The 72,089-nt window shown below is 33.9% G+C and overlaps 1 long non-coding RNA gene across 1 annotated transcript; it reads left to right on the forward strand.

Moving 5' to 3' along the window:
• The first annotated feature begins 9,073 nt into the window (after positions 1-9,073).
• LOC133338178 (uncharacterized) lies at positions 9,074-57,602 on the forward strand. Its single transcript, XR_009754624.1, has 3 exons — positions 9,074-9,145; positions 21,213-21,417; positions 57,429-57,602. It is a non-coding gene; the product is annotated as an uncharacterized LOC133338178 (long non-coding RNA).
• The last annotated feature ends 14,487 nt before the right edge of the window (positions 57,603-72,089 follow it).

Genomic DNA, 72,089 nt, shown 5'->3' on the forward strand with positions numbered 1-72,089 from the left:
TTAATATTTGCCTTGCGTGGCCTAAATTGGAACCCATCGGAATTACTCCCACCTTATAAAAGTCGATTATTGTTAATTAATCTTCCAACACTAGAAAAAAGACGTTTCATGTTAAGAGCATTATTTATTATTAAATTAACCCGTGGTCTGATTGATTCACCTTTTCTTACGGAGAAATAATTTTTAATGTTCCCTCTCGAAGAACACGTAATTTTGAACCGTTGAAATTGTCCATCGCGAGAACTAATTATGAACTAAACAACCCAATGAGGTCCTTATGTGTAATATATAATAGCATAAGTAATGTTATATGCCTAAGTAGTCCATTGCATGCTATCAAGAATTCTATACTGTGCTTGGAAACAGTAGACCCTAAAATTTGAGCAGCAGTTGCCAATTTTTATATTGTAGCTTTTGTTTACTGTTGTCTGTTTAATGTATGTTAATGTCCTTAGTCCCTGCGTATAGGGAGGTAGCCCCCTCGGTCGGCAGGGGCGGGTGTGAGAGGCGTGGGAACGAACGTAAAAAAAACAACAAAAAAATATATATATGACTGAGGATCCGATTGAAGAACGTCGAGTTGTAGCGCCATGGAATTCGAAATTATTGTTGACTAGCAATAATTTCGAATTCCATGGCGCATTAGAACAAAAAATGATTTATATAAAAATCTGAAAACAAAAGTGTTCCAAAAAAAATTAAATGCAGAATTAAAACATGCTAAGCTAGGAAATGTGGATTTTTTTGGCAAGAAAAGTATTTTGACCATAATCATCCGAATGAAGAACAATTCTATGGAATTGAAATCTTTAAATCAGAGGATAGCCACAACTATTTTTTGTATATATTCAAAGAAAATTTCAAGTATTTTGTTTTTTCCGACAGAAATACAACCTAAACAATAACAACATGTCTAAACAAAAATAATTTAGTAGAAGAAATGCGAAATAAGTTATTTTTGAAGTCTTTCTTGCTTTCAAGTCTGGGGTATTTCGCACGGCTTTCTGATGTAACTGCCATAAAACTGTGTAGACTTTTTTTCTAAAACACGTTTAGAAACGCTAGCCTGCAATTGAATATGTCTTTCCGTTGCTTGTATGTATACCGGAATTCTTGGATCAGGCAATAGTGGATCATCGTATTCTAAATATTGTTCCAAATGATCATACGGAGTGCTATGCGTAAACAGTGGTTCGAATGAGACTTCATTTTTATTTAACACATACAAGCAACGGAAAGATATATTCAATTGCTGGCTAACGTTTCTAAACGTGTTTTAGAAAAAAGTCGACACAGTGTTTTGGCAGTTACATCAGAAACCGTGCAAAATATCCCAGACTTAAATGCAAGAAAAACTTTCAAAAATAACTTATTCGCCTTTCTTCTACTACATTATATTAATGTTATTTTTAGTAGGTTATTTTTTAGTTTGAATTTCAGTTAGAAAAAATAAAATAGATATCAAGTTTATCGAAAAATTTGTAGTTTTTCTCAGAAAATAGAAAGAAAGTAGGTAAAATATGTACTAAACGCCCTCTGGCGGTGGTCATTAGTAAAAATAAAGATCAGATATGAATTTCTCGACCCCCCAAAAAAGATATAACGATGAAAAAAAATCGAATTTTGAATGAAAATTATCTTATAGGGATAAAATAATTTTTTAAAAAGTGGGAGACCCGAAAATTGAGATAGACCTATGGTTCCTTGACCAAAGTTGCGTAGAATTGTCCATGGAACATAATTTGTTGTTCGTTTTTAACAATTGAATGAAAATACAAAAGTGAATTTCTAAATGTTTTCACAAAATAACAACCAAAAATAATAAATTTTAAACAATGTTTGCATATTTTTGATTAATGCTACAAAATCTAGAAAAAACATTTTTTCCCAACATCCATCAGAATTGTAATGAGTTAGTTTAAAGGAAAAAGCTAGTTTGAGAGCGTTCATGGCACCTACTTTTTCGAGGATTGATTTTCCTTGCGGATTTTTTGTTCATGATGATTTGAAAACGGTTGAATGCCTAAAATGAACAACCTATATTTTTTTGCTCCGCTAAGAAAAAGAAATAATCTTAAAATTAGTATTAAATTGAAGTGATCTGCTGCTCATTTTGTGCTCCTTGTTTTTGTAGTTATTTTTTCTACAATCTGCAATACGTGCTTTGAAATGCCGCCACTTTGCTATGTTTGCAACGAGCATATTGCTATATCAAAATACAAAATAGGTTGCACAGGTCGTGTAAATTTTTTTCATTTGGATTGTGTTGGAATTTCGAAGAGTGAATGTAAAACAAATAAGTTCCTCAGATATACATGTGCGAGATGTGTCAAAGATGCTGGCGGCAGTGGTGATGTTGTTTCTGCTGTTGATATGCTGCCTGTGACTTCTGTTACAGTTGGTAGTGGCTTTGCCGATGGTGACAATTTAGATTTGTTGCGTCAACTGTAGAATGGTTTGATGTCGTCCATGAAGGATGATGTTTTTGAACTTAGAAAACTATTGTTGAGTTGAAGTGTGCTGTCTCGTATTTTCCTAATATAGCTTTGACTGTTGAAAAAAGGTTGTCTGAGAGAATTCAAGCTTTAGAGTCTCAAAATTATATTCTTTAGCGTAGACTCAATAGAGCGAATATTGACATTAGATGTCTACCAAGCAACATTACTGATCTTGGGAGGCAAGTTATAGCACTAGCTAAATTATGTGATGTGCAGTTGACTCCTTTAGAGTTGCATCATTGCTGTTATATCTCAGATCGTAAAGCAGTTATTGTGGAGTTCAATTCGATTCAGAAGAGAGATGAAGTTGTGCGAAATTTTTTTTAACAAATATCGCATTTTTCTGCAAGGTATTATGGTCTATGCTTGCTGAAGATGGCTCAAAAATAAACAAATGAAGAAGTTTAGACTAATAAATGAGGATGATCCTCAGATTGAAGTTGTGCTATCTGACGGTACTAAAACTACTTTTGAGCTACATGAGCTGATTTCATTTGCTGAGAGATCGCAATGTTGTTCTGTGCTATCGAATGTATCTCCATTGGATCGTGATGGAGGTGTAGTTTTTGCTGCTTCTGCTGATGCCTAGCTTACGTAATACATACTTTTATTTTATTTGATCTCAATTTCAATTTACGTTTTCTTTGCACAAATTTAAGTTTCTTGTTACAATTTTCTTTTCTCTATTGCATTATTTTTTTTTCTCAATAATATTTATATTTTCTTATTTTATTCTTCTTCGTTTGGTGCTTAGTCTAGATAATATAGTTTGGTCCGCAGTCTATCCAATGAATTTGATGTCACTTAATGATAATCTAGGACCAATAATTGTTCGGCTTTCGTATGGTTACTTAAATTGTAAGAGTATACGTCTATCAATGTACAATAGCAAGATTGATGAGTCAAATTGTATGCTTGTGGGGAGTGGTATTAATGTGTTTGCTATTTCTGAATCTTGGCTTAATTCCGGGATTTTCCTTTTTGCGCAGCGACCGTGTTGGTCGCCTTGGTGGTGGAGTTTCATTGTATATTTGTGACAAGTTGGCATATAAAATAATTTCTCGATCAGATAAATATGGTGTTGGTAAATCGCTGTGTGTTGAGCTGAGTCTATCGTCTGTGATGCTTGTAGTTGTAGTTTACCTTCCCCGTGGCGAATAATTACCTTTCGTAATATACATGAGAGCATTTTTGATATGTATGCCAATGTGCTTGGGGATTTCAATTGAAATTTATTTTCCTTTTCTAATTTTTGACAAAAGAGGGATATTTGTGAATCATTAGGTTTGACCATTGTCCATAATTCGCAGCCTGACTTGGCTCATGAATCTACGTCTTTGATTGGTTTTTATCTGGTAAATGATCCTTTGATTTTGAAGCTTACATTACATTTATTGATCTTACGGTTGTTATAGAAGAGTCTTTTGTAGAGTTTCGGGATTATCGTAAAATAGATTGGCCTGGAATTTCTATTGTTTTAAACAACATTGATTTCAGTCCAATTTTTCGTACGTGTGATGTTGACTGCCAGCTTGGTTATTCGATTCACTTTTCAATGACTTATATACATATATTCCTTTGGTTACCCGTCGGTTTAGGCACAGATATGGATAAAATCTGATGAGGTGAACTCTGCTCGGACTTTGAGAGACCATGCATATGTAGAGTGGCGTCGACGACTATCTGATAATAGCAGACGAATTTACCATTTTTATAGGAACCGATGCAATGGTGTTATGCGCAATGAAAGAAGGAAGTTTTACAATAAGTTTTTCGGTCATATGGATAATTGCCAGTTGTGGAAATCATTTCGGTCATTTGGATGTATGGATGATGGTATGAGCTTCCTTCTTTTTAATTCATCGGGTGGCATTCAGCATTTGCATAACAATGATCGTAGTACTGTTTTCCGGTTCTATTTCATTTTTTTTTATTTTTTGAAAGATGTTGTGAATGCATTGAGTAAGGTCAAGTCGGGTGCAGTTGGCGTTGATTGGTTGCCTATTACAGTTTTCAAGCAGATTTCCCCCTATATCTCATTTTAATTTTTGCATTTTGTAAACACTGTTTTCATGACTTCTAAATCCCCGCAGACATGGAAGGTTGCTCGTGTTTTGTCGGTTCCTAAAAAAAGGGGAAAGGTAAGATAATTCGAACTTGCGTCCTTTAAATATTTTACCTGTTATATCCATAGTTGTGGAGCATATTATTAAGGAGACTATTGTTGGGCTCTTGGATGACCGTAAACTTTAAGTAGCTTGCAGTTTGGGTTTAGACGTGGATATAGCACTACAACACATTTGTTGTGTCTCACTGACCGCATTAGAGATGTGTTTAACACTTCTGATGTTGGTGTGCTTGTTGATATTGATTTATCAAAGGCTTTTGATTCGATAGATCATGCTATGTTGCTTTAGAAGTTGGAGTTCAAGTTTGGGTTGTCTCCGACGGCATGCAAGTTGTTGTCATCATATTTGATGGGGAGATATCAATTTGTTGGACATAAGGGAGATAGACCTGATTTTTGTAGTATTCATTGTGGAGTTCCACAAGTACAAGAGTCTGTACTTGGACCACTATTGTTTATTATGTTTGTTAATGATATTTTTGATTCAATATTTGATAGCTGATTCTTGTATGCTGATGGTGTCCATCTTTTTGTAAGGAGTGCATGTGTTCTTGAATTAGAGGCTTAAGTTAATTCTTGTTTGGCGTCCCTGTCAGAGAGGATAACTTCTAATGGTCTCACTATTAATTCGAGTAAAACCATTGTTCGTTTTGGGTATTGCTTACGTCAAAGAGTACATGTTTGTCTTTTGATAAATATGTTGACTGTCGTGTGCTTCAGTGTCTTTATGGGTTTATGAAGAATTTTAGCTCTCCACTTCGTTCTAAATTTGTGTTTTGTAGATCATCTCGGAATCCTCAGCTACATTTTCCAAGTTTTCGTCGAGAAGTCTTTTGTTGTGAGAGCTTCAAGGTTATGGCCTATGGGCCTGCGTAAATTTAATACCTCTGTATATATACCAAAACTAATTTTTGCTAGTAATCGCCACCATAACTAGAGATGGACAGTCGGTAAATACCCAAAAGGTAAATTGGGTAAATACCCATTTGTGGGTCCTTATTTGGGTATTTACTATATTGACTCGGGTATTTACCCAAATATTTACCCACGTCTTTAAAGTATTGTAAAACTATCCATTTCAAATCGATTTGATAGGAGAAACCCGACAGTGTATATATGAGAAAAAAACGACTGGTAAGTTTGGATGAAATCGGTTAAAACTTATATATATCTTCGTCCGATTTATGCAATTGAACATCAAGTTTGTTTCTCCAATGTTTCTCCGATTGGGTCAGTACAGTACTAATTTGTGTATACAGTCAAAATTATTTAAATCGCTTCGTATTCGAAATGTACGAATAAACAGAGTATAGAGAAGAATTAAAAATAATTTTTTTTGTCGATTTTGCTTTTGGTTTTCTTGATATTGGGCTTTTATTTTTTTTAAGAATGTGCTGTATCTCCCGAATGCATGGATATAACGATATCAAATTTTGTCCATATCCTATCTAGGATAGTTACAAAGAATTAAAAATTCGGGGCTCAAAGAGTTAATTATATATTTGCATACAGTAACTCAAAACAAAATTTCAAAAATTCTCATAAATAAAAAATATTCAAATGATTTTTTTTCTTATGAAAAAACTCATCTTAATGTGACATAGGGATTTGAGGTTGTAAAAACCCATAACCCTGATGTACACACGATCTGGTCATAATTTCCAAGGCATGATTACTTTTGATGTTATAACTCAGGGATTTGAGGTCGTAAAAACCCATAACCCTAATGCACACATGGTTAGGTTAGATTTGGGGATGTGCAGTCACTTATGTGGCTGCAGCACTCTGAGACCGGTTAGGTCCGTTGTGATCATCCACAAGAAGAGATATAGTTAAGAGAAGAGACAAAGACAGATCTGTAGGGGAGAGAAGATTAGGGAATTAAAGGAGAATTCAGAATCTTACATACTTAAATGAAGGAGGAATGAATGTCGATGGCTCTAGGAGTCAGACAGAAGATATGTTACATGTCAAGGTTGTATGTTCCTAACTACTTTATGTTTCTAAACATGCTGTTTAGCTCAGAGGGGCTCCGCCAATGGGAGTTAGTACGCCGAATGCGTAGAGCAGTGGACCATAGGGTAGGGTGTGTACGTAAAGCCGTGTGCCGTGAAAGTAAAGAAGAAAATAAAACACAATAGTTTTCTTAGTAATAATATTCAATAGTTTATTGTTGGTTGAATAGATGGTAAACAATTTTACCTTTGGCAACGATATGCCTGTGCGCAAACGATATTGCAGTGTTGTCTGTCCGACTGACAGTATGGTACTCCTCGATGTTTAAAAGAGGCGGCAAAACAAGTGACAATTGATTATTCGTTAAAACGTCAAAAGCGCTAACATAACATTTTAACGAATAATTGAAGACCACAAAAGGGGTGAATAAAAAGTATTATTTTTATACAGATCTAAATTAAACACATGCTGTAGATTAGAGCAGGTTAGGTTGTTGAGAAGAAGCTGAGACTCGGCACTAGTCTGTGCCGCCTGTTATCTAGGGCTGGGCAATGACACAGGAGATGCTCAATTGTCTCCGTTTCCTCAGGTTCAACAGTGAGTGCGTTCTTTTGGTAGACAGAGTCGGCCAAATGGATATTGACTCGTTGCACCTAGCTTCTTTGTGCAAAAGTTCACAGGCTCATTCGACAAGGAACGCCTCAAAGTTCTGATAAAAAAGACATATGGGTGGTTTGATTGAGTCATCAGTTTCTAGATCGGTGGATTGAGATCCTCGTCTAGCCAGTTCGTCCGCTATTTCATTACCCAAGATGTCACAATGTCCTGGTACCCAACACAACCGATAGCTATAGGTAAGTTCTTCCAGAGCTGCTCTACACTTGAGGACGGCTTCGGATTTGATGTAACAAGATTTGATGGTTTTAAGAGACGCTTGACTATCCACAAAGATAGTCACCGGTTCAACGACCTCTGCATCCAGACTATTTATCAATTCCGCTGCCTTCCAGATCGCGAAGATTTCAGCATGGAAAACACTACAGTTGCAATCCAGCTCGTAGGTTAACTCAAGACCTAACCTTTCACAGTAGACGCCTGCCCAATACCTTTTTCCATCTTGGATCCGTCTGTATAGAAGGCCAGATCGTCCAGAAGAGGGTTACTTCGTTTCCAATCGTCTCTACTAGGAATAACGACATTTACATCGTCAAATCTCGGGATTGGTGATATATAGTCGCTTAGTTTAGCGGGTTGGTCCAATGCCATACCTGGTTCATTCAGAATACTACCATGCCCAAAGGTACAGTTCCGCCAGAGTTTTTGTTCATGCAGCCTTAGGGCGCTACGCGCGGCGTGACACTTAATGCTGAGGCCCAGACGCTTGAAGTGCAGCACTGCGTTCAGAGCTGCTTGTGGCGTACTCCTTCTGGCTCCTGTAACTAAAATCGCGGCGGCTCTTTGTACCTTGTCTAATTTACTAGATGTCGACTAGAGGCTCAGACAGTTCCACCAAGATGGGCCTCACCACAGTATTATTCATCCAGTGTATAGTCGATGGTTTTAGCCCACATGATCTGGTTATAATTTCCGAGTCATTATTACTTTTGGTGCGATTTTTTTATTGTTTATCTAGCCTATTTTTGAATTGATATTTTGGATTCAAATGAAATTTAAATTGGTGTTTTTTATAAGAGAGGTTCTTATATGAAAGCAATTTACTGTAGATTGCATGTAAAACGACTTCATGTTTGGGAAAAATTTTCCGGATTTTATTTATATAAAATGTTTTTATATCCGTGGTCCACAGTAGTACTGTATTGGCAACGATATGCCTGTGCGCAAACGATATTGCGTGGTTGTCTGTCCGAATGACAGTTTGATACTCCTTGATGCTTAAAGTAGGCGCAAAACAAGTGACAATTACTTATTCATAAAACGCCAAAAGCGCTAGCACAAGGTTACATAACCCGTAGCGCATATATTTTAATGAATTATTAAGAAACAACATAGGGATTAATAAAAAGTATAATTTCGACTTTGATTTTTTGCTCTATTATATGTATGTACAAAGAATAAGTAGTTGTGTCTGTTTACTTTTACAGTAACATTTACTAAGTAAGTTATATTTTAGAGAGTAAGCAGTTTTATTATCATTTGCAGTAATACTGAGAAAAGTAAACAGACAACGTCCAATAAGGTTTTGCAATATATTGCGTAGTTGCACTTAAAATGCTTTAAATTTGTATTTTAAAGAATAAAATTGTTACTCTGTTCAAAACTTAGAATTGACGGCTGATTGAAATACATCGAACTGTGGTGGATAAATCTTTGAGTTTTTCTGTTTTTGCTAACAAATAAAATTTACAAGTAAAATTAAAACAATGTTTTTATATTTGCAGATATTCTACTCAATTTTCGTACAACATACGTCTCTAGCAAAGGAGAAGTTGTTTTGGACTCTAAATTAATTGCGATAAATTATCTAAAAGGTTGGTTCGTTGTTGATGTACTGGCAGCTTTACCATTCGACCATTTATATGCATCAGACTTGTATAACGGAGAAGTAAGTACTTTAACTAAATATATCGCACATTTGCTCCAAGGGCGAAATAAATCAAAAATCAAGATTTTTAAGTTAATTATGTGGAATCCTTCGCTATATAAATCTTCATGAGGTCTACAAATTTATTATGAATACCTCTTATACACGCTGATGATGTAGATGATTATATTATAAAAGAATATTTTATTTTAAAATAGGTCATTTGAAAACATGTTAAATTCGTGTATGTTTATTAAAAACTACAAAATATATTTTTGTAGAAAGGCAATACTAATCGTGAAAATGTATTTAAACTAAAGACATCATTTAATCTTCGTCGAGATCACAGAAATATATAAGATTATTACTTTCAACATATTGCGAATATATTAGGTTGGGGGAAAAGAAATCCATTATTTTTTTGACAGATGGCTGTACTGAAAGATTTCTCGTACAGTAAGTATCGATCAAACAATTTCAGATTCAAGCTCGTTAGAAGGGTGACATTTCGTCTTGAAACAGTTTTCATTCTCGATATAAAGTCCTGAGTCGTCATCATCGCGTGCTTGTGGTATTCCGTTTTTTGTGGCCGGCAAAACATTTAATAGCATATTTCCTATTTTTAAAAGGGTTCGACACCTGCGTCTGTAAGGTAGTTGCAGCTAAGTCATTTAACTGTTCAACAATCTGTAAGCAACATATCATAAAATTAATTTTAAACACTTACCATAAATTTAAATTTCTTGAAAAAAGATGTACGTCATATAGTTCACAGCAACTAGTTTTTGGTAGTCATGGTGCCGCCGCACAGTGTGAAAAAATGCAGATCTAACGCGCAGAAAATAAAAGTAGATGTTTTACTGTATGTTTATGTGTATGGATAAGAATAGATTTAGATGAACAATTTTAATTATTTTATGAAAAAATTTGGCAAGTTTTTTTAACCCACTAAGCGCCGATTTTTTTTTTTTTTTTGGTCCAAATTTCTATTTCTTTAGGTCAAAATTACTATTTTGAAGCTTATTAAACATTTTTTAATAATCAACATTTTTCGTTATAACTAAAAGTACTCCTAAAATGGGAGCTTCTTTTTAAAATTCTGAAACATTTGGAGGGTAAAAAGTGGGTTAAGGGCAAACACTATTGTTATTATATGTATCTTTATTATTGTTAATATTATATATCTAAAACATTAAACTATTTATAAAATATAGGCATTACTTATTAAATACTAATCACATTCAGAATCCGAGTTTTGATATGAATTATTTGGTAGCATTGGATCATCCAGTAGTTTAAGGACTTCTTCAGATAGTGGCAAGTACTATGAGACAAACTTGATATTTTTGGATCAGAAGAAAATAGCAAACTATTGAAAAGATCCCTCATTGTTTCCTCACGACTAATTTTTCTGGTGTACAGTTCCCTGCATCAGCTCCATGCAATTATATGTTATGTATGCTTGAAGGCATATAGAATCAAGGATATAATATAATGTTTCCTCCGTAAGTTTTTTAAATGACTCTGCGTTAATAGCATATCCACAGGCCATGGTTGAAAGGCTGATACTAAAATTTTTAATAAATTTTTCATCAACACCAGTTATTGACGATACCAAGACAGGTTGGCTAAAAAAACGCCTAGCAGTATTGCCATCGTTTGTTGTTCCGATCGGAGCTATTAATTTTCCACATTTTCAAAACCAGTCGGTATGAAATGTGCAATATACATTCTAAACATCGGATCCTTGCATGTAAGGTAGACAGGCCCAATTCGTATTAGTTGATGTTTGGTGTTAATGACGAAATTTTGTTGTAATTTGCTTATAGCGAAAACCATACATGTTACATTAATGATATATTTTCAGGGTTAATAAAGTAGACCCTTTACCTGCGGTATTTGAGAAGACTCTTACAACCGATTTTGTTGTAATTTCAATTTTTATTTAGAAAGACATTTGGACTAAATGTATATTCAGTGCATGAGTTTAAAATCAATGTTTGGAGCAGCTTACTTACATACCCTCATTTTCATACTCACACCCATTACTCTGGAACCTTAGGACAGACATTTTGAACTTGTTTTTTTCTAATCTGCTATGCTGTGATCTATTCCAAGTCATATTTGATCAATTATATCAACAAAATTCACAAATTTTTAATTTTATTTGAACAAAACCTTAAAAAAGCTTCCATTTAATAATACTAATACTATATATCTAAAATGGACAAAAGTCTATAATAATATATTCACAGAATGCACACGCAATTTTATAGCTAAAAAATACCATTTTTAACATTGGAAAAAATATCTATATTAAATGTACCGTTATTCCGTTATAACTTATTAATTCGGATTATTTTATACGGACTTAAGTACACTCAACACTCTACTTTAAAACTGCATTACTTTTTTTAAAGTTTCCTTCAAGTTCATTTTCTGCGCTCTAGATCGGTATTTTTTCCCACTGTGCGCCGGTCATGGTGATGGTGTGGACCGCCATAACAGCCGATGGTCGCTCTCCGCTCGTATTAATCGACCGTGGCATCAGAATAAATGCCGATTATTATTGCGAAAATATTCTGGAGGGTGTATTAAAGCCTTGGGCACGCAAAACATTTGGCCGCAGATTTTGGAAATTCCAACAGGATTCAGCACCATCGCACTCAGCACGCGCCATCCAAGTATGGTTTAAAAATTAGGTTCTTCGCTTCATTTCCAGCGCACATTGGCCACCAAAATCTCCGGATACCAATCCGTTGACTATTGTGTCTGGAGTATTTTGAAAGCAATGTTGGCACTAAAAATACTAAAGTGTCGATCACTTTAAGCTAGCGCTTATACGGGAATGGGACAAAATACCGCATGGCAACATTCGGGCAATGTGTGGCGGTTTCATTGGCCCTTTGAAGGTCATAATTCGTGCCAAAGGTGACCAATTCGAAAAAATCTAAACTTTTCTCGCCCTGTATAGCGAATTTATCTTAATGTATAAAAGGGCTTGGCGATAAGTGAGTGTGGATTGTGAGATAAAGCTGGGGTTTTCGTATAGAGGTGAAATTAGGATTTAGGATTACTACTGGAGTACAGAATTGAGTTAGTTAAAGAAATTCGTACTTATGGGTACGAAAAGTACTAAATTTAGTATAATTTGGATTTTGGGTGAACGGATATAGCGGAAAACATGAAATTTGGAATTAAAATTACTGCTGATGATTGAGCTATAGAGACAGTTTTGGAAATTAGTATTAATGTGTACGAAAAGTATTAAACGGCAATAGATTTGGCAAAATTTGGATTTAGGTGAACGGAAACAGTCAGATACCTAAAATTTGGAATAATGGTTGCTGTTGGAGTGTACAATTGAGATATGGAATAAGTATGTTTTGTTATATATACTGATTGAGCTGGACTTCAGAATTTTAGAATTAAAATTACTGCTGGAGTGTAGGATTTAGCAAATTTAGGAAATTCGTAATTATGGGAACAAAAAGTACTCAATGGTAACAAATATTTTACAATTTGTTTTTGTGTGAACGAATAGGGCTGGAATCCTGAAATTTTGGATTAAAATTAATTTATATGTACCAAATGGTACTACACTTGGTACAATTTTGATTTGGTTAGTCGGATAGAAATGGAAACCTCAAATTTGAATTAAGAATTACTGCTAGAGAACATGAACGGATATATCTGGAAAACTGACATTTGGAATTTAGATTAAGGGAACCCAAAAGTCGTTAAGGGATCAAAGAAAAGTCCTTATTTTTAATGGCGGGCATAATAACTCCTCACTGGAACATCGGAATCCGAAAATTCTAACGGTGTTAGAAAGGGTACATGTCTGACTCTCGTATGAACTAGGATTATTGACTTCGCACAATTATCGATTGGGTTATTAGTTTTTGAGTTATCGCGCCCGCCATTCGTAAACACGCTGTTTGGAGAAAAACGCGTTTAAAGTTTGAGAAGCCCTCTTGCTGTCACTTGATGCTAACACAATAAATCGGCTATATCTTCAAAAAATTTTGAGATTTTCACTTAAAAATTTATAGGGACATTCTTGAATTTGTGCAGGTTCGAATTAAATCAAAAACCGAAACCGAGAATGGGAGGGGTCCCCTTAATGTTGAAGTGTAGGATTGAGCTATCAAGACTGCTATGGAAATTCGAACGAGTGAGTGAACGAATAGTGCTAGAATCTTGAATTTTGGAAATAAAACTACTGTCGAAGTGTATTGTAAAATTTCATTGGATTCGAATTCTTAAATTTGGGATTAAAATTACTGTTTGAATGTAGGATTGGAGGTAGTTTTGACAATTTGTAATAATGTGTACTAATAATACTAAATTGGTTAAAATTAGAGGTACGATTAATATATGTAGGTAGTCTTGAAAATCTGTAATTTGTATTCGAATAGTGCTGAATGGAGCTAAATGTAGAACATGTAGGTATTTGGAAAACTATATATTTTATATATTTCATGATTTTTAGAAATTATAATTATATGAGAGACAAAAAAATCGCGATTGTGATAATTTATTATTTTTTGGGTAAAGACAATGAGCATAATAATAATTAGCATAATAAAGGTTTATATTTAATATATAATTTAGTTACAGTTTTAGTTTTAAAGTGCTCTTTTCCTTATAAATTTCCCTTTTATCTAATTTGCGTTGGCATCACGCAAACATTTAAAAACAACCCTCTGCTGATTATTCGTCGACAACGAAATATGAATATGTTGTTGTACTTCCGATTAGTCATAACAAAAAAGCTCGCATGTGCAATACGTGTTTGGGACAAAAGTTACGAACAAAAAAAAAAAAAAAAAAAAAAAAATAGCCGTTTACTAATTTAGTCATAATGTCAATATTTTTTAGCATTCTAATATTTTTTATGCTGGGTTTTAAACCCTGTTCCGAAGTTTTGCAAAGGGAATGACAAATTTAATATACACTTCACCTTGTGGTGGAGGGTATAAATGTCATTCTATAGCATTTTTTAGTATTTCTATTATTTCTATTTCTTTATCCAAGAGAAGTAGTTGATCTTTGTATACACAAATACTTTTGATTTACATACAGATAAGGGAGTTATATTAAAACGTTTACAGGGTTTACATATTCTGATCTTGCTGAGTATTTTATAGCAGCACTTATTGAATTCACAAAATTTATTCATAAACTAGCGGGCCCGGTAAACGTTGTCTTGCCCAGCAATATTGTTGATTTATAATTCTCGGAATTTTAGATGTGTTTTTAAACCCTCCACTATAAGGTAAAGTGTGCAGATCTTTGTAATATTTTTTTCTATTCGTGGAAAAAAATTAATTTTAATAAATTTAAATGCGCATATAAGTTTGACTTTCGGATTTTATTACATTTTCCCAATATATTTAAAAGACTTCCTCATTACGGTAGCCCAATATTAAGTTAGCTTTTTATACCCTCCACTATGAGAGAGCTTTGAAATTTGCACATACATTACTACTCCTAGGATATTTGGTATTGAAATGTTCCATATTGGTTCTTTTTTAAAGGTAGCCCCCATAAAACGGTATTTTGTAATATGAGGAATTTTCACGGTATTTTCCGTACCAAAAATTATTAATGTTTCGGGCTACCGCCAATATAATGGTAGCTCTCAATATCTTGGGCACGGCCTTGAACAGAATTGCTTCTAATTTAATAGGGATACTTACTGAGCAGAAAATATCTCTACTTAAAACTATCAATATATAATATTCGAAATTTGGCTTAATTTTATATTTTGGATCATCATTGAGTACAAAACCCTCCACATTATTCGATCCTTTGGGGATTTGGGCATGTTTGGACATATAATATTCGGTATTTTGAGGAGTTTGGTTACGCTCCCAAGCAAATTGGCTGTAATTGTTTTAGATCATCATTGAGTACAAAATATCATTACAAAAAATTATCAATATTGGCTCAAGTTTCCGGGTAGCACCCATATAATGGTGTGCCCCATACCATTACTCAAGTGGTGTCAAATCTTCCTAGAAAAACCTAATATATCACCATTCCCATTGTAATAGCTGTAATATGTCATTCCGGTATATTGGGGGGTAACACACATTTTTGCAAAAAATCTCAATTTAGGTCCAAGTTTCGATATAGCTCCTACATACTGGTCCCGCCCCATTTTCGGTATTTTAAATAAAGACAGAATTTTCTCAAAGAGTTGGCTATAATTAGACATAATGGATTCCAGTGAATAAATAATATCATCCCAGAAATTATGCACTATTGCTTAACATTTTAAAAATACACCATAAATATTTCCCGTTTAATTTTTCGATATGTTTAAGTTCTTACCCCCGTTTTTGCAATTTGCAATTTTATAGTCACATGTCCAACCTGAATAGGTAACATCATGAGACTCTTTGTTATAATAAATATTTTCGATGTAAATTTTGGTATAACATTCACATTAGGTATTTTGCTTTGGCTGGTTTACTGGTTTTTCGTTAAGGGGACCCCCCCCCCATTCTCGGGGTCAAAAAATTTTTTGATTTAATTCGAATCTACACTAATTCAATAATGTCCCTACAAAATTTCAAGTGAAAATCTCAAGAACTCTTGAAGATATAGCCGATTTATTGTGTCAGCATCAAGTGGCGGCTAAAGGGCTTCTCAAAGTTTAAACGCGTTTTTCTCTTTTGCGAATGGTGGGCACGATAACTCAAAAACTAATAACCCAATCGATTCCAAATTTTTACACGTTTCTCTGTGAGCGTATAGCTATCGTATGAACCAGGATAAAGCCAATCGGTGAAGATCTTCCTTATTATACCCTTCACCACACTGTGGTACAGGGTATTATGTCTTTGTGCATATGTTTGTAACAGGCAAAAGGAAACGAGATAGACACATGGTTCCTTTTGAGAATATGCATAGAATCACTTTCTAAGTCGATTTATGCATGTCCGTCCGTCTGTCTGTCTGTGCATGTTAAATTGTAAACAAAGTACAGGTCGCATTTATGATCCGAATTGGATGAAATTTGGCATAGGTCACTTATTCGGCCCAAGGACGAACCCTATTGAAATTGGGAAAAATCGGTTCAGATTTAGATATAGCTCCCATATATATATTTTACCGATTTAATGTAAACGGTCCCTATATATCTTTCGATTTGCACGAAATTTGGTACAGCCTAATCATTTAGGTCTATAATGATGTATGCCAAGTTTCGAGAAAATCGGTCCAGATTTAGATATAGCTCCCATATATAGTTTCGTCCGATTTCATGTAAATGGTGCCCCAAAGTCCCTATATATCTTTCGATTTGTACGAAATTTGGCATAACGTACTGAATTGAGCCTAGAGTGATGTCTGCCAAGTTTCGAGAAAATCGGTCCAGATTTAGATATAGCTCCCATATATAGTTTCGTCCGATTTCATGTAAATGGTGCCCCAAAGTCCCTATATATCTTTCGATTTGCACGAAATTTGGCATAACGTACTGTATTGAGCCTAGAATGATGTCTGCCAAGTTTCGTGAAAATCGGTCCTGATTTAGATATAGTTCCCATATATAGTTTCGCCCGATTTCATATAAATGGTGCACCAAAGTCCCTATATATCCTTCGATTTGGACGAAATTTGGCATAACGTACTGAATTGAGCCTAGAGTGATGTCTGCCAAGTTTCGAGAAAATCGGTCCAGATTTCTATATAGCTCCCATATATAGTTTCGTCCGATTTCATGTAAATGGTACACAAAAGTCGCTATATATCTTTCGATTTGCACGAAATTTGGCATAACGTACTGAATTGAGCCTAGAGTTATGTCTGCTTTGTTTCATGAAAATCGGTCCAGATTTAGATATAGCTCCCTTTTAATATAGATTTACTTTAAGTAATTGACGCACCAAGGAACCAATAGGCTGATAGGAACAAAACGTTCTGAAATTAGTATAACCTAACCTGTGACAAGTTTTTTTTTGAAATCGCTTAATATTTGGATAGAGCTTCCATATATATTTTCGCCCGATTTCAAGTAAATTGTTAGTCAGTTTGACATCAATTTTTGCACAACTTACAAAATTGAGCATAGAATTACGCAGTTGCGTTTTCTAGAATTACAGACATAGCCCAACGGATGACCTATTTATATTTGTTTGAACTCGATTTACATACTTTATGGATAGATCTAGGTAGATGCACATTTACATAAATATCACATATTTTATTTCATTCAATTTCATGTTAATAATCCTGTTTAATATACCCATAGTGGTGAAGGGTATCATATAGTCCTTACTGGTTTTTTAATTTGGTTTTTGGTCAAAAATCGGCGATTTTTCAAAAATATTTTTTCAAAGATCCGCAATTTTGTTAATTTTAGAGCGAAGTCAATAATCCTAGTTCATACGAGAGCCAGACATGTACTCTTTCTAACACCGTTGAAATTTTTAGATTCCGATGTTCCAGTGAGGAGTTATCATGCCCGCCATCAAAAATAAGGACTTTTCTTTAATCACAAAAAACAACAACCAGACAACAACAAAAATTTTTTGTAAATTATTTTTCTTCCTTTTTAAATCTTCAAATATATATGTGCAAAGTTACAAACCTTAACAAGCATTGGTATTCATTTACCAGCCCATTTAAAATCTTAAAAATAAAAAATCGTGAATGGGGGGGGGTGTTCCCTTAATTGTTCTCTTTCCAGTTGAGCTTGATGATAGATTTTGCAGAGAAAATATCTTGTATATTAGTTTTGTCTGTGATACACATTTTTTGTGTCGGTTATATGCGAGGTGTTCTGTATATAAGTTCAAAGATATTGATAAATGATTAGGCATAGAAACACCATAAAATGGTACCATCTGATTTGGTACTTTAAGGAACAACATGTTCCTATGGAACTATTACTGTTATTATTTTCAAGCAAATTTCCTGAATGGACACGAACTTCATTCAGAATGTCTTCTGATTTTCCATCCTAGCATTTGCCGCATTATTTACGTGCATTCTATGAAAAATGTGTACATACAATGATCGCGTGTAAATACAATGATATACTTTTAAATTTTTAGGTATACTCATATAAAATAGTTTCAATACAATGTCAATCCCATTGAAAAAATAATAATAATAAAATATTTGGAAAATTTTTCAATAATTGACAAATGTAGACTTAAAGGAATGATACGCGGCCAAATTTCACCCAAAATATCTCAAAATAACATCCATGACGTGGTGCAACCAAAATAGCTCGAGGTCAAATTCGTGGAAAGGCAAATATGCTTCATAAATTTTTTTGCAAATTTTTCGCGATTTTGTAATTTTTTGAACCTTTTAAACCTTCCCTGAAGCTCCACGAACATTTCAAGACTAAGATAAAAAAAATCCGTTCAGCCGTTTTAGAGTTTTAGCGAGACTAACGAACAGCAATTCATTTTTATATATATATATATAGATAGATAGATAATAATGTGTTTATCCATCGTAAAATGTGAATTAATATTGAAATATGTTGATAGACAGATATGATACCCAATTTGAATTCAAAATACTAAATTACAGTCAATTCGGTAGAAAGACGTGCTCGAACTTCCCAAAATAGTGGAACAATATCGAAAACTTTTTGTAGAATATGTGTTACCCAAATAGAACCCAAAATATCAAATAAAATCCAATTCGGTGAAGAAACATGTCAAAAATCTCCAAAATTTCGAATATTTGGATTCTTACAGTACGTTCACATTTAACCGTATTTCGTTAAACCAGTGGGTTTCAATTGTCAATTCCTTTGCATATATATCAAATAAATCCTCATAAAGTAGGTTAACCCGGTAAAAAGCTGTAATGTATATGCCGTTTTATATCCCATTTTCAATACGAAGCATACCAGTACTAGTAACATAAGTATATATTCCTGCATAAAATTTTATGTTGATTTAGCAATGTTCTTCTGTTGAAATCATGACAGAGATTGCAATAATTAAGGTAGATAAATTTTTTTTTTCTTTTCGATCGTTCCCACGCCACTCTTACCCGCCCCTGCCGACCGAGGGGTCCTCCTCCCCATAACGCAGGGAGAACGTACACCCCATAATCCGGATTATGGAGGGTTAGTAATGTTGGGAAACCCCGGCTACATTAAACATCAGCCGGTTATACAATTTAAAGTTAATTCAACAAAACAATAAGGACAAACACAAACATAAACATCTGGCAACTGCTTGCACTCTACAGTTCTAAACGTAGAATAGAATTTTTTATTACATGTATTGGATCAGATAAAGAGATGCGATTATACAGGTTGTTATATATTTCACATAGTGATCTAAAGGGATTACATAACTCATAATTAGATCTCACTAAAGGAAGATAAAGCGGTATATAATTACGAGTAAGACGTGCAGGTACGTTAAACTTGATTTCACCGATTAAAAATTTCGAGTCAATTTGACCGCGTAAAAGTTTTATTAAAAATATAGATCTTAGCATTAAACGTCTTCGTTCTAGTGTTGGAAGATTAATAAGTTTTAAACGATTTTCATAAGGGGGGAGTGCTTCAACTGTACTCCAAGGCAAACCTCTAAGAGCAAATAACAGGAATTGTGTTTGGACAGATTCGATTTTTTTAGAATAACAACTGTAAAACGGACTCCACAATACACATCCATATTCTAATGTAGGCCGAACTAGACTAACAAATAAACGTTTTGTCACATAAGGGTCGTCAAACTCTTTAGACCATCGTTTTATGAATCCTAGTAAAGATTTGGCTTTATTTACGCATGACTCAATATGCAAATTAAATCGCAATTTATCATCTAAGATAACGCCAAGATCAACAAAGGAGTCAACATTGTCTAATTTGTAAGATCCTATAAAATAATCAGTAGGAATTGAACGACATTTAGATAGGCATAATTTTTTACATTTTTTAATATTTAGTGACATGCCGTTAATACTACACCAGTATTCAAGAGAGTTCAAATCATTTTGTAGAGTAAGGGCTTGATTTTGTGAGTCTAAATTTCTGAAAAGTTTTACATCATCAGCAAACATCAACACTTTAGAAAATTGAATCACTGATGGAAGATCATTAAGGTATAACACGAATAATAATGGACCTAAATGGCTACCTTGAGGGACTCCAGAATGAACATCAATATTTTTAGAGAAAATATCATTATAAGACACGCTTTGAGTACGGTTTTGCAAGTAGGATGAAATCCAGGACAAAATTTTGAATGGAAAACCCATGGCGTCCAATTTAAATAATAAAAGTTTATGTAACACCGTATCAAACGCTTTACTAAAATCAGTGTAAATTACATCTGTTTGTTGCTTTGTAGAAAATCCATGGTGTGCATGGTATGTTAATTCCATCAGATTCCATTATTTTGCACACACATTGCTAGCACTTCTGAGATGTTTGCTATTGCAAACGGAATATAGCGTATCACCAATTTTCGTCATTTTGGGGATGTTGGGAACGTTTTTAACGGAAATTTTTGAAACGCCATACTAGAAATGATTAATTTTAATAGTACGTTTACATTGCACCGGATTTCGTTAACCCAGTAGGTTTCAATTGTCAATTCCATTGTATACATGCCAAATAAATCCTCATAGAGTAGGTTAACCCGGAAAAAGTTCCAATGTAAATGCCGTTTAACTCATAGATGATTGCTGACAACCTTCAATTATGGAGGATTGCAGAGATCTTTTTTAAACGTACGCGTCATTTTTGGGATGTTCAAGATACTATCCCGATTGGTTTTAGTTATTTTGAGTATCAACCCCATGGTGAAGGGTATATAAAGTTCGACCCGGCCAAGATAAAAACTATTGCTGCAACTCTCAGTTGGTACTTAAATTTTCTATTGGTCTAACTAATTTTTTATAGATGTTTCAATTAAAAAATAAATACCTTTAACAATTTTCTTATAAGTATCTCTATATTTTTTAATATGTGTAAAAATATTGTATTTTTTTAACATTTAGAGAACATTCTTGATTAATTTTTAAATGATACTTTTTGTGCATTTAGTTAGGTTTGTTTTAAGTGTACTTTATTATTATTCTGTACTTTCAGGAGTCTCATATTCATTTGGTGAAACTTACTCGCCTATTACGTTTAGCACGGTTACTACAGAAAATGGACAGATATTCCCAATATACCGCAATGATTCTAACGTTGTTAATGCTGTTGTTCTCACTTGTAGCTCACTGGTTAGCCTGCATCTGGTATGTCATCGCCGAAAAGGAAAATATGTTTAATGAACCTGGATGGGATATAGGTATGTATCTAAACTATGATATGCCAGATAATGATAAATGTATATCATTATCTGGCATATCATACTGAGTACTTCGAGTTTCCGTTGAGAATGACTAAATAAATTATTATTAAGAAGAATTTACAACAAATGAGAATATTATTCACAATTTCAAAATATCAAAAATGCTCTACACATTCATAGTTGAAATATCACATGAATTTATTCTTTATCCAAAATGCAGGACACATTTGTTGTAGAAATGTTACATTAAGTTATTCTTTATCTAACAGGTTATCGAATAAATTGATCGCATACCAAATAACATGATAGTAAGACTTGAGTATTTAAAATAAATTACTTTCTTGTGATAATATTTTGGACACAAACGTAAAATCCGCACGAAACTCTAAAAAGTAGACCGACATTGATAGTTTCTGGTAGGCAGATTTGCTACCTAGTCAGAAACCAATTCAATTGAAAATGTGCCCAAAAGTACTGAACAATGGAAGGTATCGTTATATGAGGCTACCCCGAAACTTGGCCCAATGATGATTATTTTTGGTATAGAGGTGTGCTATATAATGAGAATCCAAATACCGAACAACAGTCAATTTGAAAACAGTTGAAATACGTGCCCAAAATCCGAATATTAGGGGTACCGTTATATGGAGGCTATACCAAAGTGTGGACTTATTTACCCCATTTGAAATACCGAACATCCTAAAAGAAACAATGTTTGTGTATACAAACAGTTAATGAGAACCATGAGTCAATAAATCAACAAACACCAAGTAAATCTTTGTGGAGAATTTGATGAACATGATCAATCAAAAATAGTAAAAGTAAGATAAGAGAAACAAGCGGCTGGAGGGATGACATGAAGTTCCTCTTCCACCTCACTCGTGTCTTCCTCCATTTCATTGATAGGAGTGAGATCCCTTTGGTAAACTTCAAGCACATCCTAAACGTTTACAATTACCGCTGTTGCTCTGCCTCATTTGTTTCGCGCTGAAGATTTCGTATAATTATATGTGGCTGTGAATTACTACCAAGTGGTGAGGGGGACATATTCAGGATTTGCATTGACTTATCATTTGGGATCTTGAATAAATTACAAATTTGTCAAACACAAAAATAATTGTAATTGCTTACATGGTAAATCAGCGCTATTCCAAACATAGTCGAAAATCACTTCAAATAAAGGCCCATATCCTTACTTTCTAATTTGGGAAAACTCTCTTACTCTCTCTAAATTTAATTTTTTATTTCTTACCATTCTCTGTGGTACAATATTTAGGACAGTTCTCCAAAAATATTTACGTATATCGCTCTATTATCAATAGTTAAGCTAACTACTAAATTTCAGATTTCAATCCATAAATTTTCCATTATAATTTCAATTAAATTGTAAACTATACTACTCCATTTAACAAGATTTCTTAATGATATCTTAGAAGATATTATTCTAAATATAATAATATATTTGAATGTTTGGCAAGTGGCTAACTACTCAAGTAAGTGTATTAATATGACATATTCAATATTTAGTAATAAACAACATTGTATAAAATATAAGAATTTAAATTTGTATATTAAAAAAAGATGATATACTTTAATTTAGGTAGAAAAATTGAGAACTACTCAAAAAACATTAATAAATAATATTAGAATTTGTTTAAATATTTTAGACATAAAATCAATTTAAGCATACCCGATTTTCCGCTTCGAAGGTATTGCCGAAAGGGTTCATTATAAATCATATTTATAAAGTACAGATAATTAAGTAGAACCGTAGTGGTCTATTATTTTTAATTTATATGTGCCGCTTGATAATGAAAATTGCTTTAGGGAATGCGGGAGCTTATTGAAAGTTCTGGCAATTCGCACCTGAAATGATTTATTCATCTGACCGATAGTTCTTTGAACCTTTAATTGGTTTGTTCGGCTTGACTGACAAAATGGAAACATTTGTAGTAGAAAATCAGGAGTTTACTTCTTAGTAGCATTATAAAACAGCATTAATGTTCTACAGTCTATAAATGTCCAAAAACTACAACCAAGAAATTGTTTAACTTTAGTGCTAACATGGTCAAACTTTTTAAGCGAAAAAATATAACGAACAACTCTGTGAATCGATAGCTTAATCCTTTTCATATTTGTTTTGGTTGTACCAGAGAATATTTCAATGCAGTACAGTATATGAGACATTATTAGTGAATGCACCAGTTGTATCTTTATATTGCGGGGTAGAATTAAATCTGTGTTATAAAGTTGGCGTAATGTTAAATGTGTGTGGGTGACTACATTATCAATATGACTATCAAATGTTAGCTTATCGTCAATAATGATACCAAGGCATCTTATGCTACTGACGATGTTAATCAGATTTGTTTACTCCTGGATTTAGAACATTTTAGTACGAATTTAAAAAAATATGCATAACTTTATATTTTCAATAGAGTAAGCTACATATTAAGTTTCCGTTCTCTTTTTCTACCAGTTCCATTGTTTTTTATTATTTAGTACTTTTTATCACAACTTTAGTACTAATTTCCAAAAAAAAAATATGCATAATATTCTATTTGTAATACTTAAAGCTATATTCGATGTTTCACATTTATATCCCTATCGGTTATATTGTAATATAATATTTAGTACATTTTACATTTTAGTACTAATTTCCAAAAAATATTTTCGAACAACATTCTATTTGCCATATCTTAAGCTAAATACCGAGTTTCAGATATGTATCTCTACCGGTTCCATTCAAATATAATAATTAGTACTTCTTAGTACCTTTTAGTACTAATTTCCAAAATTTGTTTACACATACTATTGACAGAGCTGCATACCAAATTTCGGAGCTCTACTTCCAACCGTTCCAACGAAATACAGGTTTAGTACTTTTTAGTACCATTTCAGTACTAATTCAAAAAAAATATATATTGCCAATTTTTTAACATGACTGAAGCGGAGGTTCACCCCTATATAACTCGGGAATTGCTTATGTATATGAAAAAAGTGAATAGTTTTGGGTTAATTGATCTGTCGTTGCAAACTGTTCATGATATTGAACTCCAAACTTTATTTTGGTGGAAGCTGTGTCTACTTTAATGTAAAATAATGTGTAAAAACAGGTTGAGGCGTACCAGTTTTTTATGTTCTGTATCGATTTGTGATTAAGTCACTCATTCCACTGTCTTCGTGTCAAAGTAAAACTATAGACCAACAAAATGGGGACTACGCCCCTTATGTATCATTTTTCAAAATTTTAACTGTATCTACCTTTAAATGATGCTGACATTTTGAAGCTCGACTTTGAGTGTTTTTTGAATTTTAATACGCATACAGGAATTTCTAAAAATCGATTATAAGATTATTGTAGTCGCGATTCTTAGTAATTTGGTATATATTTTGTGTATGTAGTATGCACAGCTTCAGGGTAATACTCATCCGAAGGTGAAAATTTTGTGCGACCAAAATTCTAAAAAACCTATTTTTCGGGTCAAATTTGTAGATCTGTCAACTGAATGATAAGGTTTTTTACGTTTCGGATGATATAAAATCTTCTTCGTGAAAATCCATCAATTAGAACGGCGGGAACTGGCCTTCCAAAAACACGAAATTTGGAAAAAATGTTTTTGAAAATATCGCGGCTTTTATTGTATTTTCTGTGGATCATTTCGGTTTCAATAAATGACCTCATACGGATTTTGATCTTTTTCGAAAAGAGAACTTTAAAAATTTCAGCCGAAAGAGAGATGTACCCAATTTATCTCAAAAATAGTGTGAGCTGGCACATCCATGGTTCTTAATGGACCACATTGAAATCGGTATAGATCGACGTATTTTTTTAGGGTGCACACCGAAATCGGATGCGCGTTAATGGCAAATGGAGTTTTCGGAAAGTATTCGCGTTTTATGAGTTTTTGGGTACTTCAATGCAACATGTGGCACATCTTAGGCGTCAAATGAAATTTCGCAAAATATACATGGATTGGAAGATAAACTTCAGTACTTCCTTGAAACCGCATGCACATCAAATGATTTTGAGAATTACACGATTTAGACGCAATTTAAAATGAATATTTCATAATAATATTATTATTATTGTTACGTTCTTGGACTTCACTTATTCCCGTGTAGACGTTGTTTTATTTCCCGATACAGTTCGTACCAAATAAAACGCGGGTTCGTTCTGATTACGATTATTACAATGATTTTATTCACACAATTTTACTTTGCACTTTACTTTACACGACGGTTTCAATTCGCGCTCTGATTCACAACTGACTCACTGCCTTTCCATTCCCTCTATTTATATGAGCCCGGCCTGTCGCTACAGAAGTTTCTAGACGATCTGGTAACACCTAGATCACGAACAATCTACCAATGCAACAAACACATTGAGTAACAATAACAACAACAAACTTGAGTAAACAAACTTACAATAACAACAACACATATACAGGCGAGGGAATAACAAAGAAAGAGGAATAACAACAACACATATACAGGCGAGGGAATAACAAAGAAAGAGGAATAACAACAACACATATACAGGCGAGGGAATAACAAAGAAAGAGGAATGACGTTTAACAAGAATTGTACGACAATAACAAAATAGAAAATGAAAGAGGAAATGGAAGGATGTAGAAAAATCTATACAGTGGTTGTTGTTGTGAAGTTATTCAAATAAACTGCGTAGTAGAAATTTACGTTACAATTCAAATTCTTAAATTAACGGAATTCATCTAAATTAACTTAAATCTAAAGTTATATTCGTAACATTGCCCCCCGCTTAAGCCTGTTCGTCCCGAATAGGCACAGTTCCCGTTCCGTAGGGGGTCAGCCGCTCCAAATGTACAACTTTCATCTTCGACCTGGGACTGTCGCTCCTCTGGATGCGATAAACGACGTCATTTATTTTCGTGACAATCTTGTAGGGTCCTTCCCAGTGCGTTTGCAATTTGGGGCATAGTCCTTTCTTTCGTTGTGGGTTGAACAATAGTACCAGTTGCCCTTCTTGAAACCCATCGGTATTTGCCGCTCGATCGTACCTTGCCTTCATGCGGTTGCTAACCATTTTTATTCGATGTCGGACTGCATCGTGGACTTTACTAAAAGAGTTTTGGCTGTCTTCATCTTGGTTCACATCGTCGTTTGGGGTAGCACCGAATATCAAATCGCCAGGTAGCTTTAATTCATTTCCGAACAGAACTTTGGCTGGGGTCCGGGATGTGGAATCATGAATGGCCGATCTATAAGCCAATAAAAACTTTGGAATATGCTCATCCCAGTCTCGTTGGCCACTGTCCACCACTTTCCGTAGATGTTCTTCAAGGGTGCGATTGAATCTTTCCACCATGCCATCTGATTGTGGATGTAGGGGCGTCGTTCTGGTTTTCTTAATTCCGTAGGAGTCACACATTTCCTTGAAGATCGCTGATTCAAAATTCCTACCTTGATCGGAATGAACCTCAGATGGAACACCATAGCGACAAATCCAATTTTTGCTGAACACATCCACAATTGTCCTGGCTTCTTGATTTGGGATAGCATAAACCTCCGGCCATTTACTGAAGTAATCCATGACCACTAAGACATACCGGTTCCCAGAGTCGCTCGTGGGGAACGGTCCAGCTACATCCATTGCGATTCTTTCAAAAGGGGCTCCTGAATTATACTGTTGCATGTAGCCTCGACTCTTCCGTGTTGGACCTTTAGCTTTTATGCACCTTTCACAATTGGCGATCCAGTCGGCAATGGATTTTTGACAGCCGACCCAGTAGAATCTCTGCTTTACCTTTTCAGCGGTCTTTGCTATGCCAAGATGTCCTCCACTCGGCCCATCGTGAAACTCCGACAAGACATCTCTTATTTTGGAGTCTGGGACGACGATCAAGTTCCGGTGAGATTTACCGTCCTCACTTTCCCATTTGCGATATAGGCAGCCATCTTTTATAAGTAGACTGTCCCACTGGGCCCAATAGGATTTTAAAAGAGGGCTTTCGGAGGTAATTTCTTTACGACTAGGTCGCTTGCCCGTTTCAATGGCCGAAATTACTTTGCCCAGAATGGGATCTCTTCGTTGTTCCGTCGACCAATCTTCACCCGACTCAAACTGCAATAGTCGGACATCAACGATATTCTCCTTATTCTCAGCCTTTGAGCAATGCCTGCATTCTACCTTGCATGGCCGACGAGACAGGGCATCAGCATTACCGTGTTTTCCGCCTTTTCTGTGCTCGATTCTGAAATCATAACTCTGGAGCCTCTCGATCCAACGGGCTAGTTGACCTTCCGGATTCTTAAACCGCAGCAACCATTGGAGAGCAGCGTGGTCGGTCCTCAGCAGGAAATGCTGACCATATAGGTATTTGTGGAAGTGTTTAACGCTCTCAAGGGCAGCAAGCAGCTCTCTCCTCGTCACACAGTAATTCCTCTCAGGCTTCGACAATGTCCGGCTGTAGTACCCGATGACTTTTTCCTGTCCGTCGATTTCCTGGGAAAGGACGCCACCGATGCCGCACGCACTTGCGTCTGTGTCCAGAGCAAACTTTCCGCCAGGTATAGGGTATGCCAAAATGGGGGCTCTACATAGCATGTCTTTGAGTTTACTGAACGCCTCTTCTTGGTCGTTGCCCCACTGGAACCTCTGGCCTTTTTGCGTTAAGCGGTGTAGACAGGCGGCGATGTTGGCGAAATTTGGGACAAATCGACGGTAGTAGGTGCAGAGACCCAGAAAGCTTCGCAGCTCATGGAGATTTCGGGGCTGCGGCCAATCTCTGACGGCTTGAATTTTCTCCTTATCCGTCGATATGCCCTCCGGCGTCACGTGATGCCCCAGGAACTTCACCTCTCGTTGGAAGAGACTGCACTTCTTTGGGTTCAGCTTGAGGCCTGAAGACGAAAGCTGCTGAAGAACATCCTTTAAATTCTTGATGTGTTCGTCGAAGTTGCGTCCCATGACTATGATGTCATCCAGGTATATGAGGCATGACTTCCACTGCAGCCCTTTTAACACACGCTCCATCAGCCTTTCAAATGTAGCCGGGGCGTTGCAGAGTCCGAATGGCATGACATTGAACTGCCAGAGACCCCCATTAACGCCAAACGCTGTTTTCTCCTTATCTTTCTCGGCGATCTCTACTTGCCAGTACCCACTCTGCAGGTCGAGGGTGGAGAACCATGACGTCCCGGCTAATGTGTCCAATGTGTCGTCGATTCTTGGGAGCGGATAGCTGTCTTTCTTGGTGACATCATTCAACTTTCGGTAGTCCACACAAAACCGGGTGCTTCCGTCTTTCTTCTTGACCAAGACCACTGGGGAGCACCATGGACTTGACGATGGTTCTATTACACCACTCTTTTCCATTTCACTTATCAGCTTCTGGACCTCGTCTCTTTTGGCCAGGGGAACACTTCTTGGAGGCTGTTTAATGGGTCGCGCGTCTGCTGTATTGATTTCATGCTTCATCACTGATGTTCTTCCTTGGTGCTCTTTTGTCAACGCAAAGGTAGAGGCATATTTCCATAATAGCTGCTTAGCCTTGTTCCTCTCGGAAGGTGATAATTGGTGTGTCCAGTCTTTTATGTAGCCGTCGAGGTGCTTCTTCTCCATGGCTGCTGGCTTTTCGGTGCTAGTTTCCAAATTAACTACAGCTTCAGCTGGTGTGCATTGTCCAACATCGGAAAATTGGCAAATTTGCTCTTGCTTGTTTGACAGGTTCAAAACTCTAACAGGAATTAATCCGTCCTTGTTGCTTTTCACCAGGGCATTCGCTATTAGGATGTTACTGTTTCTGTTTTCTGCTGGTTCCACCACCCACAACTTCTCGGCTCCACAATCTCCATTCATTGGTACCCATATTATTGCTTCGGCACAGGGCGGTATTATCTCTGGATGGTCCGTAGTCAGACGTCTAATGGGTGTAATTTCATCATAGCCCACGTTTAACGGAATTTCGACGTTAGACCAGGTCATCACACGCTCTTTCATATCCAGATTGATACCGAAGGCAATCATAAAATCTGCGCCTATTATCACTTCGTCTACGATATCGGCAACTATAAACTCGTAATTCACCGATTTATTGGCAATAGTTAGTCTCAGGGTAATCTTGCCGTGTACTGCCGCGGGCTCCCCAGTTGCTGTGCGCAGTCTGACTCCATTAAGTTGCGTTATGTTTCCCTTTACCAGATCTGATCTTATGATGGACTTTGATGCGCCTGTATCTAACGTCAGAACTCGCTTGTCACCATTGATGTACCCAGTTGTTGTTAGGTTCTGACTTTTCTGTTGTACTATTGCTATGGAGATTGTGGGGCCATCGTCGATGGGAGCCATTTCATGCCCCGCTGGACTGGCTCGATTTAGTTTAACGGTGACTCATTGGTGGACTGTTGAGCCATTCGTCTACCTTCTTTCGTTGGAGGTGGTGACGATGACCTGGATCGTTTGCGCTTAGCTCTGCATTCGCGTGCAATATGACCTGCTTTATCGCAGTTGTAGCATCTAACCCTGGGCTTAGTCATCCCTACTAACTTTGTTTCTTCTATTACCTGCTTCATGGCGTCCTTGATCGAGTTAACGAGAGATTTGGGTTCGCAACCTTCGGTCTCCAGTTGGCGAATCTTGTGGGTCTGGGGCTTAACAATTATTCTTGCCGTCTCTTGGGCAAGGGCAAACGACACAGTTTCGGCAAACGACGCTTTTGGTGACGCATATGTTGCACATTTAATCTCAGGGTCACGTATGCCATTCACAAAGGTTTCGATTTTCATACGGTCCAGCAATGAGTGATTCTCTCCTGGATACGCCATTAGCACCAAACGTTCCACCTCAGCTGCAAAGTCTTGTAGCGTCTCGTTTGCCCTCTGTACTTTTCCCCTTAGTTCCATAAGGTAGATGTTTTGTTTATGTTCGCCACCGTACTTACGTTCCAGTGCAGCAATAACATCTTCATAGTTGCTTCTAGAAGCGACAGGAATACTCTGTATAACATCAGCAGCACTGCCCTTCAATGCCAGAAGTAGTGCAACCGCTTTGTCGCTGTCGTTCCACGAATTTCTAGAAGCCACTGTCTCGAACTGTAACTTGAAAACATTGAATGACGTAGAGCCGTCGAATACAGGAGGTTTGATTTTTAGTGTGTTATCAGGAGCTCGCACCGGACCACCTTTGATTTCCAGTTCCGACATTTTCTTCTCCAGATTTGTAAACCTGTGGTCGTGGACCAGAAATTTCTCGTCAACCGACTGCACTTTCTTATCCAACTCTTTAATTTGGACCTCCACGGTTTCCACTCTCCTTCCAATAACTTCTGTAATGTACTCGAGTTTCTCGTTCGTTATTCTCGAATTCTCTTCGAACATTCGTCTCGTGTTTTCTTCTAACTTTCTGGAATTCTCTTCGCTCCTTCTGAAATTTTCCTCAAACATTTTGGCCAGCATTTCTCTGAAATCGTCACCCCTGGCAGCTACTGACGAGACTTCCCCACCGTTGGATTCGCTCATTTCCGATAAATCCACTTCATCCTTACTGTCAAACTCATATGTATCGATGTTCATACCACGGCGCTCGAACTCATCCAACAGACGTTTTTGTAGTTCAGCCTTGTTGCCAGTAGAGGACAATTCCAATTTATTCAGCTCCTTCTTCAAGTCTTCCACTCGTAGATCCTTAAACTTCATCGTAGTATTATCGTAATCTCACTTCCGACACCAATTGTTACGTTCTTGGACTTCACTTATACCCGTGTAGACGTTGTTTTATTTCCCGATACAGTTCGTACCAAATAAAACGCGGGTTCGTTCTGATTACGATTATTACAATGATTTTATTCACACAATTTTACTTTGCACTTTACTTTACACGACGGTTTCAATTCGCGATCTGATTCACAACTGACTCACTGCCTTTCCATTCCCTCTATATGAGCCCGGCCTGTCGCTACAGAAGTTTCTAGACGATCTGGTAACACCTAGATCACGAACAATCTACCAATGCAACAAACACATTGAGTAACAATAACAACAACAAACTTGAGTAAACAAACTTACAATAACAACAACACATATACAGGCGAGGGAATAACAAAGAAAGAGGAATAACAACAACACATATACAGGCGAGGGAATAACAAAGAAAGAGGAATAACAACAACACATATACAGGCGAGGGAATAACAAAGAAAGAGGAATGACGTTTAACAAGAATTGTACGACAATAACAAAATAGAAAATGAAAGAGGAAATGGAAGGATGTAGAAAAATCTATACAGTGGTGGTTGTTGTGAAGTTATTCAAATAAACTGCGTAGTAGAAATTTACGTTACAATTCAAATTCTTAAATTAACGGAATTCATCTAAATTAACTTAAATCTAAAGTTATATTCGTAACATTATTTTTATATATGGCAATTTTTCGGCGAAATTCGGGTAAAATAGAAGAATAACCCCAACATTTTTTCTGAAATTTCTTGTATAAAATTAAAAAAAATATATGATGACATATTTCTTCGAACCAAAAACAAATATTTTTCTTCAATATCTTGTTTTGTTGTCGCTGTAATTTACAAACCGCTACACAGGCTTGTGTGATTTTGATATAATTTTATTAATATAATGAAAATATTGATGAAATCTGCTTTATATATATATTTTTTTATTTTTCTCATATTTCGCGAAGATGTGCAACTTTATAGCGATTATTATAATATATTCATATTTTACGAAGGAAGATATATATGAACGTGTTTGGTCAATTTAATAAAACGCGTAATTTTAAGATTTTTTCCTTAAACGGCATTTACATTAGAACAATTTACAGGGTTAATCTACTTTATGAGGATTTATTTGACAAATTTGACAAACATTAAAACCTCTATAACTTTTGCGCGCATAAACCAAACATTTGATCGCGAACGGTTTCGGAGTCAGAACATTTTTCTCTATATGTCTACACATATAGAGAAAAAATTTCTGACTCCGAAACCGTTCGCGATCAAATTTTTGGTTGATGCGCGCAAAAGTTATCGAGGTTTTAATTTTGGGCATAAGAAAAAAATCTTAAAATTACGTCGTTTATTATATTGACCAAAAACGTTGATATATATATCTTCCTCCGTAAAATAAGAATATGAATATATTATAATAATCGCGATAAAGTTGCACATCTTCGCGAAATTTGAGAAAAATAAAAAATATATAGCAGATTACATCAATATTTTCATTATTTTAATGACATACACACACCTAAAAATTAATTTAAAAATATCTACATAATCTAAACACCATGGTGAATCAAATGATATCAATATCACACAAGTCTGTGTAGCGGTTTCTGAATCAAAGCGACAATAAAACAAGATATTGAGGAAAAATATTTGTTTTTGGTTCGAAAAAATGTCATCATATTTATTTTTTTAATTGGATTATTTTTTTAATTATGGATTATTCTGCTATTTTACCCGAATTTCGCCGAAAAATTGACATATATAATAATAATCACTTTTTGTCTATAAGCATACGCCTTTCGGATTATATCAAGACCCTTCCTATAAATCTTAGAATTCTATAAATAGAAATAAATCTTAAAATAAAATAATGTTATGAAATATACATCTTAAATTGCGTGAAAATCGCGTAATTCTCAAAATCATTTGATGCGCATGCGGTTTCCAGGAAGTACTGAAGTTTATCTTCCAATCCATATATATTTTGCGAAATTTCATTTGACGGCTAAGATGTGCCGCAAGTTACATTGAAGTACCCAAAAAATCGTAAAACGCGAATACTTTCCGAAAACTCCAGATGCCATTAAGGCGCATCCGATTTCGATGTGCACCCTAAAAAAATACATCGATCTATACCATTTCAATGTGGTCCATTAAGAACCATGGATGTGCCAGCACAATCTATTTTTGAGATAAATTGCGTACATCTCTCTTTCGGCTGAAGTTTTTAAAGTTCTCTTTTCGAAAAAGATCAAAATCCGTATGAGGTCATTTATTGAAGCGGAAATGATACACAGAAAACGCAAATAAATCCGCGATATTTTCAAAAAATTTTTTTGCCAAATTTCGTGTTTTTGGAAGGCCAGTTCCCGCCGTTCTAATTGATGGATTTTCACGAAGAAGATTATATATCATCCGAAACGTAAAAAACCTTATTGATCACGGGTACCCATATCATTCAGTTGACAGATCTAAAAATTTGGCCCGAAAAATAGGTTTTTTAGAAATTTGATCGCACAAAGTTCGCACCTTCGGATGAGTATTACTCTGAAGCTGTACATACTACATACACAAAATACATATCAAATTACGCAGATTCGCGACTACAATAATCTTATAATCGATTTTTATAAATTCCTGTTTGCGTATTAAAGCTAGAAGTAAAATTAAAAAAACACTCAAAATCGAGCTTCAAAATGTCAGCATCATTTAAAGGTAGATGCAGTTAACATTTTGAAAAATGATACATAAGGGGCGTAGTCCCCATTTTGTTGGCTTCTAGTTTTATTTTGACACGAAGACCGTGCAATGAGTGGCTTAGTCACAAATCGATAGAGAACATAAAAAAACTGGTTCGCCTCAACCTGTTTTTACACATTTTTTTACCCTTCACCACACTGTGGTACAGGGTATTATGTCTTTGTGCATATGTTTGTAACAGGCAAAAGGAAACGAGATAGACAGATGGTTCCTTTTGAGAATATGCATAGAATCACTTTCTAAGTCGAATTTAACATGCACAGACAGTCCGTCTGTCTGTCTGTGCATGTTAAATTGTAAACAAAGTACAGGTCGCATTTATGATCCGAATTGGATGAAATTTGGCATAGGTCACTTATTCGGCCCAAGGACGAACCCTATTGAAATTGGGAAAAATCGGTTCAGATTTAGATATAGCTCCCATATATATATTTTACCGATTTAATGTAAACGGTCCCTATATATCTTTCGATTTGCACGAAATTTGGTACAGCCTAATCATTTAGGTCTATAATGATGTATGCCAAGTTTCGAGAAAATCGGTCCAGATTTAGATATAGCTCCCACATATAGTTTCGTCCGATTTCATGTAAATGGTGCCCCAAAGTCCCTATATATCTTTCGATTTGTACGAAATTTGGCATAACGTACTGAATTGAGCCTAGAGTGATGTCTGCCAAGTTTCGAGAAAATCGGTCCAGATTTAGATATAGCTTCCATATATAGTTTCGTCCGATTTCATGTAAATGGTGCCCCAAAGTCCCTATATATCTTTCGATTTGCACGAAATTTGGCATAACGTACTGTATTGAGCCTAGAATGATGTCTGCCAAGTTTCGTGAAAATCGGTCCTGATTTAGATATAGTTCCCATATATAGTTTCGCCCGATTTCATATAAATGGTGCACCAAAGTCCCTATATATCCTTCGATTTGGACGAAATTTGGCATAACGTACTGAATTGAGCCTAGAATGATGTCTGCCGAGTTTCGTGAAAATCGGTTCTGATTTAGATATAGCTCATATATAGTTTCGTCCGATTTCATGTAAATGGTGCCCCAAAGTCCCTATATATCTTTCGATTTGCACGAAATTTGGCATAACGTACTGTATTGAGCCTAGAATGATGTCTGCCAAGTTTCGTGAAAATCGGTCCTGATTTAGATATAGTTCCCATATATAGTTTCGCCCGATTTCATATAAATGGTGCACCAAAGTCCCTATATATCCTTCGATTTGGACGAAATTTGGCATAACGTACTGAATTGAGCCTAGAATGATGTCTGCCAAGTTTCGTGAAAATCGGTTCTGATTTAGATATAGCTCATATATAGTTTCGTCCGATTTCATATAATTGGTGCACTAAAGTCCCTATATATCTTTCGATTTGCACGAAATTTGGCGTAACGTACTGAATTGAGCCTAGAATGATGTCTGCCAAGTTTTGTGAAAATCGGTTCTGATTTAGATATAGCTCCCATATATAGTTTCGTCCGATTTCATATAATTGGTGCACTAAAGTCCCTATATATCCTTCGATTTGCACGAAATTTGGCATAACGTACTGAATTGAGCCTAGAGTGATGTCTGCCAAGTTTCGAGAAAATCGGTCCAGATTTCCAGATTTCTATATAGCTCCCATATATAGTTTCGTCCGATTTCATGTAAATGGTACACCAAAGTCGCTATATATCTTTCGATTTGCACGAAATTTGGCATAACGTACTGAATTGAGCCTAGAGTTATGTCTGCCTTGTTTCGTGAAAATCGGTCCAGATTTAGATATAGCTCCCTTTTAATATAGATTTACTTTAAGTAATTGACGCACCAAGGAACCAATAGGCTGATAGGAACAAAACGTTCTGAAATTAGTATAACCTAACCTGTGACAAGTTTTTTTTGAAATCGCTTAATATTTGGATAGAGCTTCCATATATATTTTCGCCCGATTTCAAGTAAATTGTTAGTCAGTTTGACATCAATTTTTGCACAACTTACAAAATTGAGCATAGAATTACGCAGTTGCGTTTTCTAGAATTACAGACATAGCCCAACGGATGACCTATTTATATTTGTTTGAACTCGATTTACATACTTTATGGATAGATCTAGGTAGATGCACATTTACATAAATATCACATATTTTATTTCATTCAATTTCATGTTAATAATCCTGTTTAATATACCCATAGTGGTGAAGGGTATCATATAGTCGGCACAGTCCGACTTTACTACTTTCCTTACTGGTTTTACATTAAAGTAGACACAGCTTCCACCAAAATAAAGTTTGGAGGTCAATATCATGAACAGTTTGCAACGACAAATCAATTAACCCAAAACTATTCACTTTTTTTCATATACTTAAGTAGTTCCCGAGTTATAAAGGGGTGAACCTCCGCTTCAGCTATGTTAAAAAATTGGCAATATTGCCCATATATATATATATATATATATATTTGCATTTGTATTTGCGTAAGCTATATTTTCACACATAGCACTTCGCTTATCGTAGGCAAAGCTGCATACCAAATTTCAGAGTTCTACATCTAACCGTTTCCGCGTAATACAGATTTTAGTACGAATTTTCAAAAACCGATTTATCACTCGCCTACGCACCATAGCCGACCTACATGCCAAATTTCAAGTTTCTGGCTTTAGCCATTTCGTCTGGGCGTTGATTATACAGATGATGCAGACAGTTGGAATATGGTGCTCAGATGCCAAGTACCATCAAAAGGAATCAGACACCTCTCTACATAACAAGTATGTTGGTTACGATGTTCTACTGGATATGATTCTGCAAGAAGCTACGCTATGGTGATACTTCGAATATAGCTATACTTGTCATGACGTGGGAATTGGTGAAGGTGGTCAGTGCTTTATGATATTTTATAATATGTGACTTCAATTCTGCGCTCTAACATGGTGTTTGTGGTCATCGATGTGGGCTTCTAATAAAAGCAACTAACTATATAATCAAAGTGATTAGGCCACTATCAGACAGGCATCAATGAAATTTTGAAGGCGCAAAAAATAGTTCTCTGTTTTATGTATTTGTTTAGGGTGCACACCGAAATCGGATGCCCGTTAATGGCATATGGAGTTTTCGGAAATTATTCTCGTTTTACGATTTTTTGGGTACTTCAATGCAACATGTTGCACATCTAAGGCGTCAAATGAAATTTCGCAAAATATATATGGATTGGAAGAAAAACCTCAGTACTTCCTGGAAAGCGCATGCGCTTCAAATGATTTTGAGAAATACGCAATTTAGACGCAATTTAAAATGTATATTTCATAATATTATTTTATTTTAGGATTTATTCCTATTTATAGAACCCCTGAAGGGTCTTGGTACAATCCGCAAGGTGTATACTTATACACAAAACGCGATTATTATTACATATGGCAATTTTTCGGCAAAATTCGGGTAAAATAGAAGAATAACCCCAACATTTTTCTGAAATTTCTATATATATATATAAAATAGAAAAAATTTGTTTGTTTGTATGTTACCGATAGACGCCAAAACCGCTGAAGAGATCTTAATGAGATTTACACTGTATGTCGGGGCATGCCCTGAAAGTAACATAGGCTATTTAAACTTTTAAAATTCCGCGTGGATGCGGAGTTATAGCATCAATAGTAAACATACCTCAAAATTTTTGAACATGTAATATGCGTTTATCTTAAGAACGGTTACAGATACCGTTTTCAAAATTTGCCTGAATAACGAAGGTGTGAATACACACCATCCATACAAAAATGAGCCTGGTACGATCGGGAGAAAATGCACTCCCCGTTGCACTTAAATTATTTACATGTATGAAAAAAAGTTTCGTTTCTAGATGCAAACACCATAAACAGATTTTACTAAAATTTTCACCGCACGACATACCATCCGAGGCAAATAACATAGGCTATACAAACTTCTAAAATTCGGCGTGGATGTGGAGTTATAGCTTCGAAAGTAATCATAAATCTGAAATAATATTTCAACTCCATGCTTATGTCTTAAAAAGGATTACAGATTCAAACTTCAAAATTTGTCTGAGTAACTTAGTTACAAATATGAATCATCCCTACAAAAATTGACGATATAGAATGGGGGAAATTTACTCTCAATTGCGTTTAATTTATCTATACATAGAAAATAGAAATTTCCGCAGTGTTATTCCTTCCCATAAAAGTAAGACAGACAAGATAAACTTTCAAAATTCCGCAATCACGAGGAGATATAGCATCAAAAGTATACATCTGAACTAATATTTAGTTTCTTTGCATATCTATGAATATCTTGAATAAATTGGTTTATAAACAAGTGTATGGTACTCAGATGATTACATATTCAATCTTAAATGACCAGGAAGTACAAAATTGGTCCCAATTAAGAGTTTCCGACTAATAATTTTTGGTCGTATTATGTCATTATCAGTAATGATAATAACCACCAGTTAAATAAATCCGTTAACGTCCGTTGTTATTCATTTCACCATTTTCATCACATAATGGATAAAAATTTGTGTAAAATTCAAAATTAGTGACATTTTTACATTTTCTGAAAAAAAAAATTAAATTTGGAAATTATTTTTTATTTTTTATTATTTATTTTTTTTTATTTCAAAAATTCTACAGCTGTGGGAGAAAACGCCTATAACTTTGTCCCGTGGGCTGTTGGTGTGTTTCAAATTTGTCACACACACAATTATAAATGATAAACATTTGAAAATGAAACAAATATTTTTAAAATGGTCATTTATTTCCTTTTGTTTTCATATACTGAACGAAAAGATAAGGATATTTTTGGCAAAAATCAGTTTGGCACAAGTCGAAATATATGATTAATGCAATGGCAGAAGGTAAAAAAGAAGCAAATACATCTTTATATGGGAAAATATATCATAAACAAACTAATTTGCAATTCCTTAAATTATTAAATAATAAATTTTACAATTTTTTCACAATTGAATGACAGAGAAACAGAAATTTTGAAATTTTTGTATTTAAAACAAATACAATCACACAAATTTTACATTTTTTGGACAGCCCTGCTATAAATTCTATAAAAACTGGTTATGACTGGATATGATATGAACTGGATATGACTAAAACTATTATTTCAAGAATGTTTAAAGTAAACGACTAACTTAGTTGTCATTCCATATTGGGAATTGATCTTGGTTTGTTGAAAATACCAAGGTATGTATAGTTAAGCCCAATACTAAATTAAGGTTCGGTTAAAATATGAAGTGGCGAAAATATATTCATTTTAAAAACCTTTTTTGGCAATGAAACAAATATACAAAATTAAATCTTAGCAAGAATTGTACATCAGGGATCTATTCGGAGCGAGGAAGGGATTAGACAGACATATAGGTTGGTGATAATGGGAATGAAGGATTGTATTGGCCTTTTAATAAGCCAAATTTGTTTCTTTAGTTAAAGATGATATTATTTTTAAGAAATATCTATAGTCGAACCTTAATGTTCGATTTTGGGGCTACTATAACACCGATATCGCACTTATCAATAAATAGCAAACCATTGTTAACCGTGGGAATGAATCATGAATCAAATCCCATATTGAAGTAAGTTTGGCAGAAGCGTCAAATGCCTAGGTTAAAAACTTTAGTAGGGGCAGCGAAGCGCCACGGGTTCAGCTAATCTTGTATAAAATAAAAAAAAATACATACATACATACATATGTATATGATGACATTATTTTTTCGAACCAAAAACAAATATTTTTCCTCAATATCTTGTTTTGTTGTCGCTGTGATTTACAAATCGCTACAGGGACTTGTGTGATTTTGATTTAATTTGATTCATCATGGTGTTTAGATTATGTAGATATTTTGAAATTAATTTTTAGGTGTGTGTATGTCATTAATATAATGAAAATATTGATGTAATCTGCTATATATATTTATTTTTCTCATATTTCGCGAAGATGTGCAACTTTATCGCGATTATTATAATATATTCATATTCTTATTTTACGGAGGAAGATATATATCAACGTTTTTGGTCAATATAATTAACGGCGTAATTTTAGTAATATGTTTAGATTATGTAGACGTAAGCTAAACACCATGATGAATAAAATCATATCAAAATCACACAAGTCCGTGTGGCGGTTTGTAAATCACAGCGACAACAAAACAAGGTATTGAGGAAATATATTGTCATCATATATATTTTTTAATTTTATGCAAGAAATTTCAAAAAAAATGTAGGGGTTTTTCTGCTAGTTTACCCGAATTTCGCCGAAAAATTGACATATATAAAAATAATCACTTGTTGTGTATAAGTATACGCCTTTCGGATTATATCAAGATCCTTCCTAAATCGCGTTATTCTCAAAATCATTTCATGCGCATGCGGTTTCCAGGAAGTACTTAAGTTTATCTTCCAATCGAAGCTGAAGTTTTTAAAGTTATCTTTTCGAAAAAGATCAAAATCCGTATGAGGTAATTTTTTGAAGCGGAAATGATCCACAGAAAACAGAATTATATTATACATCTATATCTATAATAATGGAGCAAGAAAAATGTATACTAACGCATCAATTGAGAATGGCTGGACCGATTTGACTCAAAATTTCTTTCATGTCGGTAATTACAGTGGGAAGGTTTTTATAAAAGAAAATTTTGAGAAAAATCCGCGAAAATCTTGCAAACATTATTTAAAGAAAGGGCGGGAACGATTTGAATTAAAATTGCTATCAATAGTCTGTAATTGAAGTGGAAAGGTTTTAATGAAAGAACATTTTGAGAAAAATCCGCGAAAAAGTTGCAAAATATATTTTGAAAGATAGTAGCATTTCCACACATTTTATATCGAACCTTTATGGTTTAATCTATTCGTAGTTCTTTTTGGACATATTTTGGGCAAACCAATAATGGATCAAATTACAACACATATCCCATGTGATATCTGGGCCACTAACCGAAACTTTATCGTGTCTTTAATAGGAAACAACACCAGGAATATTCTTGAGAAAATTGCCAATACACAGACATATGTTTTTATGTTTTAGTAAAAATGAAAACGTCTATCAGAGTATTCAATACAGTTCAATGATGTTAGTAATTCGCTATATACGATTACAGATACGTCAACAATATACGAAGGTATTATTAAACATTTTCTTATATTCGAGAAGGATACATTTGAATTCGAATCCTACATGAAGGTAATTCCGCATTATATGCTGTTTGTGTCTAACTTACATGTGCCTTTATATTTCCTCAAATGTATTTTTGAAGATGTGAAAAATGTTTACATGGTGTATTGACTGGACAGATTTCACTCACGTTTTCCTTCTGCTGTTTTTATGAAGAAAGTGTTGAGAAAAACTTAAAAAAGTCGGGAAATTTGAATAATCGAACGTTTTGTTAGTTACATCGTCTATAACTCAAGAACGTCTACACCAATTTTGCCGATTCAAAGGACTTATAAATCGTATGTGGTCAGAAAAGGAAAATATGCAAACTAATTGTGAGATTCTGCCGAAACAAATATATTAAGGGAAACCCCCCCCCCATTCACGATTTTTTATATTTCAAATTTTAAATGGACTGGTAAATGAATACCAATGCTTGTTAAGGTTTGTAACTTTGCACATATATATTTGAAAATTAAAAAATGAAGGAAAATAATTTACAAAAAATTTTTGTTGTTGTTTTTTGTGATCAAAGAAAAACCCTTATTTTTGATGGCGGGCATGATAACTCCTCACTGGAACATCGGAATATAAAAATTCCAACGGTGTTAGAAAGAGTACATGTCTGGTTATAGACTTCGCACAACAATTAACAAAATGGCGGAACTTTGAATTTTTTTTTTGGAAAATCGTCTAAATTAAAAAATAAGGAAGTTTTTTCACCGATTGGCTTTATCACCGTCACTTGATGCTGACACAATAAATCGGCTATATCTTAAATTAGTGTAGATTCGAATTAAATCAAAAAATATTTTGACCCCGAGAATGGGGTGGGGGTCCCCTTAAGTAATATTTACAATTCCCCAATTTTTGTATCGAGCTTTAATGTTTAAATAAATTTTTGTTTTTTAAGACATTTGGTTTTTTTGAGTTAGTTAGATCAAAACCTCTAATTTTATAAAATATGTGTATTTTCTAATACATATAATGCGATCTATAACATGGACGAAAATAATGGTAATGATAGCATGATTAGTATTCACGTCAGATATTTGAAGTTTTGTCTTATTTTCTTTAGGGCCCAAGCTGTTGGATATGAAATCTCATTTTCATATTTGTCAAAAAATGTATTATTTTTCGACTTGTTTCTTTTTTTGCCGACAATTTGAAATTTGTGTGTCGACCTTAAACAACAACTTATTCAAATGTTGAATTAAAATCAAGTTGTTAAAATATATAATAGCCTAGACAGACGACAGCCTTAATTTGCATTAACAGCCTTAATTCAAATTAACATGTACATTATCCTCATTTTTAGGTGTTGTTAATGCACAAAATCAACCTGAATTTATACTGAATTAGGCAATTTCAATATGGCAATGCTGTCAAAAATTAATTGTTTCTTGTCAAATTTATTTGTATTTCTGAAAATAAAAATAAGAAATGAAGGCAAATTTTAACCATTTTGTAAATTGGGAGCTGTTTTGCTAACATCATAGTTGCTATTCCTCCTTTATGTCATGTATCAATTTCCTAAAGATGAAATCCCGAAAAATATCGGAGCAAATGTAAAAAAATGTCATCCTACACACAGACAAACAATTGTTTTGAAGCAAAAAACTGTTTCGTAGATGCAGAAACTCTCGTCTGTCAGGGGTAAATATTAATTCAAATTAAGAACTTTTTAATGCAAATTAAGGCTGTCGTCTGTCTATGGTATAAAACAGGCATTTAAAATAAAAAGAAGGTATATGGCGTAAACATTGGCAAAATGTTTCCCTCTTAACGGTCAAAAACTATATATAGAATATATAGCATACATACATATATAAATCTATAACGACAATCTGAAAACTAATTAACATTCCATGTCAAATCTAAAATTTTTGAAGTTATATACTGATTTCAATATAAAAATCAAAAGGACAGTTGGACATGAACAAAATGATATTGTAATTAAGAATCCTTCAAAAAGGGACAAATAAGATAATGTAAAAACATTGGAGCAATAACAAAACATGATCATCTATTGAAAAAAAAAAAAAAACATTTGGTGAAATAAGTTCTACCAAATTATAAACTGTTATGTGCTTGGGCCTGCATTGAGGTACCAGTTAAGTTTGCCGGGTCGGCTAGTCTTCTATATACATATATAAAAATGAATTGCTGTTCGTTAGTCTCGCTAAAACTCGAGAACGGCTGAACGGATTTTTCTTATCTTAGTGTTGAAATGTTCGTGGAGCTCCAGGGAAGGTTTAAAAGGTGAGAAAAAATAGAAAACTGCGAAAAATTTGCCAAAGATATTATGATGCATATTTGCATTTCCACGAATTTAGTAACGAGCTATTTCGATTGCACCACGTCGCAGTAGTTATTTTGAGATATTTTGGTTTAGAATTGGTAGCTTATCATCCCTTTAAGCCTTCATTTGTCAATTATTGAAAATTTTCAAAATATTTGTTGTCGTTTTTCAATTGGATTGACATTTTATTGAAACTTTTTTTGTGAGAGTACAAAAAATAATTGAGAAGTATATAGTTGAATGTACTCGCGATCAGTGTTAGTACACGTTTTCAATAAAAAGCACTTACAATTTTCAAGTATGAAAATCAGAAGACATTCGGTATAAATTTCTGATTCTCAGATCCATGCCCGATATTATTTTGCTTAAAAATAATAGTTTCATAGCTCCTTTAAGTACCTAAAATGTAGCTTTGTTACGGGAAATATCGAATCAGGTGGTACCATTATATCGTGGTTATATGTCTAATCGTTGTTCAATATCTTTGAACTTATAAACACAATACCTCGCGTATATCCGATATAAAATACTAAAATATTTTATTAGCAAATTCTACCACTAAGTTCATATGGAAAGTAAACAACTATAAAAAAACAGCAAAATAAAAAAAAAACACTTGACCATACCGGAAATTAAACAGGAAATATGTATGGGGCCAAATATGTACGTTAGACCAAAGTCTTTACAATATCTTAGGTCTTTACAATACCTTATTTAGGTGATCCTCCTCCTGTATACCAAGGGAAAACCAGGGTAGTTTCTGACTTCCACGAGTCGCCCAACATGGGCCAGTCTAGGGCCACAAAAATTTGCAGAGGGATTGAGGAACACCTAAATAAGATCCTAATAAAAAAAAAAATAAAATAACTGAAAAAGCTTAACCCAATCGAAAGCTATAACGAATTTACTATGATTATTTTAGATAGATTATAATTTAAGCATGGATTTAAATATATATTATTTTAATGTATATATAATTTTGAGTTCCTACATCTACATCAGATCGGTATAGACTAATTTAAAACAAAAAACCTCACTATAGTCCAATTTTTTAAGGAGTTACAGAGCTATCTTTGGATGGGTACAAATGTACCAAGGTTATTCATCTACATAGGTAATAACTTTAAAAAATTGCAAAAATTATATATGGAAAATATTTATCATTTTTTTCTTCCATTATGTGTGAAAATACCTCAAGAATGATTCCCCAAAATTTGATCCAAATATCTCCATTATTAAAAATTTTACAGCATTTTTATTCAAAAAAATTTACAAATGTACCCGGTTATTGACCGTAGGGTTAATAAACTTATATCCACCGAAACTTTAAAAGGCAAAAATAGAAACAAGACACGCTCATAAACATCAAATTCTAAATTTTCAGCATTACAAAAATCTGTACACTCCACCTCATGGTGGAGGGTATAAAAACAAACCTAAAATGCCGAAAATTGTACATCAACAATATTGCTAGGTAAGACAACGTTTGCCTGGCCCGCTAGTCTATCTATCTATATCTATATACATATATAAAAATGAATTGATGTTCGTTAGTCTCGCTAAAACTCTAAAACGGCTGAACGGATTTTTCTTATCTTAGTCTTGAAATGTTCGTGGAGCTTCAGGGAAGGTTTAAAAGGTTCAAAAAATTTCAAAACCGCGAAAAATTTGCAAAAAATTTATGAAGCATATTTGCATTTCCACGAATTTGGTATCGAGCTATTTTGGTTGCACCACAATCAAGGACTCGTTTTTTAGCAGGACAACGCACCAGTTCATAAAAGTCGCCATACTCAAGTATGGTTAAAATCGAAAAATATTAAAATTTCCGACCAGAATCCGATCGAGAACATGTGTGGAATCTTGACTCATCGTGTCTATGCAGAAAACCTCCAATACCAAACTGTATTTTACCTCCAAGAAGTGATTTTCGATGAATGGCGGTCAATCGATGAAGACTTGCGAATAATTTTGATCAACAGTGTGATGGATACAATTTGTGAACTTATTCAAAATAATGGAGGCCCTGCCCATTATTTATGAAAGTTATTTTATTTTATTTAAGTTTTACAAAACAAATTTTTCTAATTTTGTAAAAGTGCGTCTATAGTTATGCAACACCAGCAATTTTAAAAGTGCAGAATTCGGCGAAACCATAAAGAATAAATTAATTATTTTTGTTGAATAATATGTGTTTTTGATCGTTTTATTGTGAACAATAACTTAATGGGTCCATTTTATTTGTCAACTAACATACCAATTGAATTAAGGGTGCGTCTATAGTTATGAAACGCAGTGTATATTGGATGATCATTGAGTAGAAAATGTTCCTTAAAAAAATTGTGCAAGCTTCTGAAAAGCCTCCATATATTGGCACTCCACATTTTTGGGGATGTGGGCACGTTTTTCAACCTAATCAGCTTTAATTGGTTGTTTTATTTGGTAGCATGAATCCTACTTAAAATTGTCAATATTGGTCCACTCCTCTGTATTTTGGGGGTTTGGTCACGTGTTTCAACCAAATTGGCTGTAATTTTATATTTTAAATGATCAGTGAGTACAAAATCTCCTTACAAAGAATTATCAATATTGATCCAACTTTCCGGGGAGCACCCATATAATGGTAACCCCAATAATTTCTTATATGCTGTCAAATATTCCTACCAAAAATGTATGTATCTCCATTCCCATTGTAGTAGCTAAAATATGTCATTCCGGGATATTGGAGGTGAGACACATTTCTCCAAAAATTACCTATTTAGGTCCAAGTTTTGATGTAACAATACATACAGGTCTCGCCCCATTTTCGGTATTATAAAGACATTGACCTAATCTTCTCATAGATTTGGCTATAATTTGGCATAACGGATCGCAGAACATCATCCCAGAAGTTATGCACTATATCTAAAGGTTCTTACTCCCGTTTTCCAACCTGAGTGTTATCGGTAGTCGGAATGTTCAATACGAATAGGTAACATCGGACGGAGGTTTTGGTACAACCATCAAATTAGATATTATGCTATTTTTCTAATATTGCTGGTTTTTTGTCGGTTGTTCTCTTTACAGCTGAACTTAATGATAGATTTTTGCAAAGAAAATATCTCGTATATTAGTTTTCCCTGTGATACACGTTTTTGGTATGGGATATATGCGACGTGTTCTGTTTATAAGCTCAAAGATATTGAAAAACGATTAGGCATATAACCACCTGATTTTATATTTCCCGTTGCATATCAACATTTCATTTACTTTAAGGAACAACATGGTCATACCCTGAATTGTCACGAACTCGATTCAGAATATCTTCTGATTTTCCATCCTTGCATTAGTCCTAAAATGTACCTGTATTCTATGGAAAACGTGTACATACAATGATCGCATGTACATTCAATAATATACTTCTCAATTATTTTTTGTATTCTCCCAAAAAATGTTTCAATACATGGTACAATTATAAAAGGTAACAGCAAATCCCAGCTGATTTGATTCCAACGTAATACTAGTGTCAATATGAATTTAACAAATTATGTTTTTAAAAATCACCCAACAGGAAAATTGGGAACGCATACAATTTGAAATTGTTCTTTATTAAATGTGCTCTTGTATTCAATTTACTCAATCTGCCTGCTGGGAAAGTTTGAGGGAGCAAATCTTTTTTCAAGGAATAACTCGCTATTCCCAGCATTTTCATATGTGTTACACATATATATGGCAATGGCTCAATTATAGGAAAGATGTGGAAGCGATAGAAATATAAATTTGATACATTTTCATTCATGTTTTTCAATTTTTATTTTGAGGATTCGAAAATATTTCATTTTCAAAATAAAAATAATTTGATGATAATTTGTTTGTTTGTTTACATTTTTCTGTCAAATGAGTTGACACTAGTAGAACTTACAACAACAAATTTCCATGTGGTTGTTGTATCGTTTTTTGTACAACAACACTTGCTGTTACCTTCTATTATTATACCATGGTTTCAATACAATGTCAATCCAATTTAAAATTAAATATTTTGAAAATTTTCAATAAATGACAAATGTAGGCTTAAAGGAATGATACGCTACCAATTTTCGCCCAAACTACCTTAAAATAACAACTACGACGTGGTGCTATCAATATAGCGGAAATGCAAATATGCTTCAAAAATTTTTTGCAAAAGAAAAATCCGTTCCACGAACACTTCAACACTAAATAAAGAAAAATCCGTTCAGCCGTTTTCGAGTTTTAGCGAGTCTAACGAACAGCAATTCATTTTTATATATTTTTTTATATACAGTGAGTGTAATAAGTATTTTGCCTCAATATAAATTTGAAAAAATTCTAATATATACGCCTAAAGCCAGCATACTAAAGATGTAAAATGAATTATGTATGAAGGGATATGTTTGTGGACATATTTAAATCATATTTCTGCAAGAATCACTGCGAATGACATATTGGTCACGAAGATATCGGCCAAAATCTATAAATCTTTTATTGAGGCTATTAAAACCAAAGTCCGACAAACAAAATATTAAAAAAAATATCGCGAAACCCAATTTTTCAGACTTTGAAAACTTTATGGTCCATTAATATTGATCTAGGAACCAATATATGCGATGAAAATAGCAATAAGAAGGTCAGATTCTAAGATATGAACGGTTTTGTGGCAATAGAAATACATCAAATTTCGAAAACAAATAGATCGACCAGTTTATTCACTGATGCATTTTATTCGCAACTGATTGTGTTAAACGGATGTAAAATATTGACTGCGTATTCGTCACCAGCTACCACAGTTTTTTTTAACGCAATAGTATTTGACGAAGAATGATGTTTTCTCCCAACTTCGTGTACTGTTGGTAGTTTCTGTTGTTTTAGAACTGTTCATTTCTTTGAATCTGACCACCTTATTGCTATTTTCATCGCATATATTGGTTCCTAGATCAATATTAATGAACCATAAAGTTTTCAAAGTCACAAAAAGGGGGTTTCGCGATATTTTTTTAATAATTTGTTTGTCGGATTTTGGTTTTAATAGTTTTTAAGGTCCTGTCCTCGCGATTTATTTTGCAAAACCTCCTTTTTATTATTCTAAAGTTATTTGGGATGTTTTGAAGCCGCGACGACTATATCTAATACTCTCATTTTGAGATTAGGACGAGAAATTACCATATATTAAATGAAAAATTGCTGGAGAATGTATTGAACGTAAATGTGAGAAAATATTCGCGAAAAAATTCAGTGGTTTATTGGAATCGTCGACAAATCGCTTTTAGTATGTGGTTACCCGCAATGGTAACTATAAAAAGACAAAACGTGTGTTATATAATATTTTTTTTCAAAAATGATAATAAAAAGCAAAATACTTTTTTGTGATAATCATTTTTGGGTTGGTATAGATTTTGGCCGATATCTTCGAGACCAATAGATCTTTCGCCGTGATTCTTGCAGAAATAAGATCTAAATATGTCCATAAACATATCCCATCATACATAATTCATTTTACATCTTTAGTATGCAAGCTTTAAGCGTATATATTAGAATTTTGTCAAATTTTTATTGAGGCAAAATACTTATTACACTCACTGTATATGTATATAGATACCTAAAAATTTAAAAGTATATCATTGTATTTACACGCGATCATTGTATGTACACATTTTCCATAGAATGCACGTAAATGTTGCGGCAAATGCTAGGATGGAAAATCAGAAGACATTCTGAATGAAGTTCGTGTCCATTCAGGAAATTTGCTTGAAAATAGTAATAGTTCCATAGGAACATGTTGTTCCTTAAAGTACCAAATCAGGTGGTACCATTTTATGGTGGTTCTATGCCTAATCATTTGTCAATATCTTTGAACTTATATACAGAACACCTCGCATATAACCGACACAAAAAATGTGTATCACAGACAAAACTAATAGACAAGATATTTTCTCTGCAAAATCTATCATCAAGCTCATCTGGAAAGAGAACAATTAACGAAAAACCAGTAAACCAGCCAAGACAAAATACCTAATGTGAATGTTATACCAAAATTTACATCGAAAATATTTATTATAACAAAGAGTCTCATGATGTTACCTATTCAGGTTGGACATGTGACTATAAAATTTCAAATTGCAAAAACGGGGGTAAGAACTTAAACATATGGACAAATTAAACGGGAAATATTTATGGCGTATTTTTAAAATGTTAAGCAATAGTGCGTAATTTCTGGGATGATATTATTTATTCACTGGAATCCATTATGCCTAATTATAGCCAACTCTTTGAGAAAATTCTGTCTTTATTTAAAATAGCGAAAATGGGGCGGGACCAGTATGTAGGAGCTATATCGAAACTTGGACCCCCAATATGCCGGAATGACATATTACAGCTATTACAATGGGAATGGTGTTATATTAGGTTTTTCTAGGAAGATTTGACACCACTTGAGTAATGGTATGGTATGATCTAAAACAATTACAGCCAATTTGCTTGAAAGCGTAACCAAACGCCTCAAAATACCGAATATTATATGTGCCGTTACATAGGGGCTACCCCAAAAGGTGGACCAATATTGATAATATTGAAGCAAATAACGAACTACAGATGATTAGGTTGAAAAACATGCCCAAATCCCCAAAGGATCGAATTATGTGGAGGGTTTTGGGAAGCTTGGGCAAATTTTGTTAGGAACATTTTGTACTCAATGATGATCCAAAATATAAAATTAAGCCATATTTCGAATATTATATATTGATAGTTTTAAGTAGAGATATTTTCTGCTCAGTAAGTATTCATATTAAATTAGAAGTAATTCTGTTGAAGGCCATGCCCAAGATCTTCAAAATACCGAATATTAAGAGCTACCATTATATGGGCGGTACCTCGAAAAATCGTGAAAATTCCTCATATTACAAAAAAGGTGAGGGTTTAAAAACAAATCAAATTAGATATTATGCTATTTTTCTAATATTGCTGGTTTTTTGTCGGTTGTTCTCTTTACAGCTGAACTTAATGATAGATTTTTGCAAAGAAAATATCTCGTATATTAGTTTTCCCTGTGATACACGTTTTTGGTATGGGATATATGCGACGTGTTCTGTTTATAAGCTCAAAGATATTGAAAAACGATTAGGCATATAACCACCTGATTTTATATTTCCCGTTGCATATCAACATTTCATTTACTTTAAGGAACAACATGGTCATACCCTGAATTGTCACGAACTCGATTCAGAATATCTTCTGATTTTCCATCCTTGCATTAGTCCTAAAATGTACCAGTATTCTATGGAAAACGTGTACATACAATGATCGCATGTACATTCAATAATATACTTCTCAATTATTTTTTGTATTCTCCCAAAAAATGTTTCAATACATGGTACAATTATAAAAGGTAACAGCAAATCCCAGCTGATTTGATTCCAACGTAATACTAGTGTCAATATGAATTTAACAAATTATGTTTTTAAAAATCACCCAACAGGAAAATTGGGAACGCATACAATTTGAAATTGTTCTTTATTAAATGTGCTCTTGTATTCAATTTACTCAATCTGCCTGCTGGGAAAGTTTGAGGAAGCAAATCTTTTTTCAAGGAATAACTCGCTATTGCCAGCATTTTCATATGTGTTACACATATATATGGCAATGGCTCAATTATAGGAAAGATGTGGAAGCGATAGAAATATAAATTTGATACATTTTCATTCATGTTTTTCAATTTTTATTTTGAGGATTCGAAAATATTTCATTTTCAAAATAAAAATAATTTGATGATAATTTGTTTGTTTGTTTACATTTTTCTGTCAAATGAGTTGACACTAGTAGAACTTACAACAACAAATTTCCATGTGGTTGTTGTATCGTTTCTTGTACAACAACACTTGCTGTTACCTTCTATTATTATACCATGGTTTCAATACAATGTCAATCCAATTTAAAATTAAATATTTTGAAAATTTTCAATAAATGACAAATGTAGGCTTAAAGGAATGATACGCTACCAATTTTCGCCCAAACTACCTTAAAATAACAACTACGACGTGGTGCTATCAATATAGCTCGATACTAAATTCGCGGAAATGCAAATATGCTTCAAAAATTTTTTGCAAAATTTTTGCGATTTTCAAATTTTTCTCACCTTTTAAACCTTCCCTGAAGATCCACGAACACTTCAACACTAAATAAAGAAAAATCCGTTCAGCCGTTTTCGAGTTTTAGCGAGACTAACGAACAGCAATTCATTTTTATATATTTTTTTATATACAGTGAGTGTAATAAGTATTTTGCCTCAATATAAATTTGAAAAAATTCTAATATATACGCCTAAAGCCAGCATACTAAAGATGTAAAATGAATTATGTATGAAGGGATATGTTTGTGGACATATTTAGATCATATTTCTGCAAGAATCACTGCGAATGACATATTGGTCACGAAGATATCGGCCAAAATCTATAAATCTTTTATTGAGGCTATTAAAACCAAAGTCCGACAAACAAAATATTAAAAAAACTATCGCGAAACCCAATTTTTCAGACTTTGAAAACTTTATGGTCCATTAATATTGATCTAGGAACCAATATATGCGATGAAAATAGCAATAAGAAGGTCAGATTCTAAGATATGAACGGTTTTGTGGCAATAGAAATACATCAAATTTCGAAAACAAATAGATCGACCAGTTTATTCACTGATGCATTTTATTCGCAACTGATTGTGTTAAACGGATGTAAAATATTGACTGCGTATTCGTCACCAGCTACCACAGTTTTTTTTAACGCAATAGTATTTGACGAAGAATGATGTTTTCTCCCAACTTCGTGTACTGTTGGTAGTTTCTGTTGTTTTAGAACTGTTCATTTCTTTGAATCTGACCACCTTATTGCTATTTTCATCGCATATATTGGTTCCTAGATCAATATTAACGAACCATAAAGTTTTCAAAGTCACAAAAAGGGGGTTTCGCGATATTTTTTTAATAATTTGTTTGTCGGATTTTGGTTTTAATAGTTTTTAAGGTCCTGTCCTCGCGATTTATTTTGCAAAACCTCCTTTTTATTATTCTAAAGTTATTTGGGATGTTTTGAAGCCGCGACGACTATATCTAATACTCTCATTTTGAGATTAGGACGAGAAATTACCATATATTAAATGAAAAATTGCTGGAGAATGTATTGAACGTAAATGTGAGAAAATATTCGCGAAAAAATTCAGTGGTTTATTGGAATCGTCGACAAATCGCTTTTAGTATGTGGTTACCCGCAATGGTAACTATAAAAAGACAAAACGTGTGTTATATAATATTTTTTTTCAAAAATGATAATAAAAAGCAAAATACTTTTTTGTGATAATCATTTTTGGGTTGGTATAGATTTTGGCCGATATCTTCGAGACCAATAGATCTTTCGCCGTGATTCTTGCAGAAATAAGATCTAAATATGTCCACAAACATATCCCATCATACATAATTCATTTTACATCTTTAGTATGCAGGCTTTAAGCGTATATATTAGAATTTTGTCAAATTTTTATTGAGGCAAAATACTTATTACACTCACTGTATATGTATATAGATACCTAAAAATTTAAAAGTATATCATTGTATTTACACGCGATCATTGTATGTACACATTTTCCATAGAATGCACGTAAATGTTGCGGCAAATGCTAGGATGGAAAATCAGAAGACATTCTGAATGAAGTTCGTGTCCATTCAGGAAATTTGCTTGAAAATAGTAATAGTTCCATAGGAACATGTTGTTCCTTAAAGTACCAAATCAGGTGGTACCATTTTATGGTGGTTCTATGCCTAATCATTTGTCAATATCTTTGAACTTATATACAGAACACCTCGCATATAACCGACACAAAAAATGTGTATCACAGACAAAACTAATAGACAAGATATTTTCTCTGCAAAATCTATCATCAAGCTCAACTGGAAAGAGAACAATTAACGAAAAACCAGTAAACCAGCCAAGACAAAATACCTAATGTGAATGTTATACCAAAATTTACATCGAAAATATTTATTATAACAAAGAGTCTCATGATGTTACCTATTCAGGTTGGACATGTGACTATAAAATTTCAAATTGCAAAAACGGGGGTAAGAACTTAAACATATGGACAAATTAAACGGGAAATATTTATGGCGTATTTTTAAAATGTTAAGCAATAGTGCGTAATTTCTGGGATGATATTATTTATTCACTGGAATCCATTATGCCTAATTATAGCCAACTCTTTGAGAAAATTCTGTCTTTATTTAAAATAGCGAAAATGGGGCGGGACCAGTATGTAGGAGCTATATCGAAACTTGGACCCCCAATATGCCGGAATGACATATTACAGCTATTACAATGGGAATGGTGTTATATTAGGTTTTTCTAGGAAGATTTGACACCACTTGAGTAATGGTATGGTATGATCTAAAACAATTACAGCCAATTTGCTTGAAAGCGTAACCAAACGCCTCAAAATACCGAATATTATATGTGCCGTTACATAGGGGCTACCCCACAAAGGTGGACCAATATTGATAATATTGAAGCAAATAACGAACTACAGATGATTAGGTTGAAAAACATGCCCAAATCCCCAAAGGATCGAATTATGTGGAGGGTTTTGGGAAGCTTGGGCAAATTTTGTTAGGAACATTTTGTACTCAATGATGATCCAAAATATAAAATTAAGCCATATTTCGAATATTATATATTGATAGTTTTAAGTAGAGATATTTTCTGCTCAGTAAGTATTCATATTAAATTAGAAGTAATTCTGTTGAAGGCCATGCCCAAGATCTTCAAAATACCGAATATTAAGAGCTACCATTATATGGGCGGTACCTCGAAAAATCGTGAAAATTCCTCATATTACAAAAAAGGTGAGGGTTTAAAAACAAATCAAAAATTCCGAGAATTATAAATCAAAAATATTGCAGGGCAAGACAACGTTTGTCGGGCCCGCTAGTTTTATATAATTATATATTTTCAAAAACATTTTTTTTTTTCAAATTTCGTGTTTTTGGAAGGCCAGTTCCCGCCGTTCAAATTGATGGATTTTAACGAAGAAGATTTTGTATCACCCGAAACCTAAAAAACCTTATTGATCGCGGGTACCCGTATCATTCATTTAATAGATCTACAAATTTGGTCCGAAAAATAGGCGTTTTAGAAATTTGATCGCACAAAATTTAAATTTTTAAAAATGATAAGGGGTGTAGTCACCATTTTGTTGGCTTCTAGTTTTACTTTGACACGAAGACAGTGAAATGAATGGCTTAGTAACAAATCGATAGAGAACATAAAAAAACTGGTTCGCCTCAACCTGTTTTTACACATTTTTTACATTAAAGTAGACACAGCTTCCACAAAAATAAAGTTAGGAGGTCAGTGTAATGAACAGTTTGCAACGACAGATCAATTAACCCAAAACTATTCACTTTTTTCATATACATAAGTAATTCCCGAGTTATAAAAGGGTGAACCTCCACTTCAGCTATTTTAAAAAATTGCTAATTGCCCATATATATATATATATTGGCGGAGATACATACGCGCTTTTTTTTTGGAACTTTCTGTTGCTTTTTCATGATTTCATGGACGTAACACTTTTTCTTACTACTTGTCTCTCATTACATTTCTCAAATTCTGCAATAAATTTGTACTTTTGCTGATTTTAACACCCTAATATTATTTAGAAGTGTAAATATTGTTTTGAAACACAATTTATTCAAAAATATAAATCAAAATAAGGAAAACGTCGTTAAGTTCGACAGTGCCGATCTTTTTTTTTAATCGATCGGGATTTTGATATGGGTGTTATGTCATGGTAAATAACTGCCAAGAGAATATGAAATATCAAAAATAAAGGCTATTAGAAAATTTGGGCTAGGAGTTTTGTGGGGCCTATACCAAATCGCGGACAGATATCCATAATTTTTTGTAGAAGGTTTGGACACCTAATGAGAACCCAAAATATCAAATAAGAACCAATTTCATTGAAAAACGTATCTAAAATACAGAATAACGCAATATGGGGGCAACTACAACTATTGATCAATTTTGGTTGGGAGATTTTGTACCAAATTAGTCCCAAATATAAAATTACAGTCAATTCCTTTGAAATACGTGGGGATAACGTTACATGGGCGGTGCCCTAAAAAGTAGACCGATAATGATTATTTTTTGTTGGAAGCTGTGCTACCCCATAAGTACCTAAAATAGCAAACTACAGCCAATTCGGCTAAAAATCATGTCCAAAACCCTCATTATAAGAAAATTTCTAGAAAAATGGATTTGTATCCTTTTTAAGTTGAATATATATATATACTAGCGGGCCGGGCAAACGTTGTCTTGCCCAGCAATATTGTTGATTTATAATTCTCGGAATTTTTGATTTGTTTTTAAACCCTCCACTATAAGGTAAAGTGTACAGATCCTTGTAATATTTTTTTCTATTTTTGCATTCTAATGGATCTGTTGATATAAATGTATTAATATTCGAATTCGTGGAAAACATTAATTTTAATACATTTAAATGGGCATATATCACTGTGATATAAAACAAAACAAAAAAATTCTTCAGGGGTTCTAATGTACCAATTCCGTTTAGTTGGAGTCTCTGGACCACGAATATACCTTTGGTTTTTCTGGGTCACTTCGAAAATTAGTTTTATAACGGTAAATGTAGCGAAAAATGTGGTTTTATAGATTTTCTCTTTGAAACGCGTATAACTTCTTCTCTCTCTAACGGATTTATATTATTCTTTTTTGCATTCGAAGAGTAGAATTTTTTCTTTCCAACAAGATATATACTTGGTAAATCGGTTGAGGATTGGGTGAGTTACAGTGGTTGAAATGTATTGTATTGATTTTATGCAAAATTTTCTCAAAGAGTTGGCTATAATTAGGCATAATGGATTCCAGTGAATAAATAAAATCATCCCAGAAATTATGCACTATTGCTTAACATTTTAAAAATACGCCATAAATATTTTCCCGTTTAATTTTTCGATATGTTTAAGTTCTTAACCCCCTTTTTGCAATTTGCAATTTTATAGTCACATGTCCAACCTGAATAGGTAACATCATGAGACTCTTTGTTATAATAAATATTTTCGATGTAAATTTTGGTATAACATTCACATTAGGTATTTTGTCTTGGCTGGTTTACTGGTTTTTCGTTAATTGTTCTCTTTCCAGTTGAGCTTGATGATAGATTTTGCAGAGAAAATGTCTTGTATATTATATTTGTCTGTGATACGCATTTTTTGTGTCGGTTATATGCGAGGTGTTCTGTATATAAGTTCAAAGATATTGACAAATGATTAGGCAGTACCTGATTTGGTACTTTAAGGAACAACATGTTCCTATGGAACTATTACTATTATTATTTTCAAGCAAATTTCCTGAATGGACACGAACTTCATTCAGAATGTCTTCTGATTTTCCATCCTAGCATTTGCCGCAACATTTACGTGCATTCTACGGAAAATGTGTACATACAATGGTCGCGTGTAAATACAATGATATACTTTTAAATTTTTAGGTATACTCATATAAAATAGTTTCAATACAATGTCAATCCCATTGAAAAAATAATAATAATAAAATATTTGGAAATTTTTTCAATAATTGACAAATGTAGATTTAAAGGAATGATACGCGGCCAAATTTCACCCAAAATATCTGAAAATAACATCTATGACGTGGTGCAACCAAAATAGCTCCATACCAAATACGTGGAAATGCAAATATGCTTCATAAATTTTTTGCAAATTTTTCGTGATTTTGAAATTTTTTGAACCTTTTAAACCCTCCCTGAAGCTCCACGAACATTTCAAGACTAAGATAAGAAAAATCCGTTCAGCCGTTTTAGAGCAATTCATTTATATATATATATGCAAATTTATGTTTTATACCAAACTTTTTAAAGAAAAAAGTAATAGCGGAGGGGCCCCACCCCCTGCGTCCATGTTGCCAACAAATAAAAATAAAAGCATAGATGTTAATCAACTCTGCATAAAAAATATACTATCTAATAAAATTCCTGTTTTTGTTGTCATTTGTAGGGTGGATGCACGCACTAGCTGAACGTTTAAAAATTCCAGCATCGAATATATCAAACGCAGAAGCTTATTCCACAGCACTTTATTTTACATTCACAAGTCTAACATCTGTTGGATTTGGCAACGTTTCTGCGAACACAACTGCCGAAAAAGTATTTTCTATAATAATGATGTTAATCGGAGGTAAGCGCATTATACAATTAGAGACTGAATAAATATTTATGATAAAAGTGTAAAGTAATATTGTTTTATACTATGCACTATAGGTAATTTGGACAGTTTTTAGGCAAAAAGTTATTTTTTCAATTTTGGAAAATAATATATTTTTTGGTGGCAATAAAAAGAAAACATCTCAAAATTTATGATTCTGTAAGAATTTTTGCGTAAAAGTGTCTTTAAAGCGCACTATAGGTAATTTGCCCTGTTTTGAGGAAAAAATTAATAACAGCGGTATTAAACGATTTTTTGACTTTTTAAATGATTTATATGTACAAGAAAAAGAAAACGCAGATTTCCACAGTAGAAACCGGATATAACGAACAACGGTTATAAGCAACTACACATATAACGAACAAAGCTAATTCTTTTTCAGATATTTTCATTAGTTTTCTTAAACACAACAAACGGTTGAAAACTATTAGGGTAGTATGTTAAAAATATTTCGACCCCGCGATCAGATTTTTAAAGGAATAATTATTACAATGTTGTATGCATTAATAACAATTAATTTAGTACCCATTTTTACTCTTTGATGTTATTAATATGTAAAAGTGAGATAAAACCATGTGTACTATAGTCGAACACGATTATAGTAAATACTGAACAACATTTTTTCGTATGTATTTTTTTATTTTTAATCAATGCTGAAAAAATCAATTTTTGGTGGTTTATATTCTAAGGGAAACCCAAGCCCGCCATTTCCTCTTTTGCACTTTTAAGATTTTTTTCTCATAATCTTTACTTCAACAACCTATTAGCGGTTTACGAGTCTTGTTATTTATTTTGTAATCAAAATTCGAGTGTTTTCGTTTTTTTTTCGCGGAAAAGTTCTATCTTCCTATGACATTTGGTCCATTTTTACAAATGCATGCAAAATTACCTAATTTCCTTTTTTAAGTTGACGCATTTTTCGTCCATATTGCTGTTATTGCCAACTTTACGTGCGGGGACGTTGTAAACAACAATATGGTTCTTTTCTTTTATTTTTTCATCAAACCAAATATCGAAAATTTTATTGTTTTTTATTCTGAAGTTCTCTACAAAAAACGGATATATCTTAAAAAACGCAAAAAATCGCAATTTGAGACGTATTGGAATCGATTTAGGAGGCTTTCATTTATATATTACAGTTGTCAAAAGATCAGACAAATTGAAACATTTTTGTAAAAGTCTATCTAAAATGACTTATGTGTAAAAAAATAAACACATTTATTTTATTATAGTCAACTATGTAAACTTTGAATCGCTACACAAACGTATTAACAAATATTATATATTAAATAAACAGCACACACCACCGCCAATACTCTCCATGTTTAATTTTAATATGTATGATTTGTATTAAGCGGTTTCAAATGTTTTAAAATAAGCCTCAATTTTTAAAAAATTTTTATTTCTTTAATTTTATTTTCAAAGTGTAGAGTTTGGTAACGATTTCTTGGGTTTCCCTTAGAATATAAACCACCAAAAATTGATTTTTTCAGCATTGATTAAAAATAAAAAAATACATACGAAAAAATGTTGTTCAGTATAACCAGGGTTTACTATAATCGTGTTCGACTATAGTACACATGGTTTTATCTCACTTTTACATATTAATAACATCAAAGAGTAAAAATGGGTACTAAATTAATTGTTATTAATGCCTTCTGCAAAAACATACAACATTGTAATAATTATTCCTTTAAAAATCTGATCGCGGGGTCGAAATATTTTTAACATACTACCCTAATAGTTTTCAACCGTTTGTTGTGTTTAAGAAAACTAATGAAAATATCTGAAAAAGAATTAGCTTTGTTCGTTATATATGTAGTTGCTTATAACCGTTGTTCGTTATATCCGGTTTCTACTGTGGAAATCTGCGTTTTCTCTTTCTTGTACATATAAATCATTTAAAAAGTCAAAAAATCGTTTAATACCGCTGTTATTAATTTTTTCCTCAAAACAGGGCAAATTACCTATAGTGCAACGTTCAAGTTTCTGGTCTTAATAATTCGACAGCTACCTCCATTCGAAAATTATGTTCTGTTGTTCTGTCCTCTCGATTTGATGATTCCGTTTAGCTTTCCGTGCAAGCATTCGTGGTTCCACATTTTTCTGGAAATCTTCCTACCCACACATTACCATCATCTTTGTTCTCTCGACTTCCTTCAATTAATCTGGCTGACCCACACTTCTCCAAAAGTTCAAGCATCGATATCCTTATAGGCGATGACTTTCATCCTAACATCATGCGTGCTGGGGTAATGCGAGATATTTGCGACTCCTTAATGGGACAAGAAACCATCTTCGGATGGATTTTAACTGGCCCCGTTCCGGATTTCTCTCCACCACCCACACATATTTCCAATTTCTGCGAGGTCTCATTGGTCAAAGGGATTTGTAGTTACTACGAAGTTGAGAACCTTCCTAGAAAAAATTTCCCTCTGACTCCGATGAATATTGTGAAGAGCCCTGTGTTTCCACTACAAAAAGGAATAAAGATGATCGGTATGTTCGGCGTCTTCCTTTCAAGCAATGTTTCCCAGAGAAAGTGGGCCTTATTCATTCCCGTTCAAGAGCTGTAACCAAATTCATTCGCAATGATAACCGACTTCTACGAAATTCAGACTTTAAAAAGGAGTATAATCAGGTACTCCAAGAGTGCGTTCAGTTGAAACACATGTTCCCAGTTCCTGTTCCATGTTTAAATAACTATTCACGCCATGTTCACAGTCTCAACGGTGTTTCCCTCCAAAATGTATTCAATGCGGACATCGATGGAATGTACCGCCAGATTATTGTCTATCCAGATCATACTCCATTCCTACGCATCATATTCCGCAACCACCCAGGTGAAAACATTCATGATTTCGAGTTACAAACTGTCACTTTCGGTGTCAATTGTGCTCCGTGCTTGGCTATTCGCATTCTTCTCTAGCTTGCTGACGATGTTCCAGACTCGTATTCGGTTGCAAGCGAGATTATTCGTAATTTCATGTACGTCGATGATGCGCTTTTCGGAGCCCATTTCGTTTCGACCGCCATTCGATCAAAAGCTGAACTCAAATCTGTACTAGATTCCGCTGGCATTTGCCTCCGAAAATGCATAACTAATTCGATGGACATTCTTCCAGATCTTCCCAATGATCAGTTATTTCATGTAGCCTTGTCATGTTCTTTTACCAAAAGGGAGATCCTGTCTCAGATCTCCAAATTATTTGATCCTGCCGGTTGGTTTTCGCCATGCATAGTTGTAGCGAAAGTTATTATGCCGAAGATATGGTCCGATTATGCAGAAGATATGATCCGATATATAAGTCCCTCCACATTGTCCGAATGGGAAATATTCTATTCGGACAAACTAAACTACTCAGTTCTTGATCGAGTTCGAATTCCGATATGGATCAATTTTACTCCTTCGGCTGGCATTCAGTTCCATGGCTTTTGCGATGAATCCAGAAAGGCATACGCAGCCGTTTTTTACGTGCGAATAGCTATAGGTACGTCCGTATTCACTCACCTGGTGTATTCCAAGATAAGAGTTGCTCCAGTGAAGACATTAGTCGCTATTCATGTCAATTATATTCCACCAATTAATGCACTATTGTTTTTCATCCTTCCCAAAAAGCACAAACTTTCCTTTTCAGCAGATATAGTATCCAGTGGCTACGGTCATAGCGAGTCTATATGCTTGTGGTGGTCATGTTGAAGGAAGACTGCATCCTGGAACCAATCTGGTTACGCTTCAATTAGATATTAAGATTCATTCGATTTCGTGTAAACAAGAGAGAGTGCATGTACTAGTTTTATTTTCATTTCTTTAGTTGCAGTTACTGCAAGGGGGCCGGTAATGTTAACGCCAAGGTTAAACACGCTGGTCACCATATTTTCTATTTGAAAGTTTTTCCTCTTTTCTCCTAAATATGCATCTCTCTCTCCGTACTAAATGCAAATGTTTCTTTTTTCTACTGGTTGTTCCTATTTTCTAAATTGTAAATAAAATCACTTCTGTACTAACCAGCAAACATCACTGTTCTTGGTAAGATACTGTTCCAACTTCTCCACCGAATTTTGTTCAATGAAATTCAGTATTGTTCATTCCCATTCTAAAACCCCTTGTTTTTATTTCTTTGGTTTTTTTCATAACTATTCCGAGGAGATGTTATTCCTGCTCAAGAGAATATTCTTTCCTCACTTCGGCAGCAGATGACCATCCCAGCTTTTCCAGAAAATCCATTTTGGCATTTTCAGAGGGCCTTAGAACCCTACAAAAACAAGGAAATTCTGTCGCGTAGCCGGTGTTGGTATTTGTCCATAGGAGAAACTGTTAAATCCACGGCCGAAGGCCGACCTCCCACAAAACTATTCTATTTAAAAGGAGTCTCTGTCGCGTAGCCGGTGTAGGTATCTGTCCATAGGTAATTGTCTTAAAACCGCGACCGAAGGCCGGCCACCCCAAAAACAACCCTTCTATTTAAAAGGAGATTCTGTCATGTAGAAAGAATTTCCTTGTTTTTGTAGGGTTCTAAGGCCCATATCTTTTGATCAACATATCGCACCATTTTGGAAAGGGCAAACTGTAGTCTATCATTTTAGTCAGGATTGGAGAGGGACCATAATGGACCCAAGTTCAACTTTTATTCTGATCAAGAATATATACACTTTATGAATATTTCTTCATTGAATATTTCAAACTGTTGCAAACGGAATTACAAATTTAATATACACTCCACATTATAATTGATGGTATAAATACAAAAATTTTTCAGAAGAACGTTAATATCAAAAAATTTACATAGGTCCTCATTTGTGCAGCCGCGTGTTGTCATCACACTGCATTGTCCAAAATAACTCACTTCTTTGAAAAATCGTCGAATATATGTCGGGAATACTTATTATGTGATAGTTATCATTATTTTCAGCGATGGTCGCATTATTAGTATTGGAAGATAAAAAATCTTTGCGAAAGTTTTGATCCAGCTACTCTTATTTCAAACGATAATTTAGTATAAAACAGATAAAGAAATTATGGAAATATTACTTAGTAGAATGTTGAATTTTTTTTCGCAGATTCTCACGATTTCTTTTACGTTGAATCGTCAAAATTGGTGCAGTCGTTCTTACTCCAATTTTCCAACTTTTTTGATATTTTTCTCAACATTTTCTTTCGTAAAACTCTTCTCATTGCAATTACAAACAACCGAAGTAAATTGTCAGTCAAATCAGTACAGTTGTTCTCAATGGAAACAGTGGCAAATGTTCATGGAAATTTTTTTAGAATAACCATAAAGGCATATATAAGTTAGACACCAAGAGCATCTAATGTGCAATTGCCTCCAAATAGGATTCGAATTTAAATATATTCTTCCCGAATATAAGAACATTTTCAATAATACCTTTCATAGCTATCTAAATTGTAATCTTATAAAGCACATATTTCTGGTATATCCAAAACATAACAACGTATGTCACAAATATAGCTGGTTTGTCTCCTATTTAGAATACGCGATTATTGTGCGTTAAAAGCCTCCTTATATGTTTTGGCATAGTCCGATTTTAGGTACTTTTAAAGTAGTAACAAAATACTTTTTAAATAATAACAAAATACATTTTAATCTTTAAAAGTTCGATAGAAAATCTCGTTCCTTCAAAATATTTTTTGCAAGATTTTCGCGTATCTTACTCAAAAATGTCATCATAAAAACCTTCCCACTTCAATTACAGGCCACAGAAAGACATTTTGAGTCAATCGTAGATAACATTGTTGTTTCCATAACATAGCACTATAGGTAATTTGCCCTGTTTTGAGGAAAAAATTAATAACAGCGGTATTAAACGATTTTTTGACTTTTTAAATGATTTATATTTACAAGAAAGAGAAAACGCAGATTTCCACAGTAGAAACCGGATATAACGAACAACGGTTATAAGCAACTACACATATAACGAACAAAGCTAATTCTTTTTCAGATATTTTCATTAGTTTTCTTAAACACAACAAACGGTTGAAAACTATTAGGGTAGTATGTTAAAAATATTTCGACCCCGCGATCAGATTTTTAAAGGAATAATTATTACAATGTTGTATGTTTTTGCAGAAGGCATTAATAACAATTAATTTAGTACCCATTTTTACTCTTTGATGTTATTAATATGTAAAAGTGAGATAAAACCATGTGTACTATAGTCGAACACGATTATAGTAAACCCTGGTTATACTGAACAACATTTTTTCGTATGTATTTTTTTTATTTTTAATCAATGCTGAAAAAATCAATTTTTGGTGGTTTATATTCTAAGGGAAACCCAAGCCCGCCATTTCCTCTTTTGCACTTTTAAGATTTTTTTCTCATAATCTTTACTTCAACAACCTATTAGCGGTTTACGAGTCTTGTTATTTATTTTGTAATCAAAATTCGAGTGTTTTCGTTTTTTTTTCGCGGAAAAGTTCTATCTTCCTATGACATTTGGTCCATTTTTACAAATGCATGCAAAATTACCTAATTTCCTTTTTTTAAGTTGACGCATTTTTCGTCCATATTGCTGTTATTGCCAACTTTACGTGCGGGGACGTTGTAAACAACAATATGGTTCTTTTCTTTTATTTTTTCATCAAACCAAATATCGAAAATTTTATTGTTTTTTATTCTGAAGTTCTCTACAAAAAACGGATATATCTTAAAAAACGCAAAAAATCGCAATTTGAGACGTATTGGAATCGATTTAGGAGGCTTTCATTTATATATTACAGTTGTCAAAAGATCAGACAAATTGAAACATTTTTGTAAAAGTCTATCTAAAATGACTTATGTGTAAAAAATAAACACATTTATTTTATTATAGTCAACTATGTAAACTTTGAATCGCTACACAAACGTATTAACAAATATTATATATTAAATAAACAGCACACACCACCGCCAATACTCTCCATGTTTAATTTTAATATGTATGATTTGTATTAAGCGGTTTCAAATGTTTTAAAATAAGCCTCAATTTTTAAAAATTTTTTATTTCTTTAATTTTATTTTCAAAGTGTAGATTTGGTAACGATTTCCACCGCTTTAAAGACACTTTTACGCAAAAATTCTTACAGAATCATAAATTTTGAGATGTTTTCTTTTTATTGCCACCAAAAAATATATTATTTTCCAAAATTGAAAAAAAAACTTTTTGCCTAAAAACTGTCCAAATTACCTATAGTGCGTTGGTACGCTGATACGGAAGTTTGAGTTTGTTGAAGAATCGTTCTGATATGAAGGCTTAACTCTAGTTTAGTAAAAACGATTAGATTTTTCTGAAATTTTTTCCAGAGGTATGTATTTTTACCCCAATTATGGGGATATATTTTTTTCTTGGGGTACATACCCGGTTATTTGACCCGGAAGTTCGGGTACGGTACCCGGTTATATCCGGTTCTACGGATCCGGTAATTATAATACGAGTATAATTTTAAAGGATATAAAAATGCCTTTCCATTGAGTGGTAATATAATATGTTATCTCAAACCATTTTGGAGATATAGTCAAAAAAACTGGGTTTTGGTCCCCGATTATTTTGAAAAATTATGGGGATATGGGTCCACCCATCAAACCCACAACAGATACAGCCGCATATCGCACCATTTTGGAAAGGGTAATTAAATTATAATTTTAAAGGTTATAAAAATGCCTTTCCATTGAGTGGTAATATAATATGTTATCTCAAACCATTTTGGAGATATAGTCAAAAAAACTGGGTTTTGGTCCCCGATTATTTTGAAAAACCCATCATAACCCCATCATATTATAACCTTTAAAATGATACCCATATTATATTATCCGGATCCGTAGAACGGGATATAACCGGGTACCCGTACCCGAACTTCCGGGTCAAATAACCGGGTAACCGGATACGTCCCCCAAGAAAAAAAGATATCCCCATAATTAGGGTAAAAATACCTACCTCTGGAAAAAATTTCAGAAAAATTTGATCGTTTTTACTAAACTAGAGTTGTTCCCTCGAACAATTTTTTATGTGGTGAGTTTTCGAGAAACAATTCAGACATAGACCTTGTTTCTTGATCTCAGTACTCGTTGTTCAACATCCATAGCAATGAATGTAGGACATTTTCGGATAATATGAGCAGAATTTGTGCACAAAGGGCAATTTGGAGCCGTAACCAGGGATGGTCCGTTTGACGAATTTTTAGGTTTTCGACTGTCAAAAAGTTGAAAACGTCGAAAACGTCATATACTTGTGTAAAATGTAATAAATATAGTAAACGTCATTTATTTCAATATTATAACCATATACAGTTATTTTCAAGAGTATATATTATTTTTACGTACATCTGACTATTTCTTACTAATGCTGATAAAAAATTCTGGACTTTTTTGAGAAGAAAATTTTGACACTTTATATGGATTTGAGTAAAGCGTGCGTAATTTTCGAATTGATTAATGGGAATTTCTATCTTGTCAAAAACCTAATGGTTTTGGGGGGTTTCCGACGTTTCTGACGTATGTATTATACGTCGGAAATGTATGTCATTTACGTCACTGTTTCTGACGGACCATCTCTGGCCGTAACATTGGTCTGGAACGAGCTGAACTTCGAATTATTTGAATGTGCATAGGATTTAGTTTTATGGCCATCAGACTTCGGATAATTGAGCATCTCGGAGACGGATTCAAGCGTACGATGTCGATTCGTAAGGAAAGAATCAAGGTGAGCCCATTTTGGAATTCTTGTCAGCCAAACCTTGTTCCCAAAGCGTCAGAGTTGAGTCAGGAAGACGATTCGAACAAAGAAAAACAAATATTGGGTCCCAACTTCTGACGTCGATATCGTACAGAGATAACGCAGCAATACAAGAATTTATGTCGCGTTGCAATGACTTAATTGCACTCGCTAACTCGGAATTAATTACAGGAAAATTGAATACAACTTTTAACTGACCATTAACAAGAATTCGCTTATTTTCGAAACGATCGCACAAACCTTTCCAAGCAAGCTGAAAACCTTGATTTGTCAAAGGTGCACGTTGAACAATATCTCGAGCTTTCCCTTTAGTCTTCTGGGTCAAATGAAACAATCGCTCGACTGGACTGAGCCTAGAATTATTTATGTACACGGCTGTGAACATATCTCGGAAAGTAGGCCATGACATATAATCCCCATTGAAGACTTCGGTATCGCATTGAACGAATAATTTGGACCATGATCATTATGGATTGTAGCATTAGGACTCTGGATCGGAGGGTTCGGAGGTAAAACAGAAGGCTCTTTAGGAACTGTTTGCCTTTGGAGATCCTCAGACAACTGTGTGAGGCGAGCAAAGCACTCACAATAAGTGATATAGGCACTATTGTATTTGGCCTGAAATGTCTCGAGCTCCGAAGCGGCATCGGCATCTTCTTCGTGTTCATCATCCTCCTCGTTCTGTTCTTCGCTAGCTCGATGGGACATAAATTGGTCATACGCTGATTTGATGTCTGCCCATAAGGATTTAACTTCGAAATATGGATTTTTACGAATTGGACTGACGTCAAAAGAACATTACCACCGACGACTTCGGCATTGAAGGTGACCAGACGATCAGCTTGACGAATGAAGGCTTCCAAGAACATTAATTAGTGAAAATTAATTAAGGATTAATTAGTGAAAATGAATGAAAATTGAGTTACAACAAGAAACTGGTACAGAATAAACGAAGAACTGTAAGAAGTTTTTAAAGTTTTCTAAATGGTTTTGTATTTCCAGAGCGCCCTCTAGTGGTCGATGAATGTATTACAGACAATCACAATCGAAGAAAAGAGTTACAATATGTAAATGTCCAAGAACAATCAGAAATATTTGGATAAATCTTGAAAAAATCTAGTTTTTCTACAGAATTTCCTTATATGGACAGCGTCCCCTAGCGGCCGTAATGTGAACTAAAAATGAACAAGAAAAAAGTACAGCACCAACTACCCTTATATATGTCGAATAATATATTTATGTATGAATGTCGCAAACAAATTACAGTGCAACCATATGAAAGGAACGACGGTAGGGTGCACGCACACGAAAAGAGAATAGCTTTACTACTGTAGAGTGAAAACACACGTAAGAGAACTTGGTGGTTGGCTGAACTCACGAACAGACCAACAGCGGCCACCAAACAACAGGAGAAATAATGTAAGTATGAATGTGTGTTGAGTGAGAACAAGCAGTGCGGTAATGAACGCTGGTCGTTGGATGACCGAACAAACGAACAGCCCAACAAGAAAAAATAAAAGAAATATACGTATGACGGTGTGTTATATTTGAACGAGTAGTTATTGCTCTAAAGAGACGAACGTAGGCAGATCTCTAACAACAACTACGTATAAAAAGAATTAGTACCAATTCTCGCGGTAGAAAAGAAAAAAAGGAAAAAAAATAATTGGAGCAAACACACTGTCGCGAATAGGAAAGAAAATTAAATAATTTTTGTTTTGTAAGCACTTTAGAAATGAATATAAATAGGACAATAATATCAATTAGAATAAATAATGAAAATAATAATTCGAAAATATAATAATTGAATATTCCACCAAAATTTGAATTTAATTAAATTGAAAATAGTGTGGTGTTTTTTGAAAAACAGAAAATGAAAGTAATGTACAATGTAGCTGGAAACACTGCGCGTTTGAAAAAATGAAAAAACCAATTGCCGTCGGCAAAACGCACTTGAACACCACACAGTAGATTGCACTATTGTTTACTTTGAATATGAAGCACAAACTTACCTTTTTGATGAATAAAATGATGAAGAAATGGAATATTTTTGAAATTTTTCGGAACAGCTATCCAAATATCCGGTACGAATGGACCAAAATGAAAATGCCAAAATGGATTTTCTGGAAAAGCTGGGATAGTTATCTGCTGCCGAAGTGAGGAAAGAATATTCTCTTGAGCAGGAATAATTTCTCCTCGGAATAAATATCAAAAAAAAACCAAAGAAATAAAAACATGGGGTTTTTAGAATGGGAATGAACAATACTGAATTTCATTGAACAAAATTCGGTGGAGAAGTTGGAACAGTATCTTACCAAGAACAGTGATGTTTGCTGGTTAGTACAGAAGTGATTTTATTTACAATTTAGAAAAGAGGAACAACCAGTAGAAAAAAGAAACATTTGCATTTAGTACAGAGAGAGATGCATATTTAGAAGAAAATAAGAAAAACTTTCAAATAGAAAATAGGGGGACCAGCGTTGTTAACCTTGGCGTTAACACCCTCTTTTGATCCACAACAGATACAGCCACATATAGTACCATTTTGGGAAGATCAAATTGTGGTCTATTATTTGAGTCAGTTATATCACAACTCAATGGAAAGGTATTTTTATAAGATTTAAAATTATATCCATCTTATATTAACCGGATCCGTAGAACCGGGTATAACCGGATACCGGTACCCGAAATTCCGGGTCAAATAACCGGGTAAACGGGTACGTCCCCCAAGAAAAAAAATATATTACCATAATTAGGATAAAAATACCTTCCTCTGGAAAAATTTCAAGAAAATCTGATCGTTTTTACTAAACTAGAGTTAAGTCCAAATAAGTAACAAAATAAATTCAACAATTGTACTTTTACGTGTGATACATATAAATTAAACCTTTGAGAGTAATACGTAATAACTTTGTTAAGTGTGGTGGACCGATATACCCAATATATACGTGCCGGTCCCGTCATTAGCACATACGATTTAGTGTGAAAATAGAAAATTATCACGGAAAATTTGTGATATAAAACGGTATTTATGAAACAAGTAAAATTTGGTAGGGACACGTAATTAGCCCATCTTAGAATTTTTAACTTAAATGTCGTTGATATTAAAAAATATATATACGAAACAACTTCGTGTCGACAAATTGAGTCTGATAAACCATTTTCAGAAAAAAATAAAAAAATCTATAAAATCTATTTAAGTGTGTAGCAATTCGTACTGTAATCCTGAAATTGGGAAATTTTGTCTTTTTATGAAAAATGAAGATGCGACTCAAATTTTTTTAAACTTAGGCCGAATGTAAACTTTTTCTTTCGGATAGGCTAATATCGAATAAATTTACATCATTCTATCTAAAAACCATAATTTTGTGATATTTCCACATATTTAAGCAACCTGAGTGGAGTGGATATCGCACCATTTTGGAAAGAGCAAATTGTGGTCTATCATTTGTGTCACTTATATCACTACTCAATGGAAAGGTATTTTTATAAGATTTAAAATTATGTCCATCTTATATTAACCGGATCCGTAGATCCGGGTATATACGGATACCTGTACCCGAACTTCCGGGTGAAATAACCGGGTAACCGGGTACGTCCCCCAAGAAAAAAAGATATTACCATAATTAGGATAAAAATACCTTCCTCTGGAAAAAATTTCAGAAAATTCTGATCTTTTTTACTAATCTAGAGTTAAGTCCAAATAAGTAACAAAATAAATTCAACAATTCGACGCCTCCGAACCATAGTATGTATCACACGTTTGTAGCAATTCGTACTGTAATCCTGAAATTGGGAAATTTTGTCTTTTTATAAAAAATGAAGATACGGCTCAAATTTTTTTAAATTTAGACCGAATGTAAACTTTTTCTTTCGGATAGACTAATATCGATTAAATTTACATCATTCTATCTAAAAACCATAATTTTGTGATATTATATTGTGATATTTCCACATATTTAAGCAACCTGAGTGGATCATCTTAGCCGTCTGATATAGACTTTTACTGGTCAACATATCCCTATAGCGATGATCATTTTGTTTCGACTGATTTTTTTCGATTTTGTTCTACTAAAACCCGATTTGATATTACAGATGTCATTATAAATTCGAGTAACTTTGGGACCACTCACATCTTCATTTTTGATCTAAGGAGGTCAAATTTTTCTGTTATATGGGATCACATGGTGAATGTTATATTCACCCTAACTGATCGAAGATGATTAGGGACAGTCAAATAATAAAATTGACAATCAAATTTTACAAAAAAACTTGCAAATACTGGTACATTTATATATGACATATTTTATACTTAAATATTTGTTTATTTTGTTTTTATTTCTCATTCGAATCTCATTTCAAAATTTCGACGTTATTCGTATCGAATGTTTGTTACAGAAAACCAATTTGATTCGAATTCGAGTGAATAGCAATCGTAATAGACTTTCGATCGTCTTAGATAAACAGGCTGTAAGTCTTGTATTAGGTTAGGATAAAAAGAGTGGTAATGACACCACATTTCCAACATGAGATTAAAAAGCATTTGGGTTTGATTCCCCTATGAATCTTGTAAGAGGTACTGGATAAAAGTCTAAATGTTTTTGATGACATTTGTAGTTAGGTAGTTTTACAGTAGAGTTAGGACTGCGGGATCCTATGAAACTGCCAGCTACAGTCGGGTGGGGGGTTCGTGTTCTTTCCTACTGTCACAAATTCCCTCAATACACAAATTAATATAAGACTCCCTTTTTATTTAATGATACAAAAGTTAACAAATTATTTTTTCTATCGAATATAAAACAAGAGCAAATCATATATATATATATAGATGTGTGAATGACGGTCAGCATTTCTAAATATTCTAATAAGGTTCCTTCTGATGTTTTGAAGGAACTGCCTCATTACCCACTCCTACCAATGTTCTATAGGCAAACATATTCAATAGAACCCCTACACTCTATACTTTACATCCTCAATCGCCTAGGAAAACACCATATGTTTACTTTACCAATTCATTATAAAATCAATGCATTATAGAAAAAAAAATGAGAAAAATAGAACTACCAATTTAAATGTAAAAAAATATCTACTTTATAACTAACAGCATTAATATATTTTCCAACGAAATATATGCTTGTAAATTAATTATTTGTGAAACAAAAAATATTATAAAGACCTGTATGTAGGGTTTAGAGCAAATCATAGTTGTGTTCTAAATATAATGGAATATTCACTAAACATATTTATAATATAAACATCATATGGAGAAACAACAACAAGTAATCAAAGAGTGTATGAATAATTATTGGCATTCAGCAAAATGAAATAGAATGATAAAAGGAGATAGAAATGCAATAATTGAAATTTCTCCATTAGTCTCTGAGAGTACTTGTTTATGTCTCTGAGAAGGATATATCAGTGCAGTGTTTTTGTTGTATTATAAAAATAATGTCGGTTTTAGGGTTAAAAACAGACTTACCATCATAACGCTGCCATGTGGAAGATCTTCTACAGGTTCGCTGGTTTAGGCTGCTAGTTGTAGTTAGTTCATTATTTATACAAATTCGTTCTTCTTGCACTGACTGTAGACAATTTCTTATGACTAATGCTTATTGTAACATAAAATGAAAAATTAATAAAATAAAATCTATACTTGAGCTTATGTCACGGGAAATTCATTTATGCTTATAATTTTTTGTATATCCAATTTGTGGATTCTGC

Source organism: Musca vetustissima, unplaced genomic scaffold, assembly GCF_032173495.1.
Source record: "Musca vetustissima isolate MV318-11 ecotype Yass unplaced genomic scaffold, APGP_CSIRO_Mvet_v1 utg1380, whole genome shotgun sequence".
Lineage (NCBI taxonomy): Eukaryota > Metazoa > Arthropoda > Insecta > Diptera > Muscidae > Musca > Musca vetustissima.